This window comes from Nicotiana tabacum, chromosome 20, assembly GCF_000715075.1.
Source record: "Nicotiana tabacum cultivar K326 chromosome 20, ASM71507v2, whole genome shotgun sequence".
NCBI classification, from domain to species: domain Eukaryota; kingdom Viridiplantae; phylum Streptophyta; class Magnoliopsida; order Solanales; family Solanaceae; genus Nicotiana; species Nicotiana tabacum.
Window position 1 is genome coordinate 120,004,308 of NC_134099.1, and position 72,089 is coordinate 120,076,396.

The 72,089-nt window shown below is 37.4% G+C and overlaps 1 protein-coding gene across 7 annotated transcripts; it reads right to left on the bottom strand.

Annotated features, from left to right (window-relative positions):
- Positions 1-20,904: 20,904 nt before the first annotated feature.
- On the bottom strand, positions 20,905-39,035 carry LOC107769466 (uncharacterized). Of its 7 annotated transcripts, XR_012703699.1 has the most exons (6): positions 38,742-38,977; positions 33,295-33,671; positions 32,705-32,991; positions 29,292-32,332; positions 21,755-21,862; positions 20,905-21,621 (listed from the first exon to the last, which is right to left on the bottom strand). XR_012703699.1 is itself a non-coding variant. In XM_075240710.1 (5 exons), the coding sequence occupies exons 2-5, from the start codon at positions 35,459-35,461 to the stop codon at positions 33,988-33,990; spliced, it is 1,212 nt and encodes a 403-aa protein (XP_075096811.1). In that variant the 5' UTR covers positions 35,462-35,540; positions 38,742-39,035; the 3' UTR covers positions 33,678-33,987. The 7 variants fall into 7 exon arrangements, 1 of the variants encoding a protein (XP_075096811.1); XR_012703702.1 differs by lacking the exon at positions 32,705-32,991 and having other exon boundaries at positions 38,742-38,980; XR_012703701.1 differs by having other exon boundaries at positions 29,292-32,959; positions 38,742-38,980.
- Positions 39,036-72,089: the final 33,054 nt, after the last annotated feature.

The window sequence follows — 72,089 nt, forward strand, 5'->3', positions numbered from 1 at the left end:
CCACAACAACATGTATAAGCAAGGGCAACAAAATAGAAACCAACTACCGTTTTTGTTAAATAGCCATCTCAACAAACCATTCGGTCCTTTCTTGTTATGCACATATACGTTTTAGAGACCATTAGTAAGGTTCACATATTATATTATACACCTATGTGTTTCATAGCCCGTCCATAGAGTCCATATATTATATTATACACCTATGCGTTTCATAGCCCGTCCATAGGGTTCACATATCATGTTATACACCTATGCGTTTCATAGCCCGTCCATAGGGTTCACATATCATATTATACACCTATGCGTTTCATAGCCCGTCCATAGGGTCCACATATCATATTGTACACATATGTGTTTCATAGCCCGTCCATAGGGTCCACATATTATATTATATACCTATGCGTTTCATAGCCCGTCCATAGGGTCCACGTATTATATTATACACCTATGCGTTTCATAGCCCGTCCATAGGGTTCACATATTATACACAATAAACCTTTGATATCGTACTTAGTTTCATTGGTACCTTTAGCTACTCACAACATCATTAATTTATTTGTTCTTTTTGGCCATACATACAAATCTTCTTTCATGGCGCAATGGTCGTATTTCATATTCCACACAACTTTATATTTTACCAACAATACATTTTCAATCAAGACTTTAAGTATACATATGAGCAATTATGAGCCTTAAGCAAATCGAACTTTCTCACACAATTTGGCATACAAGCCTTCATTTGAAACACAACACAAAGTCGTAACATTTTATTACGCAATCCATACTTTGATCATATATCTTCATTCATAAGGATCATTTCGGAATAGTCAAGTTTATAGGTAATAACTCGGAATATAGAAATTTGAAATTTTGAGCCAACCATACTTGAACTTATGAAAACATTTATGGAATTCGATTCTAAGAGAGAAAGTTTAGCCAACATACATCAATAGAGCTTTCCTTAAGTTACTACGACGTTCCGAAAATTCTAGCAATCCCAATCTACTTGAGACATAACAAAATTGAACACAAATTAGGAAGGTATTCATGGTTTCAACTCATTTGAGCATTTTATCAAACACTAGTTGAGCATCTTGATTTCAAATCTCTTTTACAAGATTTCCTTAATTCCCCAGCCCAATCTTTACTTATTTATGTTCAGCAATCTTCCCACAAACCTAATTTGTACATGCATGTATACATAATACTATTACACCCAAGAATCATACCTCCATAACCCTTCCCACAATCTCTAAAATACCAACACAACCTAGGTTAGGCACCTATGGCTTCCAATCACCATCCTATGAGTTACAATACTTAATTCATACTCATATTTCCATAATAACTCCATATATGTAAGTCTAAGGGTAAAAGATTACCTCTTGTAGACCAAATCTTGAAAGACAACTTTTGGGATGTTCTTGAGATTTGGAAGAAATCCTATGAAATCCAATCAAAACCACGTTTGAACTAGTGATTGAGAAGTGAAATCACCATGAAAACACACTTAAAAACTCACCTTAGGTGTGCAATTGGATGCCTTGGCCGGATTAGGGATGGAGAGGATTCCCTAGTCTTGAAAAATGACTTAAATCCTCTCATTTCCCGTCCTTAGGTGTATTTAGAGGTCTACTACTAGCGCGCCCGCGCTATGGCTGCGCTCACGAGGCAAAATACTTCTCAATATGCGTGGCCGCGCTTCCGCCGCGCACCTGGGTGTGCATATGACACATGCCCAGTAAAATGGTCGTAACTTTCTGTATACACCTCCAAATGACGAACGATTTAATGCGTCGGAAACTAGACTCAAAGAGATTTAATTTGATAGGTTGTTGATCACACAAAACCTTATATAAATGTAGATATGCTTATCCAAAGTGAGGTCTTGTGCGTACTCATTTACAACTTTAGTCTATTATGAAATTTTTCAACTTGGCTTAGACTTAGGCCTCTCCTTAGACCCCAAATCACTTATAATATGCCTCGTACACTTATTATCATATCCAATTGATATTCATCATATTAATAGTCCTCGTTCGCAGACAAAATAATATAATTAGCATACGTCAACTTTCTTAATAGCGCTTAAGTACTTCAAAATTTTTCTGGGGTGTTACAATTATGAGTTTTTTGTCATGTCAATTGGGTTGACCAACACCTCAACAGCTTTTATGGATTTGATGAACCGAGTGTTCAGGCCTTATTTGGACTCATTCATGATAGTCTTCATTGATGATATTTTGATATATTGCCGCAGCCAGGAGGAGCACGAGCAACATCTCAGAGTTGTTCTTTAGACTCTAAGGGATAGTCAGTTATACGGTAAGTTTTCAAAGTGTGAGTTTTGGTTGAGTTCAGTTGCATTCCTAGGTCATGTTGTATCAGCAGAGGGCATTCAGGTTGATCCGAAAAAGATTGAGGCATTCAAGAACTGGCGTAGACCAGCATCAGCTACAGAGATTCGGATTTTCTTAGGATTGGCACGCTACTATCGTTAGTTCGTGGAGGGGTTTTCATCTATAGCAGCCCCGATGACTAGGTTGACCCAGAAGGGTGCCCAGTTCAAATGGTCGAACGAGCGTGAGGTGAGATTTTAGAAGCTCAAGATAGCTCTGACTACGGCACCGGTGTTGGTTTTGCCCACAGGTTTAGGGCCTTATACAGTTTATTGTGATGCATCTCGTATTGGGTTTGGTGCAGTGTTGATGCAGGATGGCAAGGTCATTGCCTCTGCTTCACGGGAGTTGAAGATTCATGAGAAGAACTATCCATTTCATGATTTAGAGTTGGCAGCCATTGTTCACACATTGAAGATTAGGAGGCATTATCTGTATGGCATGGCATGCGAGGTGTTCACGGATCACAAGAGTCTTCAGTATTTGTTCAAGCAAAAGGAGTTGAATTTGAGGCAGATGAGGTGGTTGAAGTTGTTGAAAGATTATGGCATCACCATCTTATATCATCCGGGAAAGGCCAATATGGTGGTCAATGCTTTGAGTAGGAAGTCAGCCAGTATGGGCAGTCTTGCTTATATTCCGGTCAGTGAAAGATCGCTTGCTTTGGATGTTCAGGCCTTGGCCAATCGATTTGTGAGGTTGGATGTTTCTGAGCCTAGTCATGTATTAGCTTGCACGGTTGCTCGTTCTTCTTTATTGGAGCATATCTGTGATCGGCAGTATGATGATCCCTATTTATGTGTCCTTAGAGACATGGTGCAGCGCGGAGGTGCCAAGTAGGTTACCTTAGATGATAATGGAGTTTTGAGATTGCAGGGTTGAATTTGTATGCCTAATGTGGATGGGCTTCGGGAGTTGATTTTAGAGGAGGTCCATAGCTCCTTGTACTCTATTCATCCGAGCATCGTGAAGATGTATCATGATTTGCGGCAACATTATTGGTGGCGGAGAATGGAAAAGGATATCGTTGCATATGTGGCTCGGTGTTTGAATTGTCAGCAGGTAAAGTACGAACATCAAAGGCCTGGTGGTTTATTTCAGAGGATTGAGCTTCCTGAGTAGAAGTGGGAGTGGATCACTATGGATTTCGTTGTTGGACTTTCACAGACTCGGAAGAAGTGCGGCACAGTATGGGTCATCGTTGATAGGCTGACCAAGTCAGCACATTTCATTCCTGTGGCAGTCTCCTATTCATCCGAGAGGTTAGCTGAGATCTATATCCAGGAGACTGTTCGCCTTCATGGTGTGCCCGTGTCTATCATTTCGGACTGAGGTACGTAGTTTACCTCACACTTCTGGAGAGCAGTTCAGCAAGAGTTGGGCACTCAGGTTGAGTTGAGCACAACATTTAATCCTCAGATGGACGGCCAGTTCGAGCGGACTATTCATATTTTGGAGGATATGCTCCGAGCTTGTGTCATTGACTTTGGAGGCTCATGGGATCAGTTTTTGCCTTTAGCAGAGTTTGCCTACAACAACAGCTACTAGTCGAGTATTCAGATGGCTCTTTATAAGGATTTATATGGTAGGCAGTGTCGATCTCCGGTTTGATGGTTTGAGCCGGGAGAGGCTCGGTTGTTGGGTACGAATCTAGTTCAGGAGGCCTTGGACAAGGTCAAGATTATTCAGGATAGGCTTCGTACAGCTTAGTCCAGGCAAAAGAGTTATGCAGACCGCAAGGTTCGAGGTGTGGCTTTTATGGTCGGTGAGTAATTATTGCTTCGAGTGTCGCCTATGAAGGGCGTGATGAGATTTGGGAAGAAAGGCAAGATTAGCCCTAGGTTCATTGGTCAGTTTGAGATTCTTGATCGAGTGGGAGAAGTGGCTTATAGACTTGCATTGCCACCGAGCTTATCAGCCGTGCATCCAGTGTTCCATGTGTCCATGCTTCGGAAAGTATTACGGCGATCCATCCCACGTGTTAGATTTTAGCACTGTCCAGTTGGATAGGGATTGGTCTTATGAGGAGGATCCGGTAGCTATTCTAGACCGGCAGGTTCGTCAGTTGAGGTCGAAGAGTTACCTTTTTGTTTGTGTTCAATGGAGAGGTCAACCTCCTGAGGGATCGACCTGGGAGTCCGACTCCGATATGCGGAGCCGTTATCCCCATCTTTTTCCCAACTCAGGTACTTCCTTCTTCTGTCCGTTCGAGGAAGAACGATTGTTTTAGAGGTAGAGAATGTGATGACCCAAAAGGTTTTGGGTCATCACTTGCTTTAAATTAAATACTGTGTTTTCGAGGCCTTGAAAACCTCATTTAGAGTCACCCTAATTTGCATGTGTAGTCCGGACGCGTAGCCGGAAAGCTTAAATATGAAAATCTGTGAAAAATGATAAAATTTGGCTATAAAATGAGTTAATTTGACTTCGGTCAATGTTTTGGGTAAACGGACCCATACCCATGATTTGATGGTCCCGGAGGATCCGTAGGAAAATATGGGACTTGGGCGTATGCCCAGAATCGAATTCTGAGGTCCCAAGCCCGAGAAATGAATTTTTAAAGGAAATTATTTTTTGAAATTGTTTAAGGAAAGTTGAAATGAAATTTGATTAGATTATGATGGTATCGGGCCCGGATTTTGGTTCCGGCGCCCGGTACAGGTCTTATATATGATTTAAGACATTTCTGTAAAATTTGGTGAAAACGGATGTCATTTGACGTGATTCAGACCTAAATTGCTAAAGTTGATGTTTTAAGAAGCTGGAGAAAATTCTTTAATTTTGTGGTTTATTTCGTTGTTATTGAGGTTATTTTGGCGATTTGATCACACAGTTAAGTTCATATGATGTTATTGAGTTAGTACGTATGTTTGGTTAGGAGCCCCGAGGGATCGGGTGTGTTTTGGATGTGTTCCGGAAAGTTTTGGACTTAAGAAAAGTTGTAGAAAACAACTGTTCTGGTGTACAGATATTTCTTCTTCGCGTTCGCGGGATAGCCCTCGCGAACATGATGTGTAAATTATGCTGAAGGAATTTTCTTCTACGTGAATGCGTAGACCAGGTCATGAACGCGAGGCATTGGGGGGTTAACCCTTCACGAATGCGGTCCTGGCCACGCGAACGGGAAGGCCAAGTGAGCCTGCGCAGGGAGTGGGGCAGTTACCCTACGCGAACGCGACACCTTGGATGCGAATGTGAGGCTCGAGGAAGTTCTACTCTGCGAATGCGAGCCATTGTCCACAAACGTGAAGGCTTATCCAGTATAACCCATCACGAACGCGAAGGGTCTGTCGCGATCGCGATGAACAAATTCGCCCAGTTATTTTAAGTCTCCAAAATAAAACCCATTACGGGATTTTTACCAAATTTCACAAAACCTTTCCTCCAAAGCTCTTAGGAAATTTTTGAAGCGCTTCTTCACCATAAACTCTTGGGTAAGTAATCTTTAACTTGTTTCCTTCCATTTTTATCAACACCCACTAGATTTCTAGGCCTAAAACATGTGATTATGGGTAGAAAATTAGAGATTTGGGTAGAGTTAGGGCTTTTTGATTAATGACTAATTATAGCTTTCTAATCATTTTTCCCAAAAATCCAAAAACCGACCCAGGGCCCGCTTGGTCAAAATACGAGGTTCGAACCAAAATCCGATCACCCATTCACCCACGAGCCCGAATATATAATTAGTTCCAGAATTCGACCCCAAAACAAGGTCTAAATTGATTTGTTTAGCATTTATTGATGTTATGAAGTCAATTATGTATAGATACAATTGATTTTGAGCCAAATTCGAGAGGAAAGGCGGTAATTGAGGATTGAGTTGGTCGTAGAAGCTTGAGGTAAGTGTCCGGTCTAACTTTAGCTCGAGGGATTAGGAGTTGTGTCCTATTTGCTAATTACTTCTTGTTGAGTACGACATATAGGCATGGTGGTTAGTATCTATACGTTGGTGTAGAGCATGACCGTGAGTCTTAAATGGATAGTTGATGTGTTCTTAAATGATATATGGAAGCCTTAATTGATGATTTTCGATGTTGAGCAAGAATTTAGTTTATTTATTATGGATTTTGTTTATGATTGAGTATTGGTATTAATTGAGCTGAGTAGAAGTTGAGTTAAGATTGGTTATAGTTGATTCTCCCTTACCGGGATGTTTGCTTTGATATTATTGTTCCTTTGCCGGAAAGCTATTATATTGTTGTTATTCCCTTGCCGGGATTCCGTGTGATTTGTGTTGACTTGTAAATGGGAGCGGGTGGTACGCTTACCACAAGATATAATGAAATGGGAGCGGGTGGTACGCCTACCACAAGATATAATGAAATGGGAACGGGTGGAACGCCTACCACAAGATATACTAAAATGGAAGCGGGTGGTACGCCTACCACATATTTTAATGAAATGGGAGCGGGTGGTACGCCTGCCACGAGATATGAGAAATGAGATCGGGTTGCACGCCTGCAATAAAATGTGAACCGAAAGTGAAATCTGCCTTGTTTTCCTTATCCTTGTTAGAAGTTACATTTTTGTTTCCTTATAATTCTCTTGAGGTTTTGCTTTCTCTGTTATTTCCCCGAAGCATGTTTCCCCTTCCCAGCTTTAAATTGTTTGTTTCAGATTATTTTTCCGTTGTATATATCTATATAACTGCATAGGTTTATCTGGAGTCTGGTCCTAGCCTTGCCACTACCTCGCCGGGGTTAGGTCAGGCACTTACCAGCACATGGGGTCGGTTGTGCTGATGCTACACTCTGCACTCTGTGCAGATACCGGAGCAGCATTGGGACAGCAGTAGCTTGGGAGCCAACCTTCAGTCCATAGAGACTCCGAGGTAGTCTTGCATGTGTCCGCAGACCCGACGTCTCTTCTATCTATTACTTTGTTCTGTTATCACTTGTATCCGAGACAGACGATGTTTCTTTCTTTCAGACATTTGTATGTAGTAATCATGGATCGTCTGTGAATGTGGTGGTACCGGTTTCTAGGTAGAGACACATGTTAGCTTTCTTCTCTTTCGTATCGATTTTGGTATTATAATTGTCTAATTCTTCCGCTTAATTTTATCTTCCGCTATTATTTAAATGTTGATCATCTAATAATTTATTTTGTTAAAAAGGGCTAAAATAAAAGAGATTGAATTTTCCGCATTTCGTGGCTTGCCTAGCTTCTACAAGTAGGTGCCATCACGACTTCCGAGGGTGGAAAATCCGGGTCATGACAGTAAGTATCTTGCCTAACCTTGTGTGGGGGAATACCCCTTCGGATTTGAGTCCTCTATGCTAATTGTAGTCTGTGCACGCGAGGTGACGAGCGTGTGCTCAGTCTTATCTGTGGGAGTATTGCCCTTTAAGATTCTTAGGTCCTTATGAGGAAAGTATCTTATTATGATTGGGTTTCCTAGTTGCTTAAATTGCCTCTATATGCTCCATATGACGTTGTTAGCTTTCCTCTAATTCTTACGTGTTACATTGACCCTAAATTGCCTTAATTGAAGTGATTGCCTTCCTTATTATTTCGACACTTCTTGGTTGTGAGTTCCTCTATGGCTTCGTGCAAATAGGTTACATGTCTAATTGTTGTGGTTGCCGGTGTATTTATCACGTGCTTATTATGTCTTGTTGTGTAGTTGAGGTTTCATTGTGAAGTTAATTGTTGGTACAAGTTTAGTTATAGCTGATTCCCTTGCCGGGACACATTTAATTCTTACTGTTGGTTCCCTTGTCGGGACGTGTTTATTCTTGTTATTGACTCCATTGCCGGGATATTGTTATTTCCTTATTATTCCCTTGCCGGGGTTCTTTTATAATTGATGATGATTTGTAAATGGGAGCGGGTTGCACACCTGCAACAAGATATATGAAATGAGAGCGGGTTGCACGCCTACAACAAGATATATGAAATGGGATCGGGTTGCACGCTTGCAACAAGATATATGAAAAGGGAGTGGGTTGCACACCTGCAACAACATATATGAAATGGGAGCGGGTTGCACGCTTGCAACAAGATATATGAAATGGGATCGGGTTGCACGCCTTCAACAAGATATATGAAATGGGAGCAGGTTGCACGCCTGCAACAAGATATATGAAATGGGATCGGGTTGCACGCCTGCAACAAAATATATGAAATGGGATCGGGCTGCATGCCTACAACGAGATATGTGAAATGGGAGTGGGTTGTACGCCTGCAACGAGCATGTGAAATGGGATAGGGTTGCACGCTTGCAACAACATATGAAATGAAAGTGAAATTTTGTGTTTGGTTCCCTTATCCTTGTTAGTAATTGGATTATGGTGCCGTGCACCTTCGGTTTGGTATGTTTAGTTGTCGTTATCAATTCAAATGTTTAAACTGTTTAATTCCTTTATGGTTGTGACCCTTTATATTATAACCCACAATGTTTTCAATACCTCACAGTATTTATATATATTTATTTATATGTTCCAACTTCAAACTTCAATAATTGTTACATCCTTATTTCAATTAGTTACTCAGTTAAATTTCCTTAAACCGTCTGAGGTTGTATTTTTCTGAAAAAGGAATTTCTATTAAGGTTTAAGTTACTAACTCCCCTATTTAAGGTAATAATTCTTCCACGGTTGTATTTTAAATTGAAATGGGTACTTTCTTACTCGAATGATTTCTAAAAACAACTTCATCTTTTCTCGCCGATTTTTCCAAATTTATTTAGAAATTGTAATTTAATTTGTAATATGTAAATAGCACTTCCTGAATGTTTTAAGTGCATTTGTAAGGACATTTTGTATTGTATATCATGTGGATTTTGTTGTTAAGAGTGAGATGGAAAATATGTGGGCATAAGGTGCCATATGTGCTGAAACTTCAAAAGTTAAAATTATGATATGAGAAATCGAGGGTTGAAATGATCGGGATAGTATATTAAACATAATGTGATTGAGTGAGTTGACATTGTTTTCTTTAATTGGATACATTCTTACTTGTCCCTATCTCTGTTATGTCAGTGTTGAATTGCTTGGGTTATCTGATTTACGTGATTTTCGTTTATTACTATCTGTGTTCTCCCTTTATTATTTATACTGTTTGTACTTGGATTTTCTCTCTGTAGTTGATATTACTTCATTATCTTTATCTTGATGTTTTATTATCATATCCTGTTAATTTTATTTGACCAGTATGTGTCCTGACTGTTCCTCGTCACTACCCCATAGAGGTTAGTCTTGATACTTGCTGGGCACTGTCATGGTGTGCTCATACTACACTTCTCTACATTTTTGTGTACAGATCCAGGTGGATCGATAGTAGTTGTGCGGGTGGTCGCGGTGGAGACTCAAGGTAGACCTGCTATAGCGTTCGCAAGTCTCGGAGTCACCTTCATTTGTATTTATTTCCATTTTCTCCTTTATTTCGGGGAAGTGATGTATTATTTAGTGTAGTTACTCTTAGATAGGCTTGTGACTTGTACCACCGGTTTTGGGAATTGTAAATTGTTTAGAGTTATTGAATTTAAAGTTGGCAAATATCAATGTTATTTCAGTTAATGTTAGGCTTACCTGGTTTAGAGACTAGGTGCCATCACGACTCCTTCGGAGGGATTTTTGAATAGTGACAAGTTGGTATCAGAGTTCTAGGTTCATAGGTGCTACAAGTCATAAGCGAGTTTAGTAGAGTCTTGCGGATCGGTACGGAGACGTCTGTACTTATCTTCGAGAGGCTACAGAACTATTAGGATAACCTCACTTCTTTCATTCATTATCGTGCGACGTTTATTCAACTTGAAGAATAAATTATGTTGTTTTACATCCACTTGTATATGAAATTGCATACTCGGTAATAAGTATGCGCCAACAGTCAGTGGTACCACAGAGGGGTTATAAGGGAGCCAGGATTGCTCAATAATTGTTACCACGTGTTGCCAAGATTGAAGATGCAGAAGTATCGAGAGATCACCCAGTGAATCATGTAGGGGTGCAATGGGCCCTAGTGTCTGGTTGACTTATATGAGCTGTGAAGGTTAACATTGTGGATTATCGGATGTTGTGACCTATGGCTTCATACTAAGTGAAGGGAGTCCACTATCAATGATCAAATTGCAGGGTCATGTGTTATACCAATTTGGGCCTGAGATATATTTATGTGGTATTGAAAGGTTTTCCAAAACTTGTATATGACCAAGAGCTGAGATTTGAATGGGATGATGATGAGATTTGAGATATTCTCGCGTCCTTAATAATTCTACATTTCAATATCAGCGGGGTCATGGAAACATATTCAGTACACTCGTAATGCTTAAGTTAATCACAACACTCGCATGGGGCAGTCAACTTTTAATGTACCAGTGGCATGAAATTTCCTGTAATGGTTATTTAAGTTATCCGGTATGGACTCAGTATGAGCAGTCGAACTGCGGATGGGTTGTTATGAATATGGTGATACTAGGAACATCCTGAGAAATTGTCCTAGACTTGGGAGAAATCTATTCCATCAGAGCACACATGCCACGTACTCCATTACAATTACTACTCTTCTTACACTACCAATTAGGGGTGGAGGAAAAGCAGGTTGATGGCGCCTAAGAGGTGGAAGCCCCACCTCTTTGATATATTTGCTATGGTATAGTTGAGGTCGCTACACTAGATGGAGTCGTTACAAGTACGAACTCGAGTTATCATAAAGGAACAATTTTCTTAACTTGATTCGGTTTTGAGTATCGAGGCAAGTCCTCCTAATATGCTCCAATCATGAGTATGTTTCATAATCTTAAAATTTCTTATGTAGATACTTCTGTTGGGAGATTATATGGATATAGTTATGTCTATCATTATGTGTTGATCACTAAAAATAGTTGTGAAGCTAAAAGTTACTTTTGTTAATCAATTCGATGAGTTTGATGTAATTTCTAAATAATTGATTTCAATTGTAAATTATATGCCCTACCGGTATGAGGGATCATTATATGTTGTGATTTTGTTTAACAGAAATTATTTGAAAGAAGGAAGAAGGGAAATGGAAAATTTTAGTTGGCACAATATGCAGAATACTTGTGATTCAGAGTTGAGGACGAGATCCTCACATTTTTATATAATATGAAATATTTAAATCGGGCTACAAGCTACGGTGGATGTTATATAAGGACGAGGTCCTAGTGGTGAAAAGTTTATGTGTTTAAATTCTCGTTTTACGAAATTAAAATTTATACTATAGTACTTATAGGGAGTCATGCCTATAAGGCTTATTTGAAAATTCTTGTATGAATATCTTTATGCATAATTTGCCAAATTGTATTGTAATTATTGAGTTTTAGCCTACAAGTGAGTGCCCAGGTGGCGTTAAATGTGACTCGTTAATTTGGGTAAGTTATTATGAGGTCTTCATGCTTCGGTGTTAGTAAATGGAGGTTTGAAACAAGATTTTTTTTGACATAAGGTTAATTGGCGATTTTGTAATCGATTATGTACAACTATTAAAACCAAAGATGTGGTTAAGGTCATGCATATGATGTGTTTCATGTCCAGATATCATTATGATAATATTGTACTTGTAATGCGGAGATTAGTTTTATTGATATATACATTGTGGAGCATTATTGAGTTGTGTATGTGTTGTTAGGAGTTGTCTTGGTGTTACTCTGACAAGTGAATAGGCCTAATTACAGGGGAGACTCTGCAGAAATTTCTGAAAAATTTGGGAGTTAGAAAAAAATTAGGAAATTGAGTTGTGCAAAGAAAGAGATAAGTTACATTATGTGTTTGAGGACAGACTCTACTTATTATTTGAGGACGAATGACCCTAAGTGGGGGGATAATGTAACACATCGGATTCGAGGAGTGCAAAGGCACGAGTTGCTATAGACAATCGAGATTAATATCATGTATTGATGTGAAGATCGGACCTTTATGGAAATGACTGGAGTGTAAGAAATTTGGTCTTAAAGTTTACAAATATGGATAAAGGAAATAATCTCAATTGAAATGGTGTTGTCGGACTTATTTCGAATGCGGTAATATGGGATCAACCACGAGTGTATGTGTAAAAGTAGAAACATCAAATTTGAAACCTCAGAATAATCTTAGTACGTTCGAGGACGAACATTTGTTTAAGAGGTGGAGAATGTAATGACCCGATCGGTCATTTTGAATAAGTACAACCTTGTCTCCCCATATACTGCTAAATTCATGCTTCACAGTTCTTATGTAACTTTTCGGGGAAATTGGTTCGGGTTCGGAAAGGTTTTTGAAAGGAATTGAGACACTTAGTCTCCAAGAAGAGAGTTTAAGTTGAATTAAATTGACCGGAAGGTGATATATGAGTAAAAGAATTCCGAATGAATTTTTGATGATTCAAATAGCTCTGTATGGTGATTTTGGATTTTGGAGCATGCCTGGAAAATTATTTGGAAGTTTGTAGTTTAATTAGGCTTGAAATGGCGAAAACGAGAAGTCGTAGTTTGTAAGTTTGATCGAGGGGTTGACTTTTTGATATCGAGATCAAAATCTGACTGAAGAAGTTGGAATAGCTTCATTATGTCATTTGTGACTTGTGTGCAAAATTTGGGGTCTATCGGACTTGATTTGATAGATTTCGGCGTTGTTTGTGGAATTTGAAAATTCCTAAGTCCTTAGGGTTGAAACCGAGGTGGATTTGGTGTTTTGGTTTTGTTTGGAGTAATTCGAAGGCTCGACAAAATTTTGATGATGTTATGGGATGTGTTGGTACATTTGGTTGAGGTCTCCGGGGCCTTGTGTGTGTTTCGTGGTAAATTTCGAGCGAGTCTGGGCATTTCAGAACTCTGAGATGGGTTTGGCACTTTTGGGAGTGCAGACCGCACCAAAAATATGCATACCGCAGAGGGGAGTGCGGACCGCACTAAATGGTGTGCGGACCTCAGTGCGGACCGCACAAAATGGCGTGCAGCCGCACACAAAAAATGGTCTGCATGATCGCTGGTCCGACTTCGGAAGCCCATATCTCTTGATCTACAAGGAATTTGGGATGATTCAAAAACGAAAGTTGTAGATCTTTGAATGTAGTTTTCGGAAACATATTATAATAGGTATTTGGACATCTTTAGCGAAAGTTATGGCCAAAATACTAAAACCTGTCACTGCAGTCAAAATCCACCGCGGGGGTAATGGATTTTGTGCGGACAACACTGGCTCTAGTGCGGACCGCACTCGATTTTGTGCGGTCAGCAGTGGTGGAATCCGGGAGATGCACTATAAATATGAGGTTTAGGGTTTTATTTCATATTTTGACCTAGAGAGCTCAAATTTTGGCGATTTTTCGAAGGTTTTTCAAAAAATTTATCGGGGTAAGTGATTCTAACTCGGATTTGGCTAGAATACATGAATCTATCATTGAATTCATCATTTGATTCGTGATTTGGGATGGAATTTGGAAAAATTGTGAAATCTTTCAAAGATGTAAAATGATGATTCGAAGGACCAAATGGTATCGGAATTGGATAATTTTTGTATAAGTGAACTCGTATCGGAATGAGCATTCGGTTTTTGTAAATTTTGTCGGGTTCCAAGGTGCGGTCCCGGGGAGTTGACTTTTCACAAATTCTATAAAAATCATAGTTTTGTTAATTGGAATTATTTTCTCTTGCATTGTTAGATGTATTCAAGTCATTTTTGGCTAGATTGAGCCGAACATTGATGAACTGGAAAAAGGAAAAGCTAAATTGAGTATTGAATTGACCGGATTGAGGTAAGTATCTTGCCTAACCTTATGTGGGGGACTACCCCTTAGGATTTGAGTCCTCTATGCTAATTGTAGTATGTGCACGCGAGATGACAAGCGTGTGCTCGGTCTTATCTGTGGGAGAATTGCCCTTTAAGATTATTAGGTCCTTATGTGAAACGTATCCTGTTATGATTGGGTTTTCTAGTTAATTAAATTGCCTCTATATGCTCCATATGACGTTGTTAGCTTTCCTCTAATTCTTACGTGTTACATTAACCCTAAATTGCCTTAATTAAAGTGATTGCCTTCCTTATTGTTTCGATACTTCTTGGTTGTGAGTTCCTCTATGGCTTTGTGCAAATAGGTTACATGTCCAATTGTTGTGGTTGCCGATGTAGTTATCACGTGCTTATTATGTCTTGTTGTGTAGTTGAGGTTTCATTGTGAAGTTAATTGTTGGTACAAGTTTGGTAATAGTTGATTCCCTTGCCAGGACATATTTAATTCTTACTGTTGGTTCCCTTGCCGGGACATGTTTATTCTTGTTGTTGACTCCCTTGTCGGGATATTGTTGTTTTCTTATTATTCCCTTGCCAGGATTCTTTTATAATTGAATATGATTTGTAAATGGGAGCAGGTTGCACGCTTGCAACAAGATATATGAAATGGGAGCGGGTTGCACGCCTGCAACAAGATATATAAAATGGGATCGAGTTGCACGGATTGCACGCCTGCAACAAGATATATGAAATAGGTTCGGGTTGCACGCCTGCAACGAGATATATGAAATGGGAGCGGGTTGCACGCCTGCAACAAGATATATGAAATGGGATCGGGTTGCACGCCTGCAACGAGATATATGAAATGGGATCGGGTTGCACGCCTGCAACGAGATATATGAAATGGGATCGGGTTGTACGCCTGCAACGAGATATATGAAATAGGAGCGGGTTGCACGCCTGCAACGAGACATGTGAAATGGGATCGGGTTGCACCTGCAACAAGATATGAAATGAAAGTGAAATTCTGTGTTTGGTTCCCTTATCCTTGTTAGTAATTGGATTATGGTGTCGCACACCTTCGGTTTGCTATGTTTAGTTGTTGTTGTCAATTCAAATGTTTAAACTATTTAATTCCTTTATTGTTGTGACCCTTTGTGTTAGAACCCACAATGTTTTCAATACCTCACCATATTTATATATATTTATTTAAACGTTCCAATACTTCAAACTTCAATAATTGTTACATCCTTAATTCAATTAGTTACTCAGTTAAATTTCCTTAAACCGTCTGAGGTTGTAGTTTTCAGTTAAATTTCCTTAAACCGTCTGAGGTTATATTTTTCTTAAAAAGGAATTTCTACTAAGTTTTATGTTACTAACTCCCCTATTTAAGGTAATAATTCTTCCGCGGTTGTATTTTAAATTGAAAGGGGTACTTTCTAACTCGAATGATTTCTAAAAACAACTTCATCTTTTCTCGCCGGTTTTTCCAAATTTATTTAGAAATTGTAATTTAATTTGTATTATGTAAAGACTTCCTGAACGTTTTAAGTGCATTTGTAAGGACATTTTGTATTGTATATCATGTGGATTTTGTTGTTAAGAGTGAGATGGAAATAATGTGGGCACAAGGTGCCATATGTGCTGAAAGTTTGAAAGTTGAAATTATGATATGAGAAATTGAGGGTTGAAATGATCGGGATGGTGTAGTAAACATGATGTGATTGAGTGAGTTGACATTGTTTTCTTTAATTGGATACATTCTTACTTTTTCCAATCTCTGTTATGTCAGTGTTGAATTGCTTGGGTTATCTGATTTACGTGATTTCCGTTCGTTACTATCCGTGTTCTCCCTTTATTGTTTATACCGTTTGTACTTGGATTTTCTCTCCGCAGTTGATATTACTTCGTTATCTTTATCTTGATGTTATCCAGGTGGATCGATAGTAGTTGTGCGGGTCGTCGCGGTGGAGACTCAAGATAAACCTGCTACAGCGTTCGCAGGTCTCAGAGTCACCTTTATTTGTATTTATTTTCATTTTCTCCTTTGTTTCGGGGCAGTGATGTATTATTTTATGTAGTTACTCTTAGATAGGCTTGTGACTTGTACTACCGGTTTTGAGAATTGTAAATTATTAAGAGTTATTAAATTTAAAGTTGTAAAATATCAATGTTATTTCAGTTAATGTTAGGCTTACCTAGTTTAAACTAGGTGCCATCACGACTCCTTTGGAGAAATTTTTGGGTCGTGACAATATATATCCCGACTTCCACAGCCCTAAAGTCCACTAAATAGAGTGCATTCACATTTAGACAGTCGTCCATGTGCAAGTTTGTAATTGACTAAGTGTACCTTTATCATATCTTATACTCCCATCCTTTTTTAATTTATGTGAACTTATTTAACTGAATACGAAATTTAAAAAATAAAAGAAGACTTTTGAATTTGTGACGTAAAATTAGACACATATATTTGTGTGATTATAAATCAATCCATAAAGGTCTTAATTCCAAAAGAAATATTTTCTAGTACCACACTAGACAAATGCTTGCAATGGAATCCACATCTTTTCTTGTAGACTAATAGTTCGTTTAGTTAAACTTTTAAAATCAGTTTATTTTGAAAAATATTTTTTTCATAAATGCTTTTAAAAAATACTTTTGATAAGAAATAATTTATGTTTGGCTAATTAATTTGAACAACACTTTTGAACATTAATTAGTGTTTGGCTAAACTTTTAAAAAGTGCTTCAAAGTGTATTTTTCTCAAAAGTATTTTTTTAAAAAGTAGTTTCTAGGGGAAACAATTTTTTTTCTGCTTCTCAAAAACTGCTTATATTTCTACTCAAAAATATTTTTTTTCTCTTCTAAAAGCTCGGCCAAACACCTTCCACTTTAAAAAAAAAATACTTTTGATAAAAATAAAAACATTTTTGGCAAAAAAAAACTTAGTCAAACAGACTATAAATCAACTTGAAAATATTGCTTCTCCTTTTTGGTTAGCTAGTGTGACTTATGCCTTACTAGGAGAAAAAAATATGTCTGTATACGTGTTTTTTAATCTTTACAAAAGAATTTCTTGGGGTAAATCTTGGGGTAAATCAACAGCTCAGTAAATAATACGTAGCTAATTAAAGTAAGCAATTCTTGGGGTAAATCTTACTGGGAAAAAAAATAGTTGATGCACAACAGCTCAGTCAACTTGAAAATATTGTCATATTGTAATATATGGCAAAACTATCTTAATTTTAATAGTAATTATCAACGAATAAATTAAAGAATATTATGTCACTAGACTAATTATCAACGAATAAAAAACTTAGTCAAACAGACTATAAATCAACTTGAAAATATTGCTTCTCCTTTTTGGTTAGCTAGTGTGACTTATGCCTTACTAGGAGAAAAAAATATGTCTGTATACGTGTTTTTTAATCTTTACAAAAGAATTTCTTGGGGTAAATCTTGGGGTAAATCTTGGGGTAAATCAACAGCTAAGTAAATAATACGTAGCTAATTAAACAAAGCAATTCTTGGGGTAAATCTTACTGGGGAAAAAAATAGTTGATGCACAACAGCTCAGTCAACTTGAAAATATTGTCATATTGTAATATATGGCAAAACTATCTTAATTTTAATAGTAATTATCAACGAATAAATTAAAGAATATTATGTCACTAGACTAATAAACAATATACAAACTACTTAACTAAATCTTTTTGGTAACAATCATGAATGTTAGCATTGATAATAATAAATAATTTCAAAAACTTCTCCTGAAGCGAAATCCAAACAGACCACACTCCTTAGTCCTTAGTAGTACTAGTGTGTGAAGAAAAGCGTGCATTATTTTGACTTGTTGCAAAATCTTCCTTTGTCAGATCATGGTGTTCTTTGGTTATTCAGAATTTGAAGTTACTCAAATTATAATTTTCTTATATTATTAAATTTTAAATTAATAATTTATATATATTCAATAAATTTATTAAGATAAATATAAAATTTGGTCCAAAATTAATAAATTCGGCCAAACGGATAATATATACACCACCACTGATATTTGTTACGGAGAAATTTCAAATGCTTCTTTCGGCTTATGCCTACTTTCCTTAAAAATCCTGACCAGCTTCGAGACCGCCATTTCATCCACCCTCCCCCCCCCCCCCCCGAGAAAAATCATTACTAGTACAATATAAAGGTACAAAAATGAAAAAAGAAAAAAGAGCGTGACAAAAAAGAAAAAAGAGCATGTCTCCCGTTTGACTATAAGATTTTGATTTTTTTTCTCATTTTTTTTTTTTGGAAATAATGTTTGTTAGTAGAATATGATCAGTTTTTGAAAAGATTGTTCAACTTTTCAAAAACTAGTTTAGGGTAGTTTTTGGGCAAAAAATATTTTTCATTCACAAAATTTTAATTTTTTTTCCAAATAAAATAAATGTTCAAATACAATTTCAACTCTAAAAAATTATTTTTCGATATAATTTTAAAAGCTTTTCTTTTCTAATTTCAATTAAATATATATTCAAACGCTAACCAAGAGTTCATAAGCATGTGAAATTGAATGAGGACATATAAGTATCACTTTTGGTACAACGTCTCCATCCTTCCTAAATTTATGTAATGCAACGGCAAAAGTTTTAATTTAATCATAAATATAGACATAATTTTTTTAAATAAAATTTATATATTTAAAAAGTAAGTAAAACATACTATAAATCACAGTGTTTAACAACTTAAAGTATTTGAAAAACATAAAAAACACTATAAGTTAAAAATTGAAGTAATATGATATAACAGAGGTACAACTATGCCATAGGCGACTGTTTGAATATTAAAATGCACTCTATTTAGTGGATTTAAGGTTGTGGAATTTCGGGACATATATACATCTAGTCAAGGGGCCAGCAGTAGGGTGGGTATCGGTCGGCTATGAATATTATCGATTTAACATATCGGTTATCGATTTAAAATTTGATAAATCGATAATCGAACCGATAAAATATCGGTTATCGGTTAATCGGTTATCAATCATTATCGGTTCGGTTATCGGTTTACCCGATAAGAAAACTCAATCTAGAGTTAAGCAAAAAAGAGAAGACAATTCACTGGAGTTAAGCAAAAAATAGATGAATTCACATATAGTATACTACCCATTTCTGCGTGATGTCCAGTGGCCACAATTGGAATAGTACTAATTCTTCAACAGTTGTCCAAATACATTAATAATAATAATACAAACTAGTAGCAATTTCACCTTAAAATTAACAAGTCCAAACATATAGTACTAACAATCCAAGATAAACTGGATGTTGTTTGTCAAATGCCTAACTAAAAAAAAAAAAAAACATAGAGCAAAACTTTGATCTGTGCATGGGCAATACTAACACAGAAATGAAAAACACCTAAAAGGCAAGAAAATGTTGTCCTGTTGTCAAAGCTCAAAGTACTGTACAAAAGAATAATGTTAAAAAATATAGCTGAAACTGACGAAGATTGTCGATTGAGAATTGATAAGTGCGAAGAGAAATTGGTAGTAGGTATAGGCTGAACAACGTGAGCTCACAAAATTAAGAAACAAAAATAAAAAAATAAAGAATCATTAACAGTCAAAAATACCAATATGAAGATGAATTTTGTTATAAAAATTAAAAGTCTAATTCATAAGACTAAAGACTTACGCTAAGAGTAACTAGTAAGGTCTATGAAGAATGAAGATGAAGCAACTGGACAGTGCGACTGAGAAAGAATAGGAGAGAATGAACTGAAGCCCTAGCATATGCATATACTTAAGGGTAATGTCGTAATTTTATTAATTCTTATTGGGTTATCGATTAACCCATTAACAAAATTGGAAAACCGAGGCCCAAACTCTTATTTGCTTAGAAAGAATAAAAGAATTCTTATTAATTCTTATTACGTACTTTTACTATTTTATGACTTGCGAGGATGATTAATTCGGGATTTGGAAGGGTTCGGGTTGAAATCGGAATACTTGGTTCCTCAAGGTTGGCTAAAAAGGCTAAGTTTGACTTCAGTCAATATTTTGAGCAAATGACCTTGGAATCAGAATTAGACGGTTCCAATAAGTTCGTATGATGATTTCAGACTTGGGCGTACGATCGGATCGGGTTTTGGATGCTCCGAGAGCGTTTTGGTGCCTAATAGTGAAAGTTAGTTCTTTGAAGGTTTTAGAAGTTCTTTAAATTTGGTTTAGAGAGGGTTTTGGTGATATCGAGGTCTAAATAGGATTCCGAGACCGGGAATAGTACCGTAATATTATTTAAGACTTGCACGCAAAATTTGGTTTCATTCTGAGTAAATTAAGTATGTTTCGGCGCATTGGGAGTAAATTGAAGAACTTGAAGTTCATAGTTTTCACTACAAAAAAACAGCATTTAACGACGACCCAAATCCGTCGCTAAGCAGGGTTAGCGATGGATTAGCATTTGTTGCTGATTTGCTCGTTGCTAAGCTCTTTGCGACTGGAAAATGAAATCCGTCGCAATATTAGCGACGTTCTCGCGACGAACACTGTCCTTTGCTACAATTTGCGACAGAATTTCCGTCGCTCTATTAGAAAATTCCGTCGCTAAATTCACAATGCATTTCGTCGTTGGCATACTTTTGCGACAGAAAGTCGGTCGCTAATCCGTTGCCAATATTTTGAGACTCATTTCAGCTTTTCATTTGGCGACCAAAATCTTCTGTTGCAATCTGTCGCGATGTTATTTATATATTTATTTTTGTTACAAAAAATATCCGTCGCAATCTGTCGCAACATTTTCCCCTTTTAGATCTTTTTTATCAAATATTTAAATTTTCTCTGCTCATGCACATTGTATTTAAATTATTTATCCTTAATAATAACTAAAATTCATACAAATTAACATACTTAAAGGTCCAAAATGATATCAAAATGCATATAGCTAATACAATTAAGTTCGAATTATCCGTAACACCAATAATAAAGTTCAAACCAAAAAGATGCGAATTATCCCTAACACCAACAATAAAGTTCAAAACAAAAAGCTTCCAAACCAAAAAGGTGCGAATTATTCCTAACACCAACAATAAAGTTCAAAACAAAAAGCTTCCAAATACGAGGCTTAGGGGTTAAGGTCATCATCTGAAACCGATGGATGAACCCCATGAACAGTAGTTGTAGGAGGAGCATGAACTGTTGGTACCACATCTGATGGACGGTCAGTAGAAGTCAGTGAGGATGACAGAATCATTTCACGCACCCGCTCAGTCAATACTAGAAGCATATGATCAGTTAGCACAGGAACCATGTGCTCTGTTAGTGCAGGAATCAAACGCATCACTAACACATCCAGGTTTGATGCTGATTGAGCACTCGAAGGTGGTATTAACGATGAAGCATCTGATCCAGAAGAGCCACGAAAATTCAGTCCATAGTAACATTTTGCTTGAGATCCAAGACCATATACTCTTCTCTTCTTTTTCCCTCCCGCGGCTTCGTAATACGCTCTCCATTGATCAATATCAAATTGAGTTTGTGTTTGTTCCTGTAATATTTTCTGATACCTTTCCTGTAAAAGAGGTGTAATAAGTAGTAAAATTAAAATAATTAAGTATGTCGAGCATTTAATTAAACAAAAGAGAGGATACTTTTCATACTCTTTTTATATTGTAGTAAATAAGATTATAAAATATTGGGCTTACATGCACGATTCGAGCTTTCTCATCAAGAAAAGATTTTCCATCATGCCCATGTGTATGGACGTACAAATGTAACTCACTTGATGTTGGGTCTCAACCCTTTTCAACAGCCTATACAAAAAAAAAATATTTTTAAAAGGATGAAAATATTACTATAGTAGAACCAGAAATTTTGTCACACGTCACTGTTAACTCCATCTACGAAAAATACACGTCAATGTACAAATACAAATTGAGTAAAGTAAGGTTCTTCAATCTCTTGAATAGGTTTAGAATACAGAAAACTACTGAATTTGAGGCATGTAGGATAAGCTAAAAGGAGAGTTCCCAAAGGCAACCTGGAAAATATTGTTATGCAATAATCAAGGAAGTCCCAAATGGATATTTATAATGTATTTTGATATCTAGAAAAGACTTTACAACAGAGACATGCTAAGACCCACTATGTGAAGACGTAAGGGAGTACCACTAACACATGTTCTTTTAATGCAACTATTCAACAAACATATAAAGGAAGTTGTTGGTATGGCAGGGCATCAATAGAAATGTAAAAGGATATAGAGATGAAATTGAATGGACCATATCACATGCAAATGAAAGGCGCTTGCAATCTGAGGTACACAGGTGAAGGATTGCATATAGGTGTTCGTAACACGCAGCAGAAGATAATAACAATCCTAGGCAGATCTTTTCATGTTTAAAATTTATTTACATGACAATAGATCGGATCTGCAACGTATCTGGTGAAGAAAGTCTCGTTTTAAATTCTTCGATAGTGCGAAGACTCTATGTGTATCCACACCGAGACTGATCCTTGCTATCAACTCTTTGACCAATGAAAACCGCGAACAAATTGAACGAAGAATATATTGTTGAAATTTTTCTCAAAAATCTCAACTCAAATTAGAAGAACAAGAAACACTTTTCTTGTAATTGTATTTTCTCTCTTGTCTTTGTATTGCACTCTCACTTTCACAAAGTGGGTTTTCTTCTCAAGGAAAAATTATTCGGTAAATTTCTCCATCACCCTTTATATAGCATCACCTACAAACCCTTTTCTTATTTGGTTTAGATAATGATTTACTTAGGGTAAACGTTTATTCCAAAAATAAACTTATCGAAAAATTAGAATCTCATCTCAATGGGAAGATGACGACACGTCCTTATGGACTTTCACGTGAATGCTGCTAGCGTCCAATTCCAAATTGGACTTTTGGTAAAATTACCAATCCCATTTCTTATGGGTTTGAAGTCAACTTTCACGTCAATCCAATTAAGAATTGGATTGATCAAATTAAATTTTTCATTAATATTATATATAAATATTTGTTATATATTTCAACCAAGAGATATAATTTAATTTTCTATTCCAAATAAAAATTCAATTTGTTCACAATATTAATTATATCCTCTGTGCTAGCAAAGAATATAATAATATTTTATTTGGACTAATAATTTATTTATTTGACTAATTAAATTCTATAATTTAATTATCAAATAACAAAATAATTAATCCTTTAGCAAAGATCAGAACACTCGTTAGTGTGGGACCCCATAGGTTCAATACTAAGTCGGTAGCAAATTGATCACATCAATATACTAATCAAGGATGACGTTTAGCAACACTCCTTAACGACCGGATAGAATGAAGTATAAAATTTACTCCCAAGAACCAGTAGAAGAATAATGTAGTAATTCCTTATGTCCTTATCGCTCTAGATCACCCTAGGATATGGTTCAACTGTCAAATCCTAATAGGCGACCAACTATGTGTTCATGTCAAATATAATCGACCATTGAATGACCTAAGAAACTCTTTTCTTCTTTCATTCAATTGCCCTGGCCAAGATTTTAATTTGGTCGTTTATAATTTATGATAACATGGAGCTTAAACTCATTACCAAGAGTTGACAGATTCCATCTTGATCAATCACTAATTCTACAAGTATTTAATCGCACCCAATATCCTTTCAACTATTGCCCTAGGGCCATAGGTGTCTAGTATCAAAGTACAATAAATAACTTGTCAATTACTATGACGATCTCAGGTCAAAGGAAACTCTTACATCACATTCTTCAAGAGAATATCCTATTGACAGTTTATGGTAATTCTAACCATTAGGAATTATCCAATGAGTCGGTTCGATGATCATATCTCTATATGCATCATCTATCTATGTAATTTAGTTAATGAGATCAACTAATCTTTATCCCATAAAGACGATCACATAAATATTGATCTAACCGGATTACTAATGTCCAAATTAATAATCTTGCGATCAAGAACAAATTTAGATTAAATTATAAGAAACTTTACTCTCATTATCATGATCTCCATCATAATGTTAAATCTCAAAATTTAATCAAGGACCTTATCAAATTAATCAAGCAATTAATAACAATGATAAAAGAATATCAAATGCCATACATATTTTATATCAAATAATGTTCACAAAAATATGTTGAAATCATCAAATATGATATTGGATCTAGGGCATATCTACTATATCCCTAACAATCTCCCACTTGCACTAGAGCCAATCGCTCTTGTACTTCATTCCCAATTTCCACTTGTGCTTGTCAAACTCTTTTGCGCCAAGAGCTTTAGTGAATGGGTTTGCGGCATTTTCTTTTCCATGAACCTTTTGAATCTCGACGTCTCCACATTCAATGATCTCTCTTATCAAGTGATATCTTCGCAGAATGTGTTTGGATTTTTGGTGTGATCTTGATTCTTTTGCTTGAGCAATGGCTCCAGTATTGTCACACAACAGTGGAACCGCACCTTCTATTGAAGGAACCACACCAAGTTCAGTTAAGAACTTTTTCATCCATACAGCTTCCTTAGCAGCTTCACTAGCTGCTATTTATTCTGCTTCAGTCACTGAATCAGCTACTGTAGCTTGTTTGGAACTTTTCCAACTCACTGCACCACTATTTAAGGTGAATACATAACCAGAAATAGATTTGCTATCATCTCTATCTAAAGATAAACTTGCATCAGTATAACCTTCAAGTTTCAACTCAGAATCTCCATAGATGAGGAATTGGTCTTTAGTCCTTCTTAAGTACTTAAGAATGGTCTTCACCACCTTCCAATGTTCCTCACCAGGATTTGCCTGATAGCGGCTAGTCACTCCAAGTGCATAAGCCACATCAGGACGTGTACATGTCATGATATACATGATAGCTCCTACTGCACTAGCATAAGGGATCCTACTCATGCATTCTCTCTCTTTAGGTGTTTTAGGACAATCCTCCCTACTGAGGTAATTCCAGTGCCTATCAGTAGATAGCCTCTTTTGGAATTATCCATATTATACCTCTTTAAGATGGTATCAATGTACAAGACTGGGAATGTCCAAGCAGTTTTCTAGATCTATCTCTATAGATCTTTATTCCTAATATATAAGCTGTTTCTCCCAAGTCTTTCATGGAGAACTGTTCAGATAGCCAAATCTTGGTAATTTGCAATGCTGGTATGTCATTCCCTATGAGCAATATATCATCAACATACAACACTAAGAATATAATTGTGCTCCCACTAACCCTTTTGTACACACAAGGTTCTTCTTCGCTTCTAACAAAATTGAACTTTTCAATTGACTTGTTAAAGCGATATTCCAACTTTGAGAAGCTTGCTTTAGTCCATAAATGGATCTTTGGAGCTTGCAAATTTTATTATGATCAGACGAAGAAGTGAAACCTTCAGGTTGTGTCATGTACCCATCCTCTTCTAGCTCACCATTAAGGAAAGTTGTTTTCACATCCATTTGCTATATTTCATAATCATAGTATGCTGCTATAGCAAGCAAAATCCGAATAGATTTGAGCATTTCCACGGGAGAGAAAATCTCGTCATAGTCGACTCCTTCTTTATGACGATATCCCTTGGGAACAAGACGGGCTTTGTAGGTCTCCACCTTTCCATCTGCTCCAATATTTTTCTTAAAAATCCATTTACAACCAATAGGTTTTATATCCTTTGAAGGTTCAACTAAAGTCCATAGTTTATTTTCCTTCATGGATTCCATTTCGGATTCCATGGCCTTTTACCACTTCTCATAATCAGAACTTTGTATAGCCTCTTCATAGTCTTAGGGTCGTCATCATTATGATCAATCTCATTTGATACATCATCTTGTGCCATTAAATTTAATCTAGTTGGTACATGACGTTCTCATGTAGACCTTCGAAGACGTATTTGTACAACCTGTTCACCTTGTGCTGGATTTGGTTGTTGTTCAATTTGGTTTGGAACTGGTTCATTAACCTGTTCTTGAACTTCATTTAGTTCTTGAACTTCAACCGTTGAAGATGGCAACTTTCTTGGCAACTTCAAAACATCCAATAAAGGTTCTTCAACTTGGATTTCATGATCTTTATATTGTGTTAATTCATTAGTTTCTTGATCTTCATCAAGTTCTATTTCTCCATTATAATTTCCTTCTAAAAGAAATTCCCTTTCCAAAAGGTTGCTCCTCTGGCCACAAACACTTTATGGTCAGAAGGATGATAAAAATAATATCCCATTGTTTCCTTGGGATACCCAATGAACCTACACTTATCAGATCTTAAGTCAAGTTTATCAGACTATAGTCTCTTAACATAAGCTGGACAACCCCAAACTTTAATATGTTTAAGGTTAGGCTTACATCATTTCCATATCTCATATGGTGTTACAGAGACTGACTTAGTGGGAACTTTATTAATTAAGTATGTTGCTGCTTCCAAAGCATATCCCCATAAATTTATTGGAAGATCAGTGAACCCCATCATAGATCTCACCATATCTAATAAGGTTCGATTTCTCCTTTCAGACACACCATTGTGTTGTGGTGTTCCTGGAGGTGTCCACTGTGAGAGAATCCCATTCCCTTTCAGATATTTGGTAAAATCTTCACTAAGATATTCTCCACCTCTATCAGACCTTAGTACTTTGATACTTTTACCAGTCTGCTTCTCAACTTCACTACGGAACCTTTTGAACATTTCAAAAGATTCAGACTTGTGTTTCATAAGATACACAAATCCATATCATGACATATCATCAGTGAAGGTGATGAAGTAAGAATATCCACCTCTAACTTGAATTTTCATGGGCCCACAAACATCTGTATGAATTAGTCCCAATAATTCAGAAGCTCTTTCTCCACTTCCAGTAAATGGAGATTTAGTCATTTTTCCTTTGAGACAAGATTCACAAGTTGGATATGATTCAAAATCATACTTGTCAAGGTACCCTTCCTTGTACAACTTGTTAATTCTTTTCTCTCAAATATGACCAAGCCTACAATGCCAAAGTATGTATGATTTACTTGATCATCTCTTTTCCTCTTAAGGCTTGAAACATGCATAATCGAATTAGCATTCACATTAGGTAAGACATAAACATCATGTTGGAGATAGCCATTCACATATAAATTATCACCATAATTAATAGAGCAAATACCATTGCCTATAATACTGCGAGAACCATGTTTGTCTAACATAGAAGATGACATTATGTTCCAAACAAATTTAGGAACATAATAACAATCATCCAACATAAGTACTTTGCCCGTAGGCATTATTAAAGAAATTGATCCTACAGCTACGGCCACAACTTTTGCACTATTTCTAACTTGTAGATTAACTTCTCTTTTCTTTAGCCTCCTACTTATCTTGAACCCTTGCAACATATTACAGATGTTATAACCACTGCCAGTATCTAATAACTACATTGAAGAATTAGTAGTAGCTAAAGAAACCTTAAAAATATTTTTCATTAATGTCTCACCTTGTTTCTTGTCCTTTAGAATTGCAAGATATTCCTTGTAGTTTCTCTTCCAATGCCTTTTCTTTTTATAGTGAAAACATTCAGCATCATATACTGACTGCAAGATCAAATCTTCAGAAAGCTCTTTACCAAGCTTGTACCCCAACTTCTCATGTTCTTCGGTAAGAACAATCATATGATTGACAAGGGGTCCAACTGGAGAGTTTTCAATATCCAACTGTGTATCAACCATCTTCTTAAGATATTCAATGATTGCAGTTGGATCCATATTCTGATGTTTCCTCTGGAGTTCAGAACTGATAGAAGCGAGAATGATGTGTCTAATAGCAAGGCATTCTTCCAAGTGTTTCTGATATACCTTGGTGCCTTGAACATCATTCTCTGGTGGGACTATCTTTGTAGACTTATCGATCACATCAATGAGCCTTTCATGCATGAGAACAATTCTCAAATTTCTATATCAGTCATCAAAGTTTGGTCCTACCAAGTTGTTGGTCTCAAGTATTTCACGCAGTGATATAATAAACATATTGAGAAATCGAAAATATAGAAAAAAAAGGCAATGATATAATAATATATTTGCATATATCATGAAGGCAATGATATAAGAACATATTTGCATATATCATGAAGACATGGACTTTTATCTAAATGATATTTTCACTAATTATTTTAAACTATTTACCCTCATTATAGTTTACGAAATCTTTATTTGTGTTAGTGGAGTAAAGAAATCATTTAACAATATGTATGAGCCCCTTGGAAGTCAAGTCGTTTCTCACATATATTTTAAAGGTAGGTACTCTTACCAATTGTATCCCCATATAATTTTCTTAAATAACTCTATGTCAAATAGTCCCTTGGTAGTCAGGTCGATCCTATTGGAATAGTTGAGTTCAACCATCATGATAGCAATGAACTTATTAAATTTTATACTCCCCCGGGTGGTCCAGGCATCTAGTGTAAAATTGAATAATTCTTTCAATCCATACATCTAATGCAATAAATAATTTTAACATATTCTCGAACTATAAGTCTCCTAGTAGTCAGACCGCTCCTTATAAACAAGAAATAAGTAAAATTATTTACCTTGATGGATAGCTCTAAAATAAAATATCTTATATTTTATTATTTAAGAACTCAAATTTTAGCAAGAGGGTATTGCTACTAAAACAACTTTTAATAACATAAAGATCAAATCTTTTATAGCACATGAATTAAATTCAAGTTGTCTACATGCTTAGTCCTAAATTAATTTACATCACATGTAATAAATAATTTAAAATAAAGAATAAATATGAGACAAATAAACATAATTCAACATACTATTAACATACATATCCTATATAGTGTAAAAGTTGAGGATGAAACTTTATGTATCACATATAAATAAATTCATACCGCAATAACTTTATGGTTCATAACAGTAACAAAAAAAATTCAAAAGTGTTTTCAATTCATCATATGCAATTGAGGCTTCAGTAATATTTTTGACATATTTTAATTCTTAATAAAAATAATACCAGGTGGTAAACTTTCAAACAATTTAAAAATTGAGAAGTATTATGGTTTGAACTCTTCAAATATAATCTTAAAAATATTTCGTAAATTTTTTTTAGACACAATAAACCACGGCTCTGATACCACTGAAGGATTGCATATAGGTGTTCGTAACACACAGGGACGACAATAACAATTCTAGGCAGATCTTTTCGTGTTTAAAATTTATTTACATGTCAATAGATCAGATCTAAGACGTACCTGGTGAAGAAAGTCTCGTTTTAAATTTTTCGCGAAGACTCTATGCGTATCCACACCGAGACTGATCCTTGCTATCAACTCTTTGACCAATGAAACCCGCGAACAAATTGAACGAAGAATATTGTGTTGAAATTTTTCTCAAAAATCTCAACTCAAATTAGAAGAACAAGAAACACTTTTCTTGTGATTCTATTTTCTCTCTTGGCTTTGTATTGCACTCTCACTTTCAATAAGTGGGTTTTCTTCTCAAGGAAAAATTATTCGGCAAATTTTCTCCATCACCCTTTATATAGCATCACCTACAAACTCTTTCTTATCTGGTTGAGATAATGATTTACTTAGGATAAACGTTTATTCCAAAAATAAACTTATCGAAAAATTAGAATCCCATCTCAATGGGAAGATGCCAACACGTCCTTACGGACTTTCACGTGAATGCTGCTAGCGTCCAATTCCAAATTGGACTTTTGGTAAAATTACCAATCCCATTTCTTATGGGTTTGAAGTCAACTTTCACGTCAATCCAATTAAGAATTGGATTGATCAAATTAAATTTTTCATTAATATTATATATAAATATTTGTTATATATATCAACCAAGAGATATAATTTAATTTTCTATTCCAAATAGAAAACTTCAATTTGTTCACAATATTAATTATATCTTCTGTGCTAGCAAAGAATATAATAATATTTCATTTTGACTAATAATTTATTTATTTAACTAATTAAATTCTATAATTTAATTATCAAATAACAAAATAATTAATCCTTTAGCAAAGATCAGAACACTCGTTAGTGTGCGACCCCATAGGTTAAATACTAAGCCGGTAGCAAATTGATCACATCAATATACTAACCAAGGGTGGTGTCTAGCAACACTCCTTAACGACCGGATAAAATGAAGTATACAATTTACTCTCAAGAACCAGTAGAAGAATAATGTAGTAATTCCTTCGGTCCTTATAGCTCTGGATCACCCTAGGATATAGTTCAACTGTCAAATCCTAATAGGCGACCAACTATGTGTTCATGTTAAATATAATCGACCGCTGAATGACCTAAGAAACTCTTTTCTTCTTTCATTCAATTGCCCTGGCCAAGGTCTTAATTTAGTCGTTTATAATTTATGACAACATGGAGCTTAAACTCATTGCCAAGAGTTGACAGATTTCATCTCGATAAATCACTAATTCTACAAGTATTTAATCGCACCCAATATCCTTTCAACTATTGCCCTAGGGCCATAGGTGTCTAGTATCAAAGTACAATAAATAACTTGTCAATTACTATGACGATCTCAGGTCAAAGGAAACTCTTACATCACATTCTTCAAGAGAATATCCTATTGACAGTTTATGGTAATTCTAACCATTAGGAATTATCCAATGAGTCGGTTCAATGATCATATCTCTATATGCATCATCTATCTATGTAATTTAGTTAATGAGATCAACTAATCTTTATCCCATAAAGACGATCACATAAATATTGATCTAACCGGATTACTAATGTCCAAATTAATAATCCTGCGATCAAGAACAAATTTAGATTAAATTATAAGAAACTTTACTCTCATTATCATGATCTCCATCACAATGTTAAATCTCAAAATTTAATCAAGGATCTTATCAAATTAATCAAGCAATTAATAACAATGATAAAAGAATATCAAATGCCATACATATTTTATATCAAATAACGTTCACAAAAATATGTTCAAATCATCAAGTATGATATTGGATCTAGGGCATATCTACTATATCCCTAACAACAGGTCGATACTTGCTAGAACTATCTACCACATATGGCAGGAAAAGAACTGTAGAGTGTTTTAGCAGACTAAAAGGGTATTGAAGATGTACTAGACTGATCGTGCAAGAGGTACATTGTAGACTGCTGAATATACAGATTCAATTGCCTACACTAAAGAATGACATTTTGACACCAAAAGCAGACACCCGACACAATACTTCAAATGATTCAACACCGTAGATATACTTCAAATGGAGAACTCACTGACCCCAACTTCTAAATTTATTTCTTTGTCATCAATTCTTCTTGTATAACAAATTAACTATATCTTCATTTTGCCTGCGCTATTATATTGTATCAGCAGAAATGGCAACTTGTGCAAACACTATATATGGGAATATTAGAGTTTGTTGTAACCAGAAAAGAGTTTAAATTTTATACCTTAATGTTGTAAGAAAATATTATTTACAACACCTATTTTTATTGCTTACCCCGGACTCCATATGTACTACGAATATCTGATTGAGATCATTAAAGAGAATGCACAACAACAAATTAAAAGCTTTAGAACAGCATTTGAGTCATTTCACCCGCACAGTAAAGGGGTAATGACGAACATACAGTTTTTTTAGAAAAATGCAGAGAAGTCGCTAACACTGCTCTGCTACATTAAACTAACAATCTTCTCATAAAAAGATAAGTATTGGAAAGCACTTATCAAGAACTTGAACAATGTCCAAACAATACAGACAATTACTTATGAGTATAGCCAGCAATCATAGTGTTCCAAGAAACTAAATCTTTGTTTGGCATTGCTTTAAAGATCATTTCAGCTGAACTCATATCATGAGCCTCAACATATCCATTAAGAATAACATTATAAGCAGTAATATCCTTAGGCATATGATTAAAAATTACACTAGCTTTTTCTAGTTCACTTTTTTGTATAAAACCAACAAGAAGTGAAGTCCATGTCACCACTGTCTTCATTTCCATCCTATTGAACAGTTTGTCAGCTGATTCCATATCTCCAAACTTAGCATACATATCAATCAAACCATTTCCAAGATTATCGCTAATGTGTATCCCTTTCTTTATTACATACAAATGAATCAACTTCCCTATACCAAAATCACCCGTTTTCAAGCACGACGAGACAAGTCCAAGAAATTTAACCGAGTTAGGCTCAACTCCGTATCGACACATCTCATTGATTACACCAAGAACCTCATAAACACAACCATTTTGACCAAGATCATCAATGATCACATTCCAAGAAACAATATCTGGTTCAGGAATTTTATCAAACAGAATCATGATCTCATTAGACAAACCAAAACTAGCATACATATGTAAAAATGAATTTACAATATGAAGGTTCAACATATGTCCAAATTTAATTACTGAACAATGTAAGGCTTCACCAAAAAGTACTCTTTAGTACTAGACAAAGCTTTAATCACAAAAGGAAATGTATAATTATTAGGAACAAAACCATAATGCAATATTTTAACATAAAAACTCACTGCTTTACTTGGATTAAAACTAGAAGCATAACCCCTAATGAAAGCTAAGGTTACTATAAGCAATTCTTAACACCAACAAGAAGAAATTTTAAGTTCAGAGTTGCAATAAAGCTAAGGTTGCGATATACTTACAAGTCTCTTGCGATACTCCCCAATGGAGACAGAGCCTCCTGTGTGAGTCCCGGTGGAGACTCCACCCCTACCGCCACAACGATTATTTGCATTTATTTCTGACTTTTTAACACACTTGGGATCTTTCCAAAGTTGATCCCAACTTTCCCAAACTTCTACTGGAACGCCTCTTGGCCTAATTTTTTAGTTTCCATTTTGGAAATGAAATCTTTGTACCTTATTGATGGCTTATTCTCCCATTGGCTCCTCACTGCACTATCAATGGAAGAGTCCTAATAGAATTTCTTCTGAAATAATTTTATAAAGTAATAACATTAATATCTTATTTATAATAGTTAATACACTTCCTAATTTCATTATATAATGAGAAGTTATACCTTGAATTCTCCCTAGTAAAAGTTTTTTTATCTCGTTAGAGACACTTTTCCAATTGATTCCATTGGGATTAAGTTCTTGCTTGAAAGATTTAAATATTTTTGTCGAGCATAATCCACTAGGTTCTAATATGAAAAAATTTGAAGACAATAGTTGAAGGGGTATCATAAATCAAAATTTCTATATAAAAAATAATAGTAAAAACATGGACTAACCCTGTAGGAGCAAGAGTAACAAGTGTCCGCTGCCCGCAACTACTCGTGCACTCACCTTCGCCAATTGTGTTGCTTTGAGTAGATATTCCCTCACCTATTGGGTTACTCTGATCAGGTGTATTAGGAGATGATTCAGAATGGATAGTTGGGGTACTACTATGACCTGATGTTTGAACGGGTGTCGTACTGCTAGGAGCTAAAGTTTGTACTTGATTTATATGATTCTGCCCAACTAAAGAACTCGTACCACCTTGTTGAGGACTAATTATAGGAATGGGAGCAGAAGGCATATTTGCACGAATAGCAGGATTACCCCTACCCCTAACTGAGACTTGCCTCCACGAGTTATGCTATCTCTGCTCTCCTTCGAGTCATATCTACAAAAAAAATTACATGTAAGCGAATTAGAGTCATAAATTGGTATAAGTCAAGAATTAAGTCCCTACAAACAGAAAACATTGGTATAAGTCAAGAATTGGGCCAAAATTACTGCTAGATTTTTCAATTTTATAGTAAGTGATAAATTTAGGGAAATGAGTGAGAAGTTAGACATCAAAGAAAAGCAATAAATATAGATATATTCTTGTAGATAACATTCAACTTAGATTACAACAAACAAAACATATAGCATTCAGCTTAGATTACAACAAACAAAACACAGTAAGGTACATCAACATATTTTTAATTAACACATTAGTCACTATCTATTTCTTCTACGAAATCTTTCTTATCATCCTCTGTATCTTCCGTTTCATACTCTTCTTCTTCTTCTTCTTCTTCTTCTTCTTCTTCTTCTTCTTCTTCTTCTTCTTCAGTTTCATGTTGATCTAGCAATAATTCATCATCAACGTGCTCATCCATTTCAATTAAATCCCCATTTGGATCATGTAAGAGTATATTTTCATCAACGACAATGTTCATATCTATCACATAATCTTCAACTTCTTCAACTTGGAAGGGGAGATTCGCATCTGAAATTGCCATCACTTCCTCATTGGGTAATTCAACAACATGCCGAGGTTTAACTTTCAATACAGCTAACCAATCCTCCTTGTCCTTTCTCTTGCTAGGATAAGGAACATAACACACTTGAGTTGCTTGCATCGCAAGAATAAAAGGTTCATATTTTTTATATCGACGGCGATGGTTAACATCCACCAATTTGTATTGATTATGCTTTTTAACACCAACATTCATCGTTGGGTCAAACCATTCACACTTGAATAATATAGTATTCTTTAAAGGTTCTTCATGGTATTCTACTTGTATAATCTCTTGTATCCGACCATAGTAGTCACCAACATTTGGATCCGATATACAAACTCTATTGTTCATTGTTGATCTTGCGCTACCATGACTTTCTATGTGAAATTTATATCCATTAACAAAATACACTGAATGACATATTGCGCTTGTTAATGGTCCATGAGCAAGGCTACGCAAGAATGCATTATCAATATGGTTGCTTCGGACCTATTTAAAAAATTGTGAGACTTAGTTAAATTTAACAAGTCAATTTATGTACATTATTGTATAAAAGTAAATTATTGTTGGAGGCTTACATATTGCTTGAACCATATAGAGAAATATGTTTCAAGATTCTCATCTATTTGATCCTGAGATAGATTTAGATATTTTTCTTGTAAACGTTCCACGTACATACTTCATTGCAACAAAATAAGTTAAAATTAGTGCTTGTGATATATGAATATTTGTTATATTAAGCAAGTATAACTTTCAAATGTTACCTTACAAATGGCTCAACCTCTTTACAATTTAGTAGAATGTAAGTTTGGGCAGCCTTGATTTCTTCCAAGGATAAAATCCTCTTTTTTGCTTCTCCCAATAGTCGACCTGGATGTGTAAATATTAATAAATGTCCTTTATGATCTTTCATAACACCACCCTCATCATTCCGGTCCACATTATGATTACGTGTAATGACACGAGGTTCAAAATAATGAGAAAATAATTGTGTTGACTCTGTCATCAAGTATGCTTCACAAATAGATCCCTCAACCCTAGCTTTATTCCCAATCATTTTTTTCAAAGTTCCAAGGTACCTAAATAGATAAATGAATGGACCGTTAAATTAAAAAGTCATGTGTAGAATATTTGTCACTATTATGACATAGAAGTTTTAAATTTACCTCTCAAAAGGATACATCCATCGATATTGTACAGGTCCAGCAATTCTTGCTTCATATGGTGTGCATGGGCAAATGTTCCATTGAGTTAAAGAACCCCTGTGGAAATATACGTTCCAACTTACACATAATCTCTCCATGTCAGCCACTCGTAGAGTGGTCAAAGTAAGATCTTTAAAAAATAAGCTCAATTCTATAAGTGTCTGCCACACATTACTAGAAAGTAGTTCACGAAAGGCAATAGGCATTAATCGTTGCATGAACTCGTGGCAATCATGACTTTTCATGCCAAATAACCTAGACTTGTTTGTCTCTAGACATCGACCCAAATTTGAAACATACCCATCTGGAAACTTAAAACTTTTTACCCAATCGAATAAGATATCTTTTGCTTCATTGTCTATTGTACATGCAGCTTTGGGATATTTTCCACTAGCATCCTTTGCCAACTGAGGTCTATCGCAATAGGTTAGCATATCCAGACATGCTTTGGGATTGTCTTTGGTTTTGTCTTTAACATTAAGAACTGTGTTAAATACATTATCAAAGATATTTTTTTCAATATGCATGACATCAAGATTATGCCAAATCTTGTTAGAACTCCAATAAGGCAAATCCCAAAAGATGCTTCGCTTTTTCCATCCACAAGATTTACATATTCTCGAATTAACTACTTGTGCATCTTCCTCTATTACTTTTCTTAGCCCTAACTCACTAATTTGGTTCAAAATTTCCTCTCCCGTTCTAAGTGCTGATGGTAGTCTTTTGACAGTATGACCTTTAAGAAAGTTTTTACGATCTTTCCTAAATGGATGATGTTGGTCAAGGAACATTCTATGACTATCAAACCAAGTTGTTTTCCCACCATGACGTAATCTAAAAGATTGTGCGTCCTCCATACAATAAGGACATGCTAACTTTCCAGCAGTACTCCATCCTGATAACATATAATATGCTAGAAAGTCACTGATTGTCCACATCAAAGCCACCCTTAATTGAAAGTTTTGCTTTTTTGAGATGTCAAATGCTTCCACACCTTCCTCCCATAACAAGGTCAATTCTTTTATTAGAGGTTATAGAAAAACATCAATTTTTTGTTTAGAATTGGTTGGCCCTGGAATAATGACAGTTAAGAACATGTACACCTCTTTCATACACATCCAAGGAGGTAAGTTGTATGGAGTGACAATCACCGGCCACGAAGAGTATTTTCTTCCTAATTGACCAAATGGTTGGAAACCATTAGTACATAAACCCAGCCTCACATTCCTTGGTTCAGCAGCAAAAAATGAATGATTTTCATTGAAGTGCTTCCAAGCCTCAGAGTCTGATGGATGACGCATTACCCCCTCCTCTTGTATATGCTTATGATGCCATCTCATGCCATTGGCTGTAGCATGAGATGCATATAATCTTCGTAATCTAGGAATCAAAGGAAAACAATACATTCTTTTATAAGGGACTAATTTCCTCTTACGATAACCAACACGACGTTTAAACCTCTCGTAGCCACAAAACTTGCAAGATGTGAGGTCTTCATCGTCACCCCAATACAGCAGACATCCTGAATTACAACAATCAATCTTTTCAACCGGCAAACCCAAGCTACGCACTAGCTTCTTGGTTTGATAATAACTTTCAAGCATTATGTTATCTTCAGGTAAAGCCTCTTTCATCAATTGCATCATTTGGTCATATCCCCTCTATGATAAAGTGTTCTCCATTTTAATGTTTAATATCCTAGAAACTACTATGAGTTGAGAGCGGGAAGAACCAGGATACAATTCTATATCAACGGCCTTTAGCAAATCATAGAACCTTTGAGACTCAGGATTAGGCTCCTCCTCCATTGAATGATTAGCCTCGTCCTCCATTGAAGGCTCAAAATGATGAGGCGACTCAAATTTAGTATTACTATAATATTGCCAACTAGAACCCTACCCAAAGTTGGGTCCAGCTGCATCTAAAACCATTTGTCGGTATGGATTATCATATCTTAATGCATGTTGAACACCACCATGTAGATCACTGTTAGAAGACTTCACGCCAGTCACATCTTTTCCCCTTGATAGTTCCAAAAAGAATAGTTTTCAACAAATCTAAACTTAAAAAGGTGCAATCTAACTGTTTCAACATCCATGTATATAATGTTGCAACATTTTTTACATGGACATCGAATATTCTCACCACTCATGCGATTTCGCTGAGAACGTGCAAACAGGAGAAAGCTATCCACGCCAGTTACAAAATTAGAATTAATACCCCCTCGGCCATCCAACCTCTCGTACATCCAAGCATGCTCTAAATTATCCATACTCCTATTTAATATAGAAACAAAACAGGATAATCAAACTTCTTTTTTCTACGAGTAAGATAATAAGAAAAGAAATCGGGTGTCAACAAGCAATTCCTACACAACTCGACATAATAGAGGAACAAAGTAATAAAATGGAACAGAAGCACAAATAAAGGGAGTAAGAACGGGTTATGACAAAAAATATTAAGATGGAGCAACAAGTCAACTAAATCTACATTCACTGCTGTCAGTTCAAGTCTAAGCTAAATTAGCATTTCTCAAGAATAAGTCCAACATCTGGCAGCATGTAGCCCATGAGAGCTCATATAAACTAGGAGATTCTATATCATATTTCTAACATTGTAAAATGATACGCCATTTCATATACTAGAAATTGCCCCAGTAATATTCCGGATTATTCAAATCCCATTAAGAAACTGTACATGTCGGGAAAAAAATTAAGAAGCTTTGATGATAATGTTAATAAATGGTAAATTATAGTATACATTTTTTGGAGCCACATTTTTTTATTTAAATTCTTGCGAAAATCTAGTAGCAAGAGAAAGAAGAAAAAGACAGAGACATGAACTATATAACTGATAGAATAATAAATTGTTCCTTCCATTAGCTAGGGGGAAAGTATTGAATATTATCAAGGAAAGATGCCATAATTTTTCCCCTTGGGAACATAAATTTGAAGACCATAACCTCTAGTCAGCATAGAAGCGCGTCAGATGCGGGACATTAGCACTAAAGTTTAAAGAACAAACACTTAGGTTCTGGATCTAGAAGATTGACATCAACTAGGTGTTCAATCCAGCTTGAACCCAAAGCATCATCATCGTTAATTTTAGTACTTTTAGTGCTCACAGTAGTGCTCCAACAAATTACAAGTCTTTAACCCCCCAAAAATGTTAATTCAACACTTTCCAGTAAATAGAGAGTACCCAAATACAGAACATGGTCTTGCTAATTGTAAAATAGATCTGTTACCATCTACAAACCTTAGATTCACGTTGGCTACTGATTTTTTCTCTTGTTCTTTCCCTCAAGGTATGTCTTCTACTGATTTTGCTCCCAGCCGCCTAATTTTGCTCCCAGTGCGTTTCTACTCTGTTAGAAGAAAGACTGATGTTTAACTTATTTGTGCCCTAGGGTAAATAATTAAGTGGTATTCAGCGACAGATTTAGCTACGCCTCAATTTCCGTTGCTAAAAATAATATTATTTTTCATTGAAGAGTACATTATTGACGGAAATTTCCGTAGCAAGGTGGTTTAAAAAATTTTGATAAAGAAATTAAGGCTAGTGATGGATTTTTGGTTGCTAATTATGTCGCTGTAGTTAAATAAATTTTGTCGCTCCGTTTTTGTAGCTAAATCCATAGGTAATTTGAGGACGCCAATATTTAGCGCCAACAATTAGCGACAAATTTTTGATTTCGTCGCTATATTATATACTAAGTACTTTTTGGCTTTTTTTTGCAATGAAACTATTATTCCGTAGTCAATCCGTTGCTAAAATATGTCGTTAAATGTTGTTTTTTTTTGTAGTGTTTGATTCAATTCGTTTGGGGTGTGATTCTTAGTTTTAGCATTTTTTGGTGCGTTCCGAGATTTCGAGTGAGTCACTTTTATGATTTCAAACTTGTTGGTATGTGCCCGGGGTGTTAATCGGATGAGGCTCGGACCAAGTGTGGACTTGGAAAACATCAACTGAAGCACAAGACTTCTGGTGTAATCGCATATGTGAGGCTAGGGCCGCAGGTGTGAGCTCGTATAAGCGGCCAAGGAAGGTCAGCCTAGGATCTGCAGGTGCGCCCACGCTTCACAGAAGCGGGACCCCGTCCGCAGAAGCACAGCCAGCCTGCCTGGGCACTTCCGCAGAAGCAGACTTCTGTCCGCAAAAGCGATGACGCAAGTGCGGCCCTGCGACCGTAGGTGCGGAATCGCAGGAGGCAGTGTGGTCTTTTAAAACGAGACTTAGGAATTTTTGCTCAGTTCTTACACTTCTTGGGGGCGATTTTGGAGCTAGTTAGAGAGGGATTTTCATCAACTAATTGAGGTAAGTAATTTCTACCAAATGTGAGTTAAATACATAGTCCATGGATAGATTATAACATGTAAGATAGTAAAAATTATGGGTTTAGGTGAAAATCTAGGTTTTTGCTAAAAATGAGATTTAACCACAAAATTTAGTAAAAATCACATATTTGAGTTCGTGAGGTTATGGATAACAACCTTCTTCAAAAATTTCTGAAATCCGGGCCCGTGGGTGAATTTTAGAAACCATACATTTAGGGTTGGGTAATCACTTTAATAGTTGGAATATGAGATTTTGAATATGTATTAATTAGTTTATATATAATTTGAATAGTTTTGGATTGTTCGACACTGAATTGAGGGTTTGAGCATAATCTTGGACCGGAAAGTATGCTTTGACGCGAGGTAAATCTCTTTTCTAACCTTGTAAGAGGAAATTAATCCCATAGGTGAATTATAATTAATATGTGCTCCTATATATGGGGGATACGTACGTACGAAGTGACGAAAGTCCGTAAGTAGCTACTAATTATGCTATCGTCCAGGTAGTCTAGGACCCATACCATGCTATACATGAAATGTTTGCACCCCTACTTGTTAATTTAATTGCTTAAGTCATATTGGAAATTGATAAAAGAATTGTAAAAGGCTAAATTCACTTATTTGAAATTGTGAATGAAACGCTTGACTGTTAAAGAGAATTTGTATTTTTTTATAAATGTTTTCTATTTGAGGATTGGGCCGAACGCCTCGGTAGCAGATAGATGCATCTATGGTTTGTGTCGTTCGACCCTCAGCAGTGCACAACTTAAATATTATGTTGGATCGGGCCGTACGACCTCAGCATAATTTGCGCATGATAAATCTTTGGAATCCATTTGTAATTGATATTGTTCATTTACTTGAAATATAAATTGTTAAATGATGGAAAGTAAACTTGAGATATATTCTTAGCGGAAAAGTGCTTATTATGCCTGTTTTCGAGTTCTCTGTTATATTTATGCAATCCATGCTTAGTTATTGTTTGACATCTTATTGATAGCCCATAGTAAGTGTCAAAGTCGACCACCTGTCACTACTTTTTCGAGGTTAGACTGGATACTTACTGGGTACATGTTGCTTATGTATTCACGCTACACTTCTACACTTAAATGTACATGATCTGAGGCAGGTGCATCTGGATATTAGTCCGACGCGCATACTTGCTCCCTATTACGAGACCGCACAGTGAGCTGCCCTTACGGGCCGTTCTGCAGCAACCAAAGTCTTTCTTTTGTTTATTGTTCTGTCTATTTTATTTCGGACAGTAGATTAGAAATCTTTTGTATATTCTATTTGTAGCCCATACACTTGTGACACCAGGTCTTGGCATACACTAGTAGACTTATGGTTTTTTGATTTCATTTCTATGGTAATGATTGCATTTATCTGCTTTCGTCTTAGTTATTTTAAATCTGTTATTTATTAAATCTTTTAAATTAAAGAAAATTATTTACTTTAAAAACTTATTCAAAAATGGGAATTCACTAGATTGATCACTGTTGGCTTGCCTAGCAACGGTGATGGGCGCCATCACAACCTAAAATAGAATTGGATCGTGACAACATGATATCAGAGCACTAGGTTCACGTTGGTCTCACAAGTTATGGGCAGGTCTAATAGAGTCTTACGAATCAGTGTAGAGACATTCATACTTATCTTCGAGAGGCTATAGGGTGTTAGGAAATTACTCCTTATTTATCTTTTATCATGCAGTTGATGGTGTACTAAGTTTCTTTCTCTTATTCTCTCACAGATGGTGAGAATGTGCACGACAGATGTTCGGACCCGGAAAGAGCTGCTCCCCCTATTGCTAGAGGTCGAGGTAGAGGCTGGGGGAGGGCACTAGCCTGAGGTAGGGGACGAGGATGCCCCAGAACTGCCCCAGTTGCACCACTAACAAATCCAGTGGAGGATCCCATCATTGAGGAGCAGGGCGAGGTGCCTGCAGCAGAGCCAACCCCGGTCGATTTCATGTCAGCATCGGGTATTCAGGAGGTCATGGGCTGTATGCTGCGGTTCATGGATACTATGATCCAAGCTGGTTTATTTCTCGTAGACCCAACCACGTATAAGGCGGGAGAGGGAGCATAGACCTATTATTGGACAGGTATATTCCACCCTCTTAGAGGGAAGAGTTGTGGTTCCAGTTTGATCAGATCCAGCAAGGTAAGATGTCAGTGACCGATTATGAGGCGACATTCTCCGAGTTATCTCTCTATGCACTTATGATACTTCCTACTGAAGCAGAGTGAGTGCGGAGGTTTGTTGCAGGGTTGCACTCAGGTATTCAAGCTACTATGGCCCGGGAGGTTGAGCAAGGGACTTCTTATCGGCTTGTAGTGGAGATAGGTTGGTGGATTGAGGGTTACCATCAGAGAGGTAGAGAGAAGATGTAGAGGGACAAGAGGGTCCGTTATTCTGGGGAGTTTAGAGGTGCTTGGGCTGGGGGTCGAGGTCAGTTTGGGAGAGATCAGCTTAGCAGGCCTACATATCCAGCAGCACCACCTCCTCGGGGGTGCTCCGGCTCAACCCTATTTTAATGCCCCACCATCCATTCAGGGTTCTTCCAGCGCCTACTTCAATGCCATGCCAGAGAGTTCATACCGCCCACCAGCTATTCAAGGTTCTTCGAGTGGGTATTCATGCTATCAGGGGCATAGTTCAGGGCAGCAGATCACCGCACCGAGAGGTTATTTCGAGTGTGGGGATCTCAATCATGTGAAGAGATTCTGCCCCAGGCTTTGAGGCAAGGCAGTGCAGCAGGGCCAGCAGCCCATGATTACAACACCAGCTGTTCATTCGCCTAGAGGCAGAGGGCAAGTGGGTAAAGGCCGTCCTAGAGGTGGATTCCAAGCAGAGGGAGGTCAGCCAGCTACTGTTCAGTTAGATGGAGGCCAGCCAGCCGGCGCTCCAGCCAGGTTCTATGCCTTTTCGGCCAGACCAGATGTAGTGGCCTTAGATGCCATGATCAAAGGTATTATTTCTGTCTACGGTAGGGATGCTTCGATATTATTTGATCCAGTGTCTACCTATTCATATGTGTCATCTCTATTTTCTCATTTCCTAGATATTCCTTGTGAGTCCTTAGGGACTTCTATTTATGTGTCCACTCAAGTGGGTGATTCTGTCATTGTGGATCGAATCTATCGGTTCTGTGTACATTATGTGGTTATGAGACTTCAACGGACCTTCTGTTGCTTGATATGACCGACTTTGAGGTCATCCTAAGCATGGACCAGCTATCCCCATATCACGCGATCCATGATTTCCATGCCAAGTGTTGCTCCCAAATGCACATGCAAGTATACGTGGTCGTACAAGTAATAAAATGATAAGTCAGGTGTAGAACCCACAGAGACTTGTATCAACCACCCACTAAAATCACCAAGATTGTTATTCCGTCAAGTCAAAATCAAGTTCAAGAATGTGATTATACTAAACTATAATTCTAATTTATAACTAAATTATCAAGCAGTAAATTGGTTGTTGTGTATTCAGTAGAGACAAATATTCCAGGGTTGTGATCGATTCACCAATCTTATTGTGTTCTAGTTAACTCTCCCTCTCATACAATTCACTCATGGTTGCTAATTAATCGATAATTGCTCTCATAACCTTCTCCCGAAGTACTACTCGCTTATTCAAAATAGATTAACGCCTATATTCCTATGAAATCAATCTATTAAGAACGCATTAAGATTACGATATTTAATTAAGCACGGTGACTAGGTATATTCCTATCCTAACCACAAATCTGCCTCCCTAATACTTAAGATCGTGCTCTCTTAAATTCTTCTCTAATCTAAACACGGCTTTCCCAAGCATAACATAGATAGTTAGTACAACCTAATTGTTGGCCAGACAATTAAGCAATTAATTACAGAATTAGAGAAACAATCATATATTAGTGAATTGTAATCACAGTTAAGTAAACGTTAAACAACAATATTCATGGCTAAATCACAACCCCGGAATTATGGGTGTTTTAGCCACTCATGATAATAACAAACAATTTCATAAGTGTTTGATAATTGAAAATACTAAGAAAAGATGAAGAAAACTGAGATCTCTTCGCTCCCGGATGTTTCTCGTGTGTATTCTCCCTCAAAAGTGGCGTCTCTCCCCTCACAAATAAGTTTAGTCTTGCTTTTATACATGTTGGGTAGGTCTAGAGCCGAAATAGCCTTGTCCTGGGTGAATTTGGACAAGATTCACGCCACTAGCGCCCTGCCCAGCGCTAAGCGCCCTCCTTGGTGTTGTGGATTTTCACCTACTGGTTCTGGCACCACAGGTAGCTTAGGGCGCTGCCTGTGGTGCTGCAATGTCCAATTTTCCTGTTTTCATCCGTTTTGGCTCTAATTTCGCATATTTCGCCCCCCGATTGCTCTCGAATCATTCCTACACATAAAAACAACTCAAATTAATATAAATCAACACATTTCACATCCTAAATCCACGAAACAAAAGTAAAATATGAGACGATATACATATAAATATATATACTTTAGGCTAAACATCAACACCCCACACTTAGACTCTTGCTCATCCTCGAGCAATGGGACTATCAAATATACCCCCAACAATGTACAAATCCCAACTATAGAGGAGTACTTTAACTTTTAACCACACACTCTACCCTTGACCATGATCGATGCCGGCAATCAAGCATGAACATACAAAAATTAACATTCTTCCCTTTTTTAAATATGCCCAAGTATAACAATTCAATTCAATCTCTCCAACAACCTATTTGCAACCACTCGACCTCAAGAGTCAACTTGTAACCACTAAGAACTCTCAACTCACACACTTACCCAACAAGAAAGTTTACAACATGACCAATCATTCATGAGATCATGTGCCCTCACCAACAAACAAAAGAGTGAATATAGACTAGTCCACACATTAAAATATGCTTTTGAATATAATTTAAGGACATCACACAATTGAACAAAATTCGCTCACTCTCACAAAGAATTCATATGCATCTCATGGTCGTATCATAAGTTTGCCCGTAGTGTAGATCTCTACTAATTTAAGCTAGCCAAATCTAGGATCAATTAGGATTTTAAGGTTGTAATGTAGGTCAAGGTACGGGTATGATACATTTAGGAATAGTGATTACCCCTCCTAAGTACTTTTAATACACTACACTCACAAATTGAGCACATCTTCTTCTCAACCAATTCACTTGCCACAAATCATATACACATAGCCCTCTTTTCAATTAAACACTTCTATATTCCCACTAACACAAATTAGTAAGAATCGGAGGTGTGTATTTTTCTACATACTTTAACTATCATTTTTTTTCCTTTCTTTTTCTTCTTCTTTTTTCTTCTACACACACTTCATACATTAAGGTTCACTGGCTAGTGACTTTTGATTTCAACTTTAGTGCACCAATGGGCCTTTCCATGGTTCCACTCAAAAACTACTCCCCAATCTCTAACCTTACTTCTTTTAGCGACGAAGTATCTTAGGAGGTAAAGGTTCAACAATCTCAAATTAAGAACAGAATAAGGGTACGACTTGTAATGTGGGTGCCAAAGAAAAGGTCTATAGGCTCAAAGGGGCTAGCAATGGAAAATTTTATTTTATGTGACAAGCACATCTATGATCAAGCAAGAAAATGCCTACGTCATCTCCTATATTAGCACAACTTACAATTTCACTTCGATTAACACACAATGCAAGTTCTAGACTACACATGATAGCACAGAAATCACAAATCCTCACACACATGTTGCATATGACTCAATCAAGACGGTTCTGTTCAACACTCAAGTCAAGCAAGCACACATAATTAAGAAAAATTAAGCACTATTGCACTATGTGGTATACAAGTCAAACAAGTGAGCTAAAGCGTCACAAAATAGGCTATTTACTTTACTTAGGTTTCACAATTCAAACCAAATACACAGAAAAATAGAATGTATGTCATAGGCTAATGTGCCAACACCAAACACGTCAATGAGTATCTCAAAGCCACTCAGTTTCTTCCTAACTACTCCTAAAAAAATTAAAGTACCCGGTTCGAGCTACACCCTTGCAAAAGAACCGGCACCCAAAGAAAAACCAAGGGATACTACCTAGATATCCTAAAAACAAACAAAAAATCTTTTTGGTGTTTTTAATCGGACTTTATCCCTCAAGAAAATTATCCAAAAGATCCATCGTCGGGAAAAGTCCAAGCTTTTCTTATTTATTTTTTTCAATTTTCATTTTTTTTCTTTTTTAACCTAGACTATGTCTACTACGAGTTCTAAAAGAAAAACTAATAATATAAAAAAATAATTTTATACAATTACACTTCGAAAAGTAGTTTTTCCACCCCACACTTATATTATGCATAGTCCTCGATGCATGATCACAGAGAAATATATTAACCAAGGGTGAGAAATACTCCCTGAGACCCTCTTGGGCCTAGCTAGCACATGATCCTCAATATTAAGCATTGAGATGACCCACACTTATGCTCAAACATGCTCTTAAGCTTCAACTTCGTGTACTCAGACTTCCCCTACTTTGCAAAACAAAAACAACACAAAACTTGACACTAAAAAAATAAAAAATAAAAAATAAATAAAATATAGGTTGGGTTGTCTCCCAACAAGCGCCTTATTTATAGTCGTGGCACGACTCTACTACTCTGCTCAGGCTGGGCACTTTCTCTTCTTCTTTCTCCCATGTAGTCTAGCCTTTTTGCAAGCCCTTGGAAGGTCTCTTCTTTCATCTCTGGCTCTTTTCTCAATTATTTTTACACACTCAGCTTGAAACACCACCTCCTCTGACTCAGTTGTCCCATCTGGATCACTACAATTCACATAAGGACTATGCTCTATCCCCTTCGATTCTACCACAGTAATCATGCACAAGTCCTCATAATGCTTAGGGAGCTTAAGTGCCTTGTACACATTAAAAGTGATTTACTCATCGTCAACTCTCATCTTCAACTTCCCTTCCTTCACATCAAAATCACTCCACCAGTAGCTAAGAATGGTCGTCCCAAAATAATGGGTACTTCCCCATCCGCCTCGAAATCAAGAATAATAAAAATCAACAAGAAGAATAAACTTTCCAACTCGAACTAACACATCCTCAATAATTCCTTCCGGCATAACTAGTGATATCTGCTAACTGTAAAGTGATTGTAGTAGGTCTCAGCACCCCCAATCCGAGCTTCTTGAACAAAGAGGATGACATCAAATTTATACTAGCCCCTAAATCACACAGGGCTCTACCAACTTCTTGTTTTCTAAGAGATAGAGGAATTGTGAAACTCTAGGGATCCTTCAACTTAGGAGGAAGTTTACCTTGAACTCTAACACTGCACTCTTCAGTAAGTGCAACTGTTTCAAACTCTGTATGGCTTCGCTTGTTTGCCACAATATCTCTGAGATACCTTGCATACTTAGGCACTTCCTTCAAAATTTCCACCAAAGGCAAAATTCACACACACTTGGTTCAAAATATCTAAGAATTTCTAATACTTAGCATCATCTTTTTGCTTCTGCAGCCGTTGTTGAAACGGAGGTGGTGGCCTTGTTACAATTACTGGCTCTGATCCCTTACTCTCTTTCTCATTCTCCTCAACAGGCTTGGGAACTAATCCTCTTCAGGACTAGCCGTATACTTCTTTTTCTTTGGAACTTCTTCTAATGCTCTTCCATTTCTTGAGGTAATTGTTGCGACCAAACACACAATCAAGTATACATGGTCGCCAAGTAATAAATACCAGCTGATCAGGTGGTGGTGCGTATATAATGTCGTAGCCTTTTTCCCATATCCTATATACATACATATATATATATATACGCATATATAATGTCGTCTGAGTCATGGGTAAATGCACATGTATAAATGAATGCAATGCATGAGAAGTACGTCAATAAAATCTCTCGGAACGTCATAAGATCATTATACCTCTGATTAATATCATAAAACAAACTTTATCAACTTACATATTTTCTGAGACCTATTAACAGAAAATGTAATAATAGACACATTGGAATTCAAGAACGTAGGTACCTGTAATACTTTTATGAATAGAGTTATTTATGAAAATTATGCATTTGCTCGTTTCGTTTGTACCATATAGATCATGCCAAAAAGGAAAGAAGGGATAGCCTTAATATACCTGAGTCGATTCTCTTGACAATCTCTCCAACACACGTTGATTGCGATAAAACATGTAGCGATGGATCGAAATAGGGAGAACTCCGTATGATATTCTTGAGAACTCATTCCATTCCTTCATAATTCAAAACTTCCAATACATAAGCTAGTCTTGTACGAGGTTGTTGCTCTCCAGTAAACATCCATATTTTACTAGTATCACCTTAACTTTCCTAATAGCTCCTCGCAAACAAATCTTAATAACAATTTCTTTAATGAAGATTTACAAAAGGTACTTAAGGTGTTGCAATCAATTTCGAGAAAATACTTGCCGAAAAATATAAAGAATACATTTTTTATCACATTTCATAACGCCTAACTTGCAATTCCAAAATCATAATCAAAATACCATCATGGACTTACTTTTTAAAATTAAACTAATAGAGAGAAAGCTATTAAATTACTATAAGAAAAAGGATAACCGGTCCTTAGACCATGAGAAAGAGAGAGACTCGGAATGGAGTTATATTCAATATTAATGAAATAATTGAAAATGATAAGATTTTAGCAGCTATTTAAGACAAGATACTCAATATAATCTTAATATTTAATCTAGACAAAAGTCCTAAAATAAGTATGACCATCAAATTAAGACTACATTTAATTCATAAGTTTGTAGTCATTTTCCTGCATTAAAATTCTCGATGAAACACTCCAAATCAAGACTCTTCATTAGTTTCTTCCTCTATTTCCTTTTTACTTTTACTTTTTTTTGTAAGTAAGTGAATAGGACGAGAAGAGTTGCTCTGATGGTAAGCAACCTCCACTTCCAACTAAGAGGTTGTGAGTTTGAGTCTCCCCAAGAGCAAAGTGGGAAGTTCTTGGAGGGAAGGATGCCGAGGGTCTATTGGAAATAGACTCTCTACCCCAGGGTAGGGGTAAGATCTGCGTACATACTACTCACCTCAGACTCCACTAACTGGGATTATATTGGGTTGTTGTTGTTGTCTGTAAGTAAGTGAATACTCTTAACACTTTGAAAGTAGCTCATAGTAACAGCACCTGCTACTGCAACTTATTGTAGAGGGAAGATCAAAAGACACTACAAGTAGGTACCGTCTTGATTTACATTGTTTCTAATCACAATCTCATCTCCCAAAGATCGTAAACTACGAAGAGCAAGCTGATAATATGCACTCTTAAAACCATCACCTCAGTCTCCTGCTTTCCCCTTTATACTCACATAATAATATATGAGGCTTGCTAAGGCTAGTGATACACTAGAGTCATCCAAAATGGTAGGACTTTGTGCAGATTTAAATTTCCAAACTATTCTCTAAATGCCACCTAATGTAATATGATAAAGAGTCATTTGTTATGTTAGTGGCTTGTTGCCACATGGGGGTTAATCTTATCCCAAATTACATAAAATACTACTCAGTTTTAATATATTTTATGTACTCCACTATCATGTAACATGGAACTATATAAAATAAGTACATACACTATTATTTTATTAAAACATCTATGTAAAAATACATATATTTTCTCAACTTCTAATTTTCCTAATCACATATAAAGAGTAAAAAATTTCGTACGCTTAATTCTTAAAATGGTAAAAAGATAACCTTATTTTCTTGTGAGAAAATAATTTTTATCTTTACAATAAAGAAAATCTCATAAACTTTCTATATTATGAGTATAATTTACCATATCCGAAAATAGTAATAATGGTAACTATCCAAAATTAGACTTATAAATTTTTTACTAAAATATTCTACTTGAAAGAAAATACCACACTAACATAATATCTAACGGTATAAAGGTTGTTAAAATTACGGGGTCTTATAATAACATAGTCACAAATATTTTCTAACCTTATAAATGGTCTTAATCCCTTCAAGCTCATATGAATTTCTACAACTCATCCTAATATTAAAGTACGGAATGTAACAATGCGGATCGCATATTGCTCAGAGGAATCGCAAAGCCCAACAGTCTGTTGGCCAAATTCAAGCGCAAGAAATGCGGTCCATTATGCGACCGCATAACAGGTTTGTAGGCCGCATAATGGATCGCAAATCCCATGTAGAAGTTGCTGAAGTTGGAAACGCGGTGACATTATGCGGTCGCAAATCAACAATGCGGACCGCATAACCAAGATGTGACGACTACCTAGGAACTAGGGTTTCGAAGATGTGATGGCTTTGAAGAGAATGCGAACCGCATGTTTGTTATGCGATAGATATGCGGTCGCATAATTAACCTCGAGGGGTATTTTTTTCCGAAATTGGTCCCGAGTTTTAGCCCACTATAAATAGATTTATTGGGGTTTTGTGGGGGCAGCTTGTTTGGTTTTTGAGCTACATTCCAACCTTTCAATATTCCTCTCTTTTGGAAGCTTTAGGAGTGAAGAATCTTGCACTTTGTAATCTTTATGGCATTTAATATTCTCATCTTTTTGTATTTTAGCATGAGTAGCGAGCTTTAAATAATAAGGTTGCGGACCCTAAATGAGTGTTTAACATTGAATATATATATATAATGGTTGGTTGATATATACCTATCTCTCATTCTTCATTTATTGTTGGTGGTTGCAAATATTAACAAGTGCCATTAAACTCTTTCTTTACTTGGAAAAGTGAGTTCGAGTTTGGTAGAAGTAAATATCAAAGACTCAAGGCTTTAGTCCTTGTTTAATAGAATCGCTTAGGAATAAGTGGGTTTTATTTGGCATAAATTGATTTCTTTTAATTGTAACTCTTTTATATTTGGAAATATCATAAAGAGGAAATACTATCCAATTATTGGAAAATATTGGGTAGTCATTTAGAAATCATTTGAATATCTAAAGAACCTTCCATTAGAAATATATCATATTAACACCGATAACATTACATTTCATTGAAGGGGACACAACCTTGGTTTCCTTAATCAAATTATTTACATTTTCAACGTTACAATTAATTACCTCTTCAAATCACAATCATATCATACTCTTGTTACAATTAACGGAATAGAATTACGACCTAAGTCAAGTAGCACACTACTCGAGTAACCTTTTCACGCCTATTCCCTGTGGGATTCGGCCCCAACCTTGTTTGGTTATTATATTTGACACCGACCGCCTTACACTATTTAATTAAAGTGTAATTTGAGTATATTAATGCCTTGATGGCAGGTTTCCTTCATGTATGTTATCTTTGTAAAGCAGCAGATGTTATTCAGGTCCATGTCTTAGACGCATGCTTAAGGATGTTCGACAGGAAGGACTCGGGCACTCATCGCGGCCCATCGGTTTGGGTCGTGACAAAATTGGTATCAGAGCAGTTCTATCCTAGGGTTGTCTACAGACCGTGTCTAGTAGAGTCTTGTTTATGGTGTGTCGTGCACCACACTTATAGATAAGAGGCTATAGGACATATAGGATGTTATCCTCTCTTTTTATCTCAGACCCTGTGATACAAGAATTCATGTACCTAACAATATGCTATATTTTCAGTAATGCTTCCAAAGAGTACGGCCGCCCAGAAGGCAAAGTTCGTGGCTGGTGAGACTACTAGTCGAGCGCCACAAGTTACCAGGGCTCGGGGAGAGTCTCATGGTGAGGTTCCATCTCAGACTTCACATACCCCGCCCTTTCCAAAAGAGCTTTGAGGGGCACCAGCTCCAGCGCCTGCCCCTGTACATTCAGCACCTCAGCCGAATACACCGGGTCAGGAGATGAGAGATGCTATTCAGTTATTGACCCAATTAGTAGCCGCACAGGCTCGGCATCAGGAAATAGGTATTGGTCATACAGATAGGTCCGTTAGTGCGAGGGTTCATGACTTCATTAATTTAGACCCTCTAGTATTCACTGGAGCAGATCCAAATGAGGACCCTCAGGTATTTATTGATAGAGTGCAGAGGACGTTACAGGTAATGAAGGCCACTGCAACTGAGTCAGTTGAGCTAGCTTCATATAGACTCTGAGATGTTGCAGTTAATTGGTATGAGTCTTGGGAATTGTCTAGAGGTGAGGATGCCCCTCCAACTGTATAGCAGGAGTTTACAGAAGATTTTCTTCGTCATTATCTGCCACCAGAGCTTAGACGGGCCATAGTTAATAGGTTCTTAACCCTTCGGTAGGGTAACATGAGTGTTCGAGAGTACAACCTTCAGTTTGATTCGTTGGCTAGGTATGCTCCCACTATTGTATCTAAGATGGAGGATCGGGTTCACCGGTTCGTGATGGGGTTAGAGCCTCACTTGCTTAACGATTGTATGTCGATCTCACTTCAGCCAGACATGGATATTTCTCGTATTCAAGCATATGCTCAGGGTGTAGAGGAGCGTAAATAGAAACAGAAGGTCGATCGTGAGCATGATAGGGCCCAGAATAAGAGAGCAAGGTCTTTGGGTCCTTCTAGTGAGTTTCAAGGTGGTCAGAGGCAATAGTACCTGAGGTATCCAGCCCAGCCATCGGCTAGCGCACCCCCTCAGTTTGGCGGTAAGAGATTCGATCGTTCCACATATGCAAGGTATGATCAGAATTTTAGGGCCTCAGGTTCTCAGTATAGGGGTGAGTCAAATCAGATAATGCCGCCCTTGCCATGATGTGCTCAATGTGGTAAGCAGCATACCGGCCAATGCCGTATGGGATTAGGTGTTTGTTATCTTGTGGTTATTCGGGCCATGTTATAAGGGATTGTCCGATGAGAGGTAATGCAAGCATAGTTCAGCCAGCGGGATCTATAGGTGTTTCGTCATTATTAGTACGCCCCCCTAGGCCAGGTCCCTAACCACCAATGAATCGTGGTAGAGGCAGAGGTGAAGCATATAGCTCAAGCAGTCTTTAGAACCCATTTATGCATTGGTAGGATGACAAGACGAGGAGTCATCGCCCGATGTTGTTACAGGTATACGTAGGGCTGCTTATCGGGCGGATTAGGCGGTTATTTACTCTTAACGGTTTGGCTTATCGGTTATCGGCTTTTAAATGTATTAATTCGCTAGCCACCCAATAAGGTATCGGGCGGATTGGTATCAGTTTAGCTCTTATCGGGTGGTTATCGGGCGGTTTATCGGCCTAGCAATTCATATATATATATATATATCATTTATACATTCACGAGCCTCAGACATTGGCATGCCAGTGATTATTTTTATCAACTAGAAACTTGATTTAAAAGGATATTGCTAACCAGCAAGAATTTCCGACATGGCAAATACTTGTTCATCTCCATAATTTTTGTATCACTATATGTTGGCTTCTGCAAATAAGGTTCAGATGATAGCATGGTTGGTTTAATCTACGGTGAAGATGGGGTTTCCTTTAGTTAACTTTTCGCTCAAAGATCAAGAATTATGCAAGTTATACAGGACATCACTGACCATCTTGGGAATCAAACTCTGTAGCTTTCTATTCGTAATATCAGGGATAATAGAGAAGTGCAAGAAGAGAGTTCAACCTCCACACCCACCCCTTTTCGAAAACCCAAAATGGTTGCAATATCAATGTTTTCTATTGTTAACCATAAGACCACTTCACTATTCTCAGAAAAACCATAAGAAATACTTTAACTGGCCATTAGATTTTCTTCTGTTGAATTTCACTTTCTTTCAAAAGAGTTGCTATTTGAAAAATAAAGCGCTGACCAATAACATGATTTCTTCAAATATGAAATGCACAGTTGATATCAATTTGATGGTATTATGATTTGTGATTACATCATGTTGTTAGTTGCCCGTTTAAACTCCTTGGTTTATATATATATATATATTCTTAACGGGTTAACGGATTAGCCGTTAAGAAAATTGAATAATTCGCCTGAATAATCTGCCCCCAAACCGATAAGTTGTTAATAAAAAATTTTTAATCTGTTCCCCGTCCGTTAAGCAGTTACCAATAAGCCATTAAGCTTCAGTTCGGTTCAGTTTTTGGTTTCAGATCGGTTTTGAACACCCCTAGGTATACTATCAGTCTCCTCCTATGATGTATATGCACCGATTGACCCAAGTTCCACCTTATCATACGTTACTCCGTTGGTTGCTAGTAAGTTTGAAATAAAACCTGAATTGGTTAAAACTTTTGAGGTGTCTACACTTGTTGGGGACTCGGTGATAGCTAAGCAGGTATATAGGGGTTGTATAATAGTAGTTCATGGTCGACCTACCGTAGCAGACTTAATCGAGTTAGATATGGTAGAATTTGATATTATAATGGGTATGGATTGGTTGGCTTCCTGTCATGCAAACGTTGATTATAGATCAAAGATAGTCTGATTTCAATTTCTAGGGGAGCCTATTTTGGAGTGGAAAGGTAATACGGCATTGTTGAGAGGAAGATTCATTTCCTATCTCAAGGCAAGGAAGATGATTAGAAAGGGTTGTATTTATCACTTAGTTCGGATTCAGTATGTGGAAGTGGATTCACCAACCATTCAGTCTATCCATGTGGTGAATGAGTTTCCCGATGAGCTTTCGGGTCTCCCGCCAGAGCGAGAAATTGAGTTTTCTATTGACCTACTACTAGATACTCACCCAATATCTATTCCTCCCTATAGAATGGCCCCTACAGAGCTGAAAAAGTTAAAGGAACAACTAAGGGACTTGCTTGAAAAAGGTTTTATCAGACCTAGTACGTCACTGTGGGGAGCACCTGTGTTGTTTGTGAGAAAGAAAGATGGCTCCTTACGAATGTGTATTGATTATAGGTAACTGAATAAGGTGACGATCAAGAATAAGTACCCGCTCCCGAGAATTGATGATCTATTTGATCAGTTACAAGGTGCCAAGTGTTTTTCAAAGATAGACTTGAGGTTTGGGTACCATCAGGTAAGGGTTAAGGATGAAGATATTCGAAGACAACATTCAAGACTAGATATGGGCACTTTGAGTTTCGGGTTATATTGTTAGGTTTAACCAATGCCCCAGTAGTATTCATGGATTTGATAAACCGTGTGTTCAGGCCTTTCTTAGCTTCGTTCGTAATTGTATTTGCCGATGATATATTGGTATATTCTCTTTCAGAGGCTGAGCATGCAGATCATCTTCATACTGTGCTCAGAGTTCTACAAGAAGGGAAGTTGTATGCAAAATTTTCTAAATGTGAATTCTAATTGAACTCTATAGCTTTCCTTGGGCATATCATTTCGGGTGAAGGCATCCGGGTGGATACACAAAAGATTGAGGCAGTAAAGACTTGGCCCAGACCCACAACGCCGACGGAGGTTCATAGCTTTCTCAGTTTGCCAGGTTATTACAGGAGATTGTGGAAGGATTTTCTTCCCTTTCAGCACCTTTAACAAAGTTGACTCAGAAGGGAGCAAAGTTTCAATGGACTGATGCTTGCGAACGAAGTTTCCAGGCATTAAAGGACAGATTAATGTCATCATTGGTTCTAATTCTTCCAGAAGGGACCGATGGTTACGTTATCTATTGTGACGCTTCAGGCATTGGATTGGGTTTTGTGCTGATGCAGCATGGTAAGGTTGTGGCTTATGCTTCTAGACAACTAAGAAAGCACGAGAAGAACTACCTGACCTATGATTTAGAGTTAGCCGCAGTGATTCATGCACTAAAGATGTGGAGGCACTACTTGTATGGCATATATGTTGACATCTATACGGATCATAAGAGCCTCCAGTACATCTTCAAGCAAAAGGAATTGAATCTACGTCAAAGGAGATGGTTGGAGCTACTTAAAGACTATGACGTTGATATTTTATACCATCCTGGGAAGGTGAATGTAGTAGCCGATGCCTTCAGCCGTAGATCTATGGGTAGCCTGTCATATTTATAGCCAGAAAGGAGGGGAATAGCCCATGAGGTTCATCAGCTAGCTAGTCTTAGAGTTCGGTTACTGGACTCAGGTGACATTGGAATTACTCTTCAGGATATGACAACATCCTCTTTAGTAACTAAAGTAAATGAACGCCAGTACGAGGATCCTTTATTAGTTCATCACAGAGATACCACCCTTCAGAAGGAAAAGACGTCGTTTGAAATTACAGAAGATGGGTCCTCAGATATCGAGGACGATTATGTGTGCCTAATGTTGCATGGGCTACATCGGTAGGTTATGGGAGAAACTCACTATTTTTGTTATTCTATCCGTCCAGGAGCAACAAAGATGTATCATGACATCAGGGAAGTGTATTGGTGGGACGGAATGAAAAAGGATATAGTAGAGTTTGTTGCTTAGTGTCCTAACTGTCAGCAGGTTAAAATTGAGCATCAAAAACCCGGTGGGTTATTGCAAGCTATGGAGATTCCGACTTGGAATGGGAAGTAATCAATATGGAATTCATTGTAGGCCTACCTCATATCTAGCATAAGTTCGATTCGATATGGGTAATTGTGGATAGGCTTACAAAGTCAGCCTATTTTCTGCCCGTTAGAACTACATATTCCTCAGAGGATTATGTGAGGCTTTATATCAAGGAGATAGTATGACTTCATGGTGTCCCTATATCTATTATCTCGGATAGAGGAGCTCAATTTACATCTAACTTCTGGAGGTCCTTCCAAAAAGGATTAGGGACTCAAGTAAGTCTTAGTACAACATTTCATCCCCAGACAAACGGACAGGCTGATCGTACTATTCAGACACTGGAGGATATGTTACGAGCTTGTGTAATAGACTTCAAAGGTAGCTAGGATGATCATCTGCTCCTTATTGAGTTTGCATATAATAATAGTTACCATTCCAGTATTCGGATGGCTCCATACGAAGCTATTTACGGACGGAAATGTAGATTGCCTATAGGGTGGTTCGATGTTAGAGAATCTGAATTACATAGGCTAGACCTGGTTCAGTAAGCCATAGAAAAAGTAAAGTTGATTCGAGATCGACTATTGACAGCTCAGAGTCGTCAAAAGTCATATTCTAACGTGTAGTGTCGGGATTTAGAGTTCGGGGTTAATGACTGGGTATTCTTAAAGGTGTCACCTATGAAGGGTGTGATGAGGTTTGGAAATAAAGGCAAACTTAGCCCATGGTATATTGGACCTTATACGATCATCCGGAGAGTGGGTCAAGTAGCTTATGAGTTAGAATTGCCCTTGGAATTGGAGTCTGTCCATCCAATTTTTTACGTATCTATGTTACGGATGTGCATTGGCGATCCTACCCGAGTGGTGCTCACGAATGATGTACAGATTACAGAATACTTATCATACAAGGAAGTTCTGATTGCCATCCTAGACAGACAAATTCGCAAGCTACGGAATAAGGAGGTAGCCTCCGTAAAAGTACTTTGGAGAAACAACAATGTGGAAGAAATGACTTGGGAGGCCGAGGGAAACATGAAGTCTAGATATCACTACTTATTTCCTCCTCCAGAGAAGGGTCCTACTGAAACGTCATAATCATAATGTACGTGTATAAATTCTTGTGTTGGTTATTGTCGTTGGTCATGTGAGGCCATTGTCGTTATTCATAATTATAGTCCTGTGTGGCGTTAGGTTATTAAGCTTATATGGAAAGAGTTGGTAGTGGTGTTGCTACAGAGGCGACCCTACCAAAGTTACATAGATCACGGGGAGTTGAACATTCGAGAACGAATGTTTCTAAGGGGGGAAGGATGTTACATCTCGCGTTTTCGTACGTTAAAAGTTTCATCTTCAGTTAATCGACGTAGTCTCGGGGATGAGATTATCTTGAGGTTAGTGTAGTTACATTAATTATAACAAGCGAAAAATAAGTGTCATGAAGGATAAAAGGGTACACGAATTAAAGAAAACGAGTTTCGTTAAAAGTGGCTAATTTGGGATAAAATATGGGTCGAGCAATAATAATAGATAATTATGGACTAGTACCATTCAAGGTACCATATGACTATGGTAGTACGATGTATAGTATATTAAAAATAAATAGTATTTTTAAGTAATTTGAGACAATTTTTAAATTATGAGGGTAATTGATTAATTACCGGGTAACAGGACATTACCCAATTAACTAATAAGTGGGTAAAAACTTAATAACTTACACCCCAAGTGATGTGGAAGCATAAGGTGACTCTTAGTCACTCTATATATTAGGTGGCAACCTAGGCATCCAAAACAAGACATAAGTCTTGATTATAATTCATTATGGGTCAAAAGATGAGATCAAATAACAATAAAATGCTTCTTTCTTGGCTTAAAAATTCAAGAACAGAAACAAAGTCTTCATCACTTCATCAAAGTAAGGAGCTTGAAATTTTGTTCAATTGATTCAAAGAAACGAGAAAAATCAGAAGTTAGCTTTCTTGATTTGGACAAAAAGGACTAACATCCCAAAATCTAGACAAGCAGAAACAATTTTCGTTTCAATTTTATAAAATCCAAGCATCAATTTCGTTCAAGTTCAAAGAAGCAAAAGTCTCATTCTTTCGTTCAAGCAGAAGCTTCATTTCATGCAAATAATTCAAGGAACAGGTATATTAAGGTCACCCCTTCTTTCTTTTGGCATGGTCCAAATTATACCAAAGAAATGAGCAAACGCATAGTTTCCATAAATTACTCTATTCGTAGAAATATTAGGGGTGTTTATATTTTTGATTCCCCATGAAAATTATTATTATCTTCTGTTTGTGGGCCTCAGAATAATACGCAGTTGAAAAAGTTTACCCGAAAGAAATATTGAGATTATTACGTATTTTTCATGCATTTCACTCATTTATACATGTGCATTGACCCATGACCAGATGGCGTTATATACGCGTATATATGTAAATATATGTATTTGGGATATGGGAAAAGGTTAAAACGTTATATACGCACCACCACTTGATCAGCTGGTATATGTTGATAACGTTGCCCACAGTGGCCGAGACGATATGATGGGATGCCCTCGGTGGCTTGATGATATTATGTACACCCATACCTATGCATGGCACGACATTTATACGCACGTACATGACATTGTAAACGTTTCATAATTTACAAAGTTATTTAGATTTAAAGATGTGTTTCCTTATTCCATGTTTCATCTATGTCTTTTATGTACTAATTTTCATGCCTTACATACTCAGTATATTTTTCGTTCTGATGCCCTATTTCACGAGGCATGCGTTTCATGCCCGCAGGTGTAGGTAGACAAGCTGACGGTCCCCCTTCTTAGGATCCCTGATCAGCGAGAGTTGGCATGCTCCACTTGATCCGGAGCTGCTTTTGATTTTGGTATGATATATTTGTATATATATATATAAGTATGACGTGGCTCAGTCCCGTCTTTATACAGTTATATTTCTATTAGGTATATGGGATATGACGTAGCTCAGTCCCGTCTTTGTACAGTTATGTTTCTATTAGAGGTTTATAGACAATATGTCTAGTTGGGTTGTATGTGGCATTGTCGGCTTTCAGTCTTGGATGTATAGTTGTCTATAGCAGCCTTGCCGGCTCGCCCACTGTATTCTTCATGTATACGTACATATGCCTTGATGGCACGTTTTCTTCATGTATGTTATCTTCGTAATACAGCAGATGTTATTCAGGTTCATATCTTAGACGCATGCTTAAGGGTGTTTGACAGGTAGGACTCAGGCACCCGTCGCGGCCTATCGGTTAGGGTCATGACACATGGTCTTACTAACATAGTAGACCAGATGGAATATTTTGTTGATTCTTTGCCCCAATATTGTTCCTACCGCAACATCGCTAGCATCACACATGAGCTCAAATAGTAAGCTCCAATTTGGTACGGTAATGAAGGGAGTGGTAGTCAACTTATACTTGAGTAGCTCAAAAGCTTTCATGCAATCATCATTGAACACAAATTTTGCATCTTTTTCCAATAACTTGCACAAGGGGTTCACCACCTTTGAGAAATCCTTGATGAACCGACGGTAAAACCCTCCATGCCCTAAAAAGATCCTCACTCCTTTGACAGAAGTAGGAGGAGGAAGTTTTGATATCACCTCAATTTTTGCTTTATCCACTTCAATATCATTCTGGGAGATCTTATGGCCAAGGACAATTCCCTCATCAACCATAAAGTGACACTTCTTCCAATTAAGCACCAAGTTAGTCTCTTCACAATGTGCTAAAACTTTATCAAGATTACCCAAACACTCATAGACCAAACGGCATCCTTGAGAATGCAAATGTGCCATACGGACAAGTAAAAATGGTCTTTTCTTGGTCTTCAGGTGCAATAAGAATCTGGTTGTATCCGAAATAACCATCCAAGAAGCAATAAAAAGCACGTCCGGCTAACCTATCCAACGTTTTATCAAGGAATGGAAGCGGGAAATGGTCCTTCCGAGTCACTTTGTTGAGCTTTCTATAATCCATGCACACCCTCCAACCGATGACAGTTTTTGTTAGGATCAACTCATTGTTGTCATTTGTAATCACAGTCATGCCCCATTCTTTGGGACACATTGTACTAGTGAAGTCCATGAACTATCAGAAATGGAGTAGATAACCCCAACATCCAACCGCTTGATCACCTCTTTCTTGACAACCTCTTGCATGGCCTCATTCAACCTTCTTTGATGTTCCACAAAGGGTTTGGCATCTTCCTCCAATATGATTTTATGCATGCAAAAGGAGGGGCTTATACCCCGAACGTCCGCCAATGTCCAACCTATTACCTTCTTCCTCCTTTGGAGCACCGCAAGGGTGGCATCTACCTGCACGTTAGTTAAGTACGAGGAAATAATAGCAGGTAAAGTGGAGCAAGGGCCTAAGAACTCATATCTGAGGTGTGAAGGTAAAGGCTTCAACTCTAATATGGGAGGCTCCTCGATTGAGGGCTTTGTTGGTGGAGTCTTCCGGTTCTCAAGATCCAAGGAAAGTTTTCGGCGCTCATATGTATATGAACCCATTCCTTGCAAAGCATTGACATACTCCACCAAGACTTCATCCTCAGTCACATCATGGTTCAACAACACAGCTTCCAAAGTGTCTTCCACATTAATCATAACACTGGTGTCTTCAACAATCACGTCGGTCACAAGATCCACAAACGAACATACTTCATTGCTATTAGGCTGCCTCATTGATTTGCAAACATGGAACACAACTTTTTTATCACCTACCTGGAAGGTGAGCTCCCCTGCTTCCACATCCACTAAAGCCTTCCCTGTAGATATGAAAGGTCTTTCCAATATGATCGGCACCTCATAGTCAACCTCACAGTCAAGTATCACAAAATCTGCGGGAAGTATGAACTTGTCGACCTGAACACATCATCAATTATCCCCAATGGCCTTTTTATTGTCCTATCCACCATTTTCAACCTCATGAATGTGGGCCGTGGTTTCCCAATCCCCAATGTCTTAAACACATAATAGGGCATCAAGTTAATGCTAGCCCCCAAGTCACACAAAGCTTTGGCGAAATCGGCACTACCCATAATGCATGGGATTGTAAAGGCACCGGGGTCTTCTAACTTTGGAGCCATGGAATGCACAATAACACTCACTTAGTGCGTCATTTTGATTTTCTCACAGTTAATTGATCTCTTCTTTGTTACCAAGTCCTTCATGAACTTGGCATATCCTGGCATTTGTTCTAGAGCTTCTACCAAAAGCACATTTATGGACAAACTTTTCATCATATCAATAAATTTCTTGAATTGGTTCTCATTGTTTTGTTTTGCAAGCCTTTGAGGATAAGGTGGAGGAGGTCTTGGCAAAGGAGCCTTGGCTTTGGGCACTACCATTTTCGGTATATCTATCACGTGTTCCCTAGATGGGTTCACATCATTTTGTGTCTCCTCCACGTTGTCATTAATGTCTATCCTCACTTCTTCATTCACATTCTCATCACTCACTTGCGCATCATTGCTCGGCTCATTATTATCTTACAACAACACATCATCACTCACAACCTTTCTTGGATTAGAGGTACTAGCAACTCCACCTCTACCACTTCTTGTAGTCACCGCCATAGCATGGCCTATATTGTTCCCACCCTTCGGGTTTACTACCGTGTCACTTGGTAGTGCCCCCTTAGGGCGAGTGTTCAAAGCTTGAGAAATTTGGACAAGTTGGACTTCCAAGTTGCGGATAGAAGTGTTGTGGGAGGTCAATTAGGCATCAGAGTCGGCGTTTTTCTTCATCATTTGCTCAAACATTGTCTCTATCCGTCCCATATCATTATTGGAAGAGCTAGGACCTTGTGATGGATATGGAGGCGGGTTGTTTGGTTGTTGATACATCGGAGGCCTTTGAAATCCCGACCCCCGATTTCCTTGATTATTGTTGTTCTAACCTCCTTGGTTGTTATTGCCTCCCCAATTGCTATTATTGTTGCCACCCCAATTGCCTTGGTTTCCTTGGTTGCCCTAATTTTGATTGTTGTTCCCCCAATTTCTTTGGTTGTTGTTGTTACCACTATTCCAATTTCTTGATTTTGATTTCCCAAATTTCCTTGGGATCTCCACTATTGTTGGTTTAGAGCATTGCCTCGTTGTCCTTGGTAGTTGTTCACATATTGAACCTCTTCACTTTGATCATCATACACATTATCTTGATTGTAACCACTACCACTTTTCTCAAATTGATCAGGATTGCCTTGAACTTGTTGACCTCGTTGTCTCCTCTTGTTGACCATCATATTCACCCCTTCCATGACATTCACTTATTTTGGCCCTTGAACTTGTTGCAACTAAGCTTTGGCCAATTGGTTCATGGTCGTAGTTAACTCCGCTATTGCTTGGCCGTGGTCATGGAGCTCATTGTGTATGTGAATGACATTGAGATCACCTTGTGGCACATTATCTCGACTTTGCCACGCCGAAGAAGTATCCGTCATCTCATCAAGTATTTCACATGCCTCAGTATAAGGCGTGTTCATGAAGTTTCCCTCGGCGAGTTGGTTAACTACACATTGGTTGGTAGTGTTGATGCCACAGTAGAATGTTTGTTTGATCATGGCTTCGGTCATGTCATTGTTCGGACATTCTTTAACCATCGTCTGATACCTTTCCCAAATCTCATGAAACGGTTCATTTGGATCTTGTTTAAAATCAAGGATCTCATCTCTTAGTGTTGCCATATGTCCCGGAGAGAAGAACTTTGCTATGAATTTCTCATCCAACTCATCCCAAGTGGTGATGGTATGGTTAGGCAACCTTTCAAGCCAATCCAAAGCCTTCCCCCTTAGAGAAAATGGGAAAAGCCTTAACCTCAACGCGTCCTCAGAAACATTAGTTTGCTTGCTCCCCCAGCATGTATCAACAAAACCTTTGAGATGCTTGCAGGCATTTTGGTGTGGAGCTCCAGTGAAGAAACCCCTCTGTTCTAAGAGTGTAAGCATGATATTGGTTATCTGAAAGTTGTCTTCCCTAATCCGGGGCGGGACTTTGCACTTGCATAGCCTTCGTTGGGCAACACCCAGTGTGCTGCCCTTGCTGGAAGTGGGGGAGGGTTTGGAATACTATCATGAGGCGATCAGCCTCTCCTTTGTGCTTGAGGTTTGGGTTGAATCTCATTTACCTCCTCCCTCAATGGCAAATTTCCGAGGGCATCATTGTTAAGAGCCATTTGGTACCTAAAAGAAATTCACAAATAAATTAGAAAAATGGAAGGAAAGAAAAACAAAAAACACAAATACTCGGAGATATAGCTAAAACCGTTTAACTCCCCGATAACGGCACCGAAAATTGATTGGGTCTAAGCCTGCACTACTATTGAGTAGCGAGGATGGTCGATGAAATTTTACCCAACAAAGGTCGGGTTCGAATCCACGTGGAGTTAATTTATTTGGAGTTAGGTTTATATCCAAGTAGAGATGTGGGTTTTGCTCTTAATTGCACTTCCACAAATGGTTGGTTGTTTTATACTTCTACTTCTATTCTATAACATGCAGTATTTGAAACTGAGTACAATGATTTTTTGTAGATTGTTTTTAAGGGTTAAAAGGGACTAGGGTAATGACTTCCACCTATGTGGATATCTAACGGGTAACAAGAATCTAGGGAAATCATGTGATTAATTGGGGTCGTAATATAGCTATCACACCCGGGTACTCACTCTATACCTCTCGGTAGTTTGAGTGATTTTGCCAAATTTGGCTTTCTCAAGTCCAAATGGGTATTCATGCAATTCAAGTGATTTTAGCTCAAGTCGGGTATTACTATCTGTAGGTTTAACCCTTTAATTGGGACTACCAATTTCTTGACTTCACCCCAATCCCTTGTTAGCCTAGTTTTCCTAGACTTAGTTCATCTTTCTCAAGTAAAGACTAAGTCATAAAGGCATAAATGTCACGACCCAAATTTTCCACCCTCGAGAGCCGTGATGCCGCCTACTAGTGAAAGCTAGGCAAGACAATTAGTCCAATTAGTTAACCATTTTAATTTTTAATCCCTTAGCAATTCCAAAACAATATAACAAAACAACAGAAATGATAATAAACAAAACAGTGCGGAAGACAGAACTTGATAATTTAGATTAATACAACTGCGGAAGTCTAAGTACAACTCTACCCAGAATTTGGTGTCACAATATCACATACTGTCTAAGATTACTACAAATAATGGTTCGAAAGATAAATATAAGTTGTTCCAGAATTACATAGAAGAATAGTAAAGAAAGATAGAAGGAGGCGCTAGGGCCTACAGACGCCTGCAGGACTACCTTGGGTCGCCTGAATGGACTAAAGACAACACCCTCATTGTGGTCCAAAAGCTGTAGCACCGGGATCTGCACATAGTGCAGAGTGTAGTTTCAGCACAACCAACCCCATGTGCTGATAAGTGCCTAGCCTAACCTCGGCAAAGTAGTGACGAGGCTAGGACCAGACTACCAAATAAACCTGTGCAGTTAAATCATATACAGCGAAAAATAAAGCAGAAATGTACAGCTAAGGATGGGAGGAGGAAACATATTGTGGGGAACCTAAAATAATAACAGAAGAGCAACAGATAAATATAAGGATCACCAAAGTTCAATTACCAACAAGAATCAGAAATAAAAGACAAGTGCACGGCATCACCCTTCGTGCTTTTACTCTTGTCCTCACCATAAGAATCAATAAAATCTACACGGCAGTACCCTTCGTGCTTTTACTCTCGTCCTTACCATAAAAATCAATATAATCGGCACGTAATTGTACTTGTGGCACGGCATCATCCTTCGTGCTTTTACCTTACAATATTGGCACGGCATCACCCTTCGTGCATTAACACTCTCAAAATCATACACGGCATCACCCTTCGTGCTTACACTTCTCTCACAAATATCATGCACGGCATCACCCTTCGTGCTTTAACACTCTTCCTCACCCAAGCAACAATCACAAAGCAGTTTGGGCAAGGGAAATCAATAATATTACAATAACATCCCGGCAAGGGAACAATAACAAAAAACAACAATATCTCGGCAAGGAAAACTATATCATGAATAATAACGTCCCGACAAGGGAAATAATATCAAATAAATAACATCCCGGTAAGGGAGATAATATCATAAACCTCTTCTCTTTTCCACATTTACTTCACAACTCAATTCACAACTTGAGCCAATGCTCTACAATGTTCAACAACTCAATTCTCAACTTGAGCCAATGCTCTACAATGTTCAATTACCAATAATACTTTCACAAGTCTTATTCATCAATAGAAATCAATATATATAGCATGAACAATATGAAACAGAGTCACATTAATCATAGTATAAGACTCACGAGCATGTTTGACACCAACGTATAGATACTCGTCACCATGCCTATACATCGTACTCAACAATTAACACATAGCAAATAAGACTTAACTCCTAATCCCTCAAGCTAAGGTTAAACCAAACACTTACCTCTATGCCACGAACATAATTCAAGCCTCAACTACTGCTTTACCTCTTGTTTCCACCACCAATTCGCTTGTATCTAGCCACAATTTACTTAACGACATCAATAAATGCTAAATGAATCAATTCTAATGCCTGAAAATAGGTTTTTCAATGATTTACCCAAAAAGTCAAAAATCGACCCCGGGCCCACTTGGTCCAAACCCGAAATTCGGACCAAACCCCAATTACCCATTCACCCCCGAACCCGGATATATAATTGGTTTTTTTTGGAATCTGGCCTCAATTTGAGGTCTAAATCCCCAAATTTCAATATTCTTAGGTTTTACCCAAAATTCTCAATTCCATCATGAAAACCTTAGATTCTAGGATGAAATCTTGTAAAAAGAAGTTAAGGAGTGAAAGAAATAAGTTAAAAATCACTTACTAGTGTTTTGAGAAAGAAAAAGTATTTGAAAAATCGCCTCTTATGTTTCAGGATTTTGAAAATTGAAAAATAGCTGAAGAGTCTCGTTTATATACCCCTCTCATACCCTCACCGCGGAACGCACAAAAAGGACTGCGGTTGCGGAGCTCTACCGCGGACCGCAAGAAATCTAGCGTGGCCGCGAAGACTTGGCCTTGCTCACCGCGGATCGCATAAATCCCACCGCGGTCGCGAAGACCCCACCGCGGCCGCGAAGACCCCACCGCGGCCGAGAAGATTTCACCGCGGACCACGAGACCTGGCTTCAGAGACCTGCAACTTCTCTGAACCTGCAACTTTTCTAAGTGTAAAAACATCCCGAAACCTATCTGAAACTCACCCGAGCCCTCGGGGCTCCAACCCAAACATGCATACTAACTCAAAAACATCATATGGACTTACTCGTGCGATCAAATCGCCAAATTAACACCTTTAACAATGAATTTAACATCAAAATCAAAGAAAAATCTCATGAACTCTTAAGTTCTATTTTTAACAACCGAGGGTCCGATTCATGTCATTTCAAGTCCGTTTATTACCAAATTTTACGAGCTCAACTGAAATACCATATAAGACCTGTACCGGCTCCGAAACCAAAATACGGGCCTAATACCATCAAATTCAAACATATTTAACTTTCTAAAAACTCTTAAAAATTCATTTCTCGGGTTTGGGACCTCGGAATTCGATTTCGAGCATACACCCAAGTCCCATATTTTCCTATGGACCCTCCGGGACCGACCGTTAAATCACGGGTCCGGGTTCATTTACCCAAAATGTTGATCAAAGTCAACTTAAATTCATTTTAAAAGTAAAATTTATCATTTTCCACAGATTTTACATAATAGCTTTCTGGATACACACCCAAACTACGCACGTATAACGAGGTGAGACAAAAAAGAAGGTTTTAAGGCCTCAAAATACGGAATTTATTTACAAGAAGGTCATCACAATAAATCAGTGTTTGCAACCACTAATTCAATAGTTCTAGCAAGAACTAGGCTAAAAATCACTAACCCATACACATTCAAGCCATAAAATTCAAGACCCATTAAATACCCATACTAGGGTTGGGTCACAACCCTAGCTATGAGTTTAGCTACTCATGAAAATAGCAGAAATCAAAGATAAAGAGAAGATAAAATCCATAATACTAAATTAAAAGATGAAAATCTAATGTTATAAGGTAAATCTTGTACAAAATTGCCCAAAACGGAAAACCTAGTCGTCTCACGTGCTCAGCAAAAACATAACATAACCTAAAAATGTGAAAAAGATCTATGTATACTAGGCTGGAATTTCTGGACAAAAATGCCCTTGCGAAGGTTTTGCGGCCGCGTAATTCTGATCGCGGCCGCACTCTTGCTTTTGTGGTCGTGTAATATTGAGCGCAGTCCACGTTTATTTACATCTGAGACTTGGCTGAAACTTATTTCTTGGACTGCGTATTTTTTATCGCGTCCGCGTGGGTGATTTTTCGCGGCCGTATATTCTTGACACGGACCGCTTTCTTCGTTTTTTCATAACTTGCAAAGTCTCTGATCCTTAGCACATGCTGTTAGCAGAATTCCAATCGCGGTCGCACCAGTAATTTAGCGGCCACGTCTTTCTATCGCTGTCCGCGCCCATGCCTATGCCCAAAACCACTTCTCTGAATCTCTACTTTGCGGTCCGCGAATTATGGCCGCCTCAGCGTTGATCCTTACGCGGCCGCACTTTTATGTCGCGGTCCGCGCTCTTATCCCAGTCTTGGATTTGTTCAAGTTTGACTCATTTATGAGTTGATTATGGATCTTTGGCTCATTTTGAACAAACCATGCAAGCAAGCACATTAAGTTAGTTTTCGGGAATACTTTCACGCTTTTTTGACCCAAAACCTAAGTAAAAGAGAGCAAATAATAGGCTATATACTTATCACTAAGTACAAATATAACAAATAAGAATGAAACACATGATCTTTACAAGTTAACAAGTAAGAGCATGAATGACTAGCATAGTGGAAGGCTTATACTGAAGTGCAATAGAATAGATACGACATGAGTAAACTTATAAAAGCAGTAAATAGGCATGGTATTTGCAAGTTAAGCGAGTAAAAGGTATGAGAAACACAACACCAATTGAGATAGAGATCAATGACAGAACAATAACAACAAGTCACATCAGATCTGTAATTATGACAATAATAGTTCAAGGTAAAGACATGAACGTATACACGGAAGACTAATATCAAATATAATGCATGTCCCTCATCCTCGCCTACACAGAAATACCCATCGTGCCATGAACTCACGATAACATACAAGCATAACAATATAAATAAAATGACACGACATCACCCTTCGTGCTTTTACTCTCAAATGATATGGCACGACATTACCCTTCGTGCTATTACTCTTAATATGTGGCATGGCATCACCCTTCGTGCTTTTACTGTCAATAATGTGGCACGGCATCACCCTTAATGTTTTACACTCTCCCTCACATGATAATGTATAAACAATGGTACAACATCACCCTTCGTTCTTTACACTCTCCCTTACCAAGCATATGTATATCAATGTCAAACAAGGTAGGAAGCATAAATGATATCAAAGAGAGTGTTTTAACGGATATTCCAAACAAATCTCAATCACAACTTTCTAAGTCAACAATGATTCAACAACCCTCAAGAACCGTATTATTCAAATACTTTCACAAATCTCACAAATGATCCACAACACAAGTATAGAGTCTAGCATCTCAAGAATATCGACCGTAGTAATGTAGTAATGATTTCGCATAGAGATGACCAAATTAGATACATCAATATATTCTCTGAATTTCCGTCAAGTTTGATCAAGTTATAATAAGCTAAGTCTTGTTTTCTATCATTTAATATTATGTTCTTAGTATCTAGGAGTCAAGTAAGGCATGAAGTGGGAGGTCACGAAATTCTACAAACATAAATGTAACATAATCCACTCCCCGAGCATGATTAACCCTAGCACATACATATATGTTCGTCACCACCACATATATGTATCACACCCACATGTAACAAACAATGACAAATAGGAGAAAAAATTTCTCAATAAAGTTAGGCAACACACCTACCTCAATTCGGCTAACTCAACACTCAATTTAGCCTTTTTCCTTTACAAATTCACCTCCGTCCGGATCAATTTAGCCAATGACGACTTGAATACATCACATAATGCAAGAGAAAATAATTTCAATTAATAAAGCTGTGATTTTTATTAGATTTTTAAAAAGTCAACAAAAGTCAAAACTCGGGTCCAAGGGTAGGTCTTGACTACCCATGGCCTCACGAGTACAAATATATATTTTGTTTTCAAATTCGAGTCCTATTCAACTCTCAAATTTCAAATTTTATTTTTTCAAAACTTTGACAAAATCCCCAAATTTTCCCATAGTTTTCTCATGAATTTGATGGTAAATCTTATATAAAATCATGAAATATAGTTGAGAAATGATTAAAGATACTTACCCAATGATTTGGTAGAGCCGAGGGTCTCCTGGAAACAGCCTCTCTACCCTTCGGGGTATGGGTAAGGTCTGCGTACATATTACCCTCCCCAGACCCCACCTATGAGATTATACTGGGTTGTTGTTGTTGTTGTTGTTGTTGTACCCAATGATTTGGTAGAAACTTCCTTCACAAAAATCGCCTCTCATCGAAGCTAGGGTTCAAAATAAATAAAAATAAAGCTAAGACTCGAAATTCTCAGCACTTAACAAGTTAAAGATGTCGCATTTGCGACATGGGGTTCGCATTATGCGAGAAACTTATCGCAATTGCGAACCGGGAGGATTCCTGTCAAGGTCACATTTGCGACCAAAACTTCACAAATGCGAAGACCAAATCTTGCAAATGCGGCAGGGCTCATCGCAAATGCAAATTTTGCCCAGCAACGCAGGCTTCCCAATTGCAGCTATCGCATTTGCGACAAAAATATCACAAATGCGATTGTACCAGCCCCAACAATCAAACATTATGAGAAATCATTCCGAAATCAATCCGAAACTCACCCGAGCTCTCGAGGCTCCAAAACAATCATGCATCCAGGTCCAAAAACACAACATGAACTCGCTCGCGTGCTCAAATCATCAAAATAACTTCTAAAACCACGAATCGGATGCCAAAACGTATGAAGATCAAACGAAACTTCAATAACTTCTAGAATCGCAACCGAGCGTCTGAACCATATTAAATCAACTCCGAATGGCGCTAAATTTTGCAGGAAAGTTCCATATGATGAAATGGACCTACTCGAAGATTCAAATCACACATAACAACCTCGAAAACGACGAATCACACCTCAAGTCAAAATCAAAGAACTTTGAAACTTCAATTTCTACAACCGATGCCGAAACCTATCAAATCACCTCCGATTGACCTCAAATTTTGCACACAAGTCACATTTGCCATTACGCACCTATTCCAACTTCCGGAATTGGAATTCGACCCCGATATCAAAAAGTTCACTCCCGGTCAAACTTCTCAAAAATCCAACTTTCGCCAATTCAAGACTAATTCGACTATGGACCTCCAAACTACAATCCGGATGCACTCTTAAGTTCTAAAATTACCCAACGGAGTTAACGAAATCAACGAAACTCCATTCCGAGGTCAAATGCAAAAAAGTCAAACTTGGTCAATTCTTCTAACTTAGAACTTAAATCTTGAAGTTCATTCTTCCAAATCGATTCTAGATAACTTGAAAACCAACACTTACGATTTACGCAAGTCATAATATATCATGCAGAGATACTCGAGCCCTCAAAGCAACGAACAAAGTGTAGATACTCAAAATGACCAATCGGGTCGTTAATATCATTATCTATCTATTCTTTTGATTTTAAGATAGATTTAATATCCTTATAAGAGATATTATCTTTTGCATAAAGCATAGTATCTCTTATATGCTTAAAAATATGAGGGTAGAGAACAAAACAGTAATACGGCTTGGGCCTCATCTTTAATTTCTGCATCTATATGACTCAAATCCATAAGAATGGAATCAAAGGTGTCAAGATGAGAGAGAATAGAGGTACCTTCACCTATACAAATTGTATAAAACTTTGCTTCAGGTAAAGTCTATTTTCCACCGTTCTTTTCATATATAAGGTTTTTAATCCACATGTCTTTGGCTGTGGTTTCTACAGAAACTTCACGTAAAACCTTATTCGAGAGATTTAAGATGATATCTGATTTCGCTTTTTTATCTATGAAAGCAAACTCCTCGTCCATCATTTTATCTGTATTTTTCTCCTTTCCTTGCAACGCCAAGTCTAAGCCATCCTGAATTAGGATAGCTTCCATCTTTAATTGCCACATCCCGAAGTTTGCACTTCGATCAAATTTCTCAACATAAGTATTTGTTAGAGTCATATTGGCTACTTAAATTAACCCGGTTAGATCCGGCTCTGATACCAGTTTGTTAGGATTGAAAATTCGGGCAGTGCAGAATTTAGCCAAACAAAGTTATAATGACAATAACAAAGACAATGCAAGTTGATAATAACAATAATTAAAGCAGATACAAGAGGCACAATTTAACGTGGTTCGGTCGAGGTGACCTACGTCCACAAACGGAGAGGAGCAATTTCACTATAATAACATGCACACAAAAGAGAGTACAGAATTAGAGATGAAACTCTAATCATCCCAAAATATATCCCAAGTGAATAACCTCGCTACAATCACTCACAAAGAAGAGGTTCACTCAAAGTTTTTCCCAACACTAACTCTATGGAATATAATAAAACTATCTATTACAAGAATACTCAAAATGAGTTTCTAATAAAAAATATGGGATGATTCAAATGAAGTAAGATGGCCTATATTTATAGTGCAAAGTTCTTGGTCCCAAGTAAAGTAAAAAGAATAAAAAAAAGTACTTTTATTCTTTGGCTTCAAGCTAGAATTTTTTGCTCCAAGATTGAATACTTTGGCTCC

Excerpts from the sequence above, each read along its gene's own strand:
- LOC107769466 (XM_075240710.1), bottom strand. Across the intron at positions 34,957-35,042 it reads GAGGTTGAGCCATTTGTAAG|TATGTACGTGGAACGTTTAC; the intron begins GTAACATTTGAA and ends GTTGCAATGAAG. Across the intron at positions 34,768-34,856 it reads CTATATGGTTCAAGCAATAT|GTCCGAAGCAACCATATTGA; the intron begins GTAAGCCTCCAA and ends TTTTTTAAATAG.